A 72089-nucleotide genomic window follows, 5' to 3' on the forward strand; every position below is an offset into this window, starting at 1 on the left:
CTTTTAGCACCAAAGTACATTCATCTGTAGGAGACAGAACGTGTCTCCTTCCTGAGCGGTATGATGGCTGCGTGGTCCCATGGTGTTTATACTTGCATACCATTGTTTGTACAGATGAAAGTGGCACCTTCAGGCGTTTGGAAATTGCTCCCAAGAATGAACCAAACTTGTGGAGGTCTACAAATGTTTTTCTGGGGTCTTGGCTGATTTCTTTTGATTTCCCATGATGTCAAGCAAAGAGGAACTGAGTTTGAAGGTAGGCCTTGAAATACATCCACAGATACACCTCCAATTGACTTACATTATGTCAATTAGCCTTTCACAAGCTTCTAAAGCCATGACATAATTTTCTGGAATTTTCCAAGCTGTTTAAAGGCACAGTCAATTTAGTGTATGTAAACCTCTGACCAACTGGAAAAATTACTTGTGTCATGCACAAAGTAGATGTCCTAACCAACTTGCCAAAACTATAGTATGTTAACAAGAAATGTATGGAGTGGTTGAGAAACAAGTTTTAATGATTTCAATCTAAGTGTATGTAAACTTCCGACTTCAACTGTACATAGATTTGTCAGTAAATTCCTCCACCCACCATGTACTCTTTAAATACCCCACCTCCATGTCAGTGAAGGCCTACGGAGTTAAAAACAAGACTCAAATTAAGCGGTTATGAGAGTATGCCATTTGTTTTATTAAATGGCAAAAGCTTAAGATTTTAAAGAAAAGAAAACAGATCTGATTATATAAAGTAATGAATTTGGTCCACTACGCTTTATGCTAGATACAAACTGTAAAATACATGGGAAAGACTTGATTCAGATGCATATGGGAATATCATTATTTTGTTTCTTTGACATTCAGAGGGGGCAGTGTAACAGAAGATGTTTAAACCCAGTCGCCTTTTAGGGAAACACGTCTTGTCAAATCAAATCACATTTTATTAGTTTCATGCGCCGAATTCAACAGGTGTAGTAGACCTTACAGTGAAATGCTTACTTAAAGCCCCTAACCAACAATGTAGTTTAAAAAAATAGGAATAAGAAATAAAAGTAACAAGTAGTTAAAGAACAGCAGTAAAATAAGAATAGTGAGACTATATAAAGGGCTACCGGTACACAGATGATCGACTAGGAATGCCAGTTGGCATGACCAGCTGGTGACCACTGATTTAGAACATCCAGAATGAATTATCCTGTTGCTGCCCCCTGTTGGATGTCTATGACATTACATCATATGGTGACTGAAGTGACGATTAACATTCAATTGCATTATGCTCCAATGAGCATGCAGTGTTCCCCCATCAGCAGGAGAGGAAGGGCCACACCATACTCAGGTAGATTAATGAACAGGTGAGTGTCAGCAGAAGTGTTTCCCCGATATGCATTTTGCAGCTGCACACCATGAGGATTTAGTGGATGGGGAGGAAAGGTTGTGGGGGGTCTGGTGACCAGCAGGGTCAGACCATGAAAAGAGCACTCACACACACTGTTAAGGTGAGCTGCACTTAGTAAAAGCAACACTCAAACCCAACCCATCTTCGCTTAGAGCGTGCGTGCACACATACATACACTTGCATGCACAAATACAAACGCACTGTCCTGTAATTCCTTATGATTTTTTATCAAAGCAGGCAAAGTACACACAACACAGCTTACATATTTAAGGCGCGTGGTTGCCCGAGAGATGAAAAACACAGATATGCCATTGATAGCTCTGGAAAAACAACTCCTAATTAAACAATTTAAACCTCTTGATCGTTGGAGAGGGCTGTCTGACATTTAAAACCAGCAAATATCATGTGATAATATTGGTGAGCAAAATATGTTCATAATGCAAAAACACAACAAGGTTTAATACCCAGAATTCCACATTAACACGTGCATGATGATTGACAACGTGAGTTCATAGTCACACTGGCCATGGTGCCAATTTAGCAACGGCAATTAAACCCGTATAACTAAAGTAAAGGTTCAGTTAACTCTAGCTACGTCAAGTTTTTTTCTAGTTTGGGAAAGGGACGCCTTTTCATTTCCCAAAAACATGCGACTCCAACGGTTCACATTACAACATTTGCATTTTGTACAGTTGCACTTGCTCCTAAAATAAGCAACAAAATCTTAACTCAAAGTGTGTAGCCTATTATTACTAAATAACTGTCCACAGCTTCGCAGAAGAGTAAAATATATGCTACTAGGTTTTAATGTGACTGCAACGAAATAAATTCAATTTACATTAAAAACAGCCAAATATCGAAAGCCAAGGTTGGCCTGCTACAGCATCCCTCACTCAGTCGAAGTGCATCCCATTCAAATCGTACCCCTTGTAAACATTCGTTAAATCCGCGAGAAAAGTTTCCCAAAATCTAAAACAAAGAAAACATACGTTATTTGTCTTACTTACCATTCCATCTGAGGTAACAATCAAGAAGAAACACCAATATGAACGAGTTCTTTGGGAAAGCCATGCTGTTCCTCCCGTCTTATCCAGTCCTTTCAAAATGAAACGTAGTTAGTCAACTTGGTCCGCGCGCACAAAGAAAGAGCAAGTGTTGTAATAACATATTAAAACATGTAATGACGCATCCACGGACTGTTGTTAAACACACGGATAACCCATGAATATACACTGCTCCAAACCCTTTGGGATGGGCTACAAAGACAAAGAACTCTGTCCAGAACTAATGAGATACCGACAACAGGCTGGAGAGGACTGTCTATCACCTACGAACAACCAACCAGGAGCCAGGACTACTAGAATCTACCTACGTCATTTCAATGTATAAATGTACTGCCCAAATATGTGTTACGTTCTCTTTTTTCCGAAACCTCCCTAAGAGTGGACGATGAGAGCCGTGCTGCACGTTTGCCAGCTATCACTATGCTAGATTAAAAGGCCTCAAATATACCGTATCCGCCTTGTCCAGAGTCTCATCTTGGTCTTGTCTCTCCTATAATTAATTCATTAACAAATTGGTAGCTAGAGGATGGTAGAAATCCATGAATTCGGTCCATAGATTTGATGAGAGAAAAGACAAGTTGACGACAGATTCTAGAAGGACGGGCGACCTGTCTACAGGAGCCATCGGGGATTCAACTCGCCTCAGGAAACTGACCAAAGAGCTCGACATTATAAAGGTACGCAGAACCGGTTTAATCGAATTCTGCATATTATAGTATAATCAATATCCAAATTATGGTCAGAAGTACTGAGTGCGTGAGTATGAATTGCCGTTAAAATTTATGAAAATTGTTCCGATAACCAAAGGCATTTGCATAATGATATCTGTGTAAATATATTGTTCAAATCTGATTCAAATAGTCCTGCAACAGTAATAAAATTACTGGGTGTCGTGGTGAGGAATTGGAGGACAGAATGTGATATGATGTGATATATTGTTTAAAATTTAATCCAAATAGGCTGGCAGTAGTTGATATGTAAATCAACTAGGTGTTACGGTGAAGGATTTGATAACAGAATTTGATGGAATGTGATGCACTGTTTTAATCGGGTCCAAATAGGCTGGCAATTTTCGATTTGGCAATCGTTTAGGTGTTACGGTGAGGGATTCGATAACTCAGTGAAATGAAATATGATGAAATGTTTTGTTAATTGATCGAGACGTATATTTAAGACTGTAACTAGTGGAGTAGCATCCCACTAGGAGCAACAGTTAACAAGCTAAATAATTGGACTAGGAGTGAAGGAATTAAACCTGATCTCTCCAGATTAATGTCACTGATTCACCGTTCCATGAGACCGAGGGATACTGACCACCGGCTCTAAATTTGACCGCCGAGTCAAAAGTTTGGGCGGGGCTGTGCGGCCGCCGTGCCGTGTAACGAATTGATTTCTGTTCTCTTTGTGCTGTTGGCGTTGCCTAGAATTAATTTGACAAATATTATAGAAGGCATCTGAATGCATTGACATTGACCCAAAAGTAGGCGTTTGGGACACTAACATTTCGCCAGGCAGTAGAAATGTGTGAACCTGTAAAATTATTCCAGTAAAATACCCTAGACGCATAATTATCTCGTGAATATCCCTTTGCGATATTATAGTACAGCAATTCTACAAAACTCTGTGTGCACGAGGGTGAGACACGAGAGATAAGTCTGTGTGGGCACCAGGGATACATCGCTGGTTTCGACCAAGTGACGGGCTAAGTGCACATAGTTGCGGAGGGCCATAGTGCAATGTGCAACATTTAGTTGTTTTTAATTGTTTTACATAATTTTTTATCGGACCCAGACATAGTGAATCGTCAATATGGCCTCAATTACCGTTCCCAAACTCAAATTCAATGAATATTTAGATCAGAGAATACAGGAAAGGGCAGGAGGAAAACAGGAATATAAAACAATAAAGAAGATATGGGGGGAAATTAGGCTGAGATGGACCCAGGCAGGTTACATTAGTGGAGTTGCCCCATCCAGGGAACAACTCAGCACTATGGAAAGAGAATTAGAGGAGGCAGTCAGGCACGGGAGAGAGAGTGAGGCAGAAAATAATAGCAGCCATTTTTTTTCAAGAAGGAAGGAACGAAGGAGAGAGAGAGAGCGGAGGCGGAGCTGAGAATAGGGACATGGGCAATAGAGGAGACAAAAAGGACATGCCCACAAAAGAAACCTGATATGATGGGGGTGCTTGCTGGGGCCTCAGATGACGTCAGAGAAGGCACAAACAACAACCACAACACACCACCACCCACCGTGACCACCCCATCGGCCCCGCTCTCTCCATACCCGCCACTGCCACAGGAAGAGAAGACTGAAGTGCCACCTCCCTATTCACAAAATCCATTCGCATACCTCCCACACAACCCATTTAAAAACCCACACCACACCAGCAGCCATACAGGCCCCGGTCTTCATGGTGCAGGGAGGACAGCTAAGAGGGAACATGACTGTGGGGATTCAAGAAGGCCACCTCGTCTGTGAAGAAAGGCCCGATTGCTCAAGCCCCACAGCACTACAAGGCCCAGGTGGGTCCCTGCTGAACTACCCACAAGGAAGGGAAGGTGGATCTCAACCGGGCCTCCTAAAGAGAGAAGGCCACGATCTTATTCAGTTCTCCTATACTCCAAACACAGACAATTAGCTGAAATCATAGGCTTGACACAAGCACTGAAAGGAGCAGGAAGGGGCCTACCAACTTCCCCTACGCCCAGCAGTTGATCCATGCTTCGTTGAGTACCAGCCTGGGAAGACCGCCTTGATGGGACAGATGCCCAGCCTACATGGAGGAGCCTCTACATGGATACACTAACTGCAATGAAAATACTACTACCCAAAGCCACGAACACAGGATGAGGAGGAGGAGGAAGAGGACCCCCTCCTCTACAATACAACCACCCAGGGCCCAGCCACATGCAGCAGCAACAGCAAGATTACAACCAACCACAGTTTCAAGGTATGGCAGGGAACACCATGCCCTGGCCATAAAAGATGCCCACACTGTCTGAAACCCCAGAAGTGTACTGGCCAAAATGCCTACCCACAGGGCCTGCCACCCCTCACATCCAGTTTAAGTTCAACCAACTGAAAGCTCAAATCTACACTGCACCCATATAAGACTCCCCAAGCTGAGATCCATTGCACACTCAATGCAACAGAAACCGATGACTGCCTCTACACTGCAGACTGGGACGAAGACAGGATGCACCTGACCCCTCCTATCAGGTGTTGTACCATTGTGTGTGGCCCAGAGGGGGTGGCAGCACCGGCCATCCTACGATCAAGGAACCTCCATGCACCCCTGGCCTGGACGGCTGAAGCATCAACAGCCATAGCACTCCTTAAAACAGATCTATCAGCGGCAGCAGCTCTGACTGCACCTGACTACAAGAACAAGTTCCATTTGGATGTTTCTGAAAGGGAAGGATTCACCTCATCCGTCCTATTCCAGAAACAAGAGGGGGAGAGACGGGTCTTGATGCACTACTCTTCCAAACTTGACCACATTGAGGTAGAACAGACAACATGCTCCAGATACGTTGCTGCAGTAGCAAAAGCTATTGAAAAAACAGCTCACCTCGTGATGTCACCCTTCAATCAGCCATCATCCCTCAACCAGCATCGGCCAAATTAGCTGAAATCATCGGATTGACGCAGGTCCTCATCAGAGGAAAAGGAAAGACTGAATATCTATACAGACTCAGCCCATGCCCATGAAGCAGTCCACACTGATGGACCCAGAACTTTTATGAGAAGCACATGGCCCACACACACACGAAGGCAAACTAAAGACCCTCCAAAAGACCCTCACATAAAAAATGACTGACTTATTTATTTTATGATTTATTTTGTGACGAATGCAATGTTTGTGACAGACACAACCCAAAGAAACCATATCGAACACCAATGGGCTCATACCCATTACCTAATGCATGATTTCAGGTTATTAGCATAGAATACACAGACATGGGGGCGGATAAGGTGGTTAATGGGAAACAATACCTATTAGTGATGGTGGATAGGTTTTCCAAATGGGTAGAGGCAATTCCAGCGGCGGGGGAGGATGCGAAGTCAGTTATAGGCCACAATCCCAAGATCTCATGGAACGCGCAAGTCAAACGTATGTGCCGGGTCGAAGTTGAAATGGGTCGAAGCCCTGCCCCTGGCGTTGATGGCCATGAGAGCCTCACCAGGATCAGGCACCCATCTCTCTCCTCATGAGATAATGACTGGTAGAGTCATGCCTGGCCCACCAAGGGAGGGAGGTCATATGCCCGCCCTTGATGTGCAATAAATTGTAATGTCTAATTATGTGAAAAAACTGACGGTTCTCTCTGCAGCACTCTCTACCCAGGTTCACAAGGTACCGGAGGGGGAGCTGCCGGGGGACACGCCACCACTGAAGGTAAAACTTGGAGACTGGGTAAGGGGAAAGGTCCACAAGAGAAAGTGGCTGGAACCCAGGTGGACTGGTCTGTACGAAGTGAAGGAGGTTACTTCACACTCAGTCCAGGTCAAAGGTAAATTGGGCGCACCTTGGCACCACCTCACACATTGTACACCAGCTCCAACCCCTTCCCGCACACTGACGGAAGTCAGAACCGACCTAAGTGGTCTACATTCGGCCCCAAATCTTGCACCTCCTTAGTCAGGGAAAATGGGAGGTTCAACCCCATATTCACTGACTAAGTCACACCGTACTCCTTGGGAACGGTTGGGGATCTCCGGACCACTGTTTGTTATTTTTCTTCTCATGGGAGGAGTCACTGTATGTACACTCACATGGCTTATAAACCAACAGATGCACCCACTACAGATGCACCCACTACAGACTCACACACTGAATTCTACTCTGCCAGGTGAAACTAACTCTCTCTCTTTTCCCTCTTATCTACCACAAGACCATACCGTTTCTAGGCGTGAGGTGGGAGTCACTAAGTGCACCCCCCAGGAGTTGAAGAGCACCACCTTGTGTTTGCCTTTCAATGCCACCACCACCGTTTACCTGCCTTGGGGCCTTTTGGGTCATGCGCAAAATAGTTTGGGGCTACCTGCCTGGACCTATTCCAGTTTTAACTGGTATATAACCAAAGGGGGATATGGTGAGTGGTCTTGGAAAAACTTGGTGGCAGAAATGGGGCATGACTGGTCCAGCTATTCCGAGGGACGGGTTGTTCTTGCCTGGCGCAAACGGCTTACATTTTCACGCACTGGTTTTCAACTAAAGCTGATTGTACGACCTGGGACCACTATGGGGTGTCAGGTTTTTACGTTGGCCCCATATGTAGATACCGAGAGGGCTGAAGTCCATTTCACACTATATATCTGTGTTACGCCAGAACCACAGCCTACTTCTGTGACGGTGCGTGACGATATGGCAAAGCCACATACCCTGCCCCAGCACAGGGATGGGTGGGGTTCTGCTGTTTTAGTGGTCACCACCCCTACCCCGGATGAGAACATTCGGGTTGCTACAGGTATCTCAGGTTTGTCTAACAATTGGCTATTATTGACCGAACAAGCAGCCAATACTACCCCCACTAGTTGTGTAGTTTGCATGGGTGCCCGACCATTGCTCCGCATTGTCCCGGCTACTGTCGAGATCGGATGTTTAATGCCCCTTATGGACCAAGACAATCCGACTGGTAATTGTTTCTTGTGGGATGCAGTTTACCCTGTTGTCTCCGCTACGGACAGGGCACCAGTATTTTCCTCTGATGTTGCCAGGGCCGAATTCTCCTGTATTAACATGACAGGGGGTATACTACAGTTAGGTTTGCTCCCTGTTGGTTGGTGTACAAATACTATCGTAGTAGTTGGAGTTTTTAAGCCAGTGATCAGGGCTGACATCTGGTGGTGGTGTGGGGGACCTCGGCTTTTTGACAGACCTCCCAATAAGGCTACGGGTACTTGTGCGCTTGTAACACTTCTACTGCCTATCTCTGTTTACCCTATAGGTGTGGGTGATTTGGTGACCCGGATACAGGCTGTGGACCCACAGTTTCTGCCTACCAGAACCAGGCGGGAAGCAGCCCTGACTGTTGGGGATCCCACATATATTGATGCTATAGGTGTTCCTAGGGGGGTCCCTGATGAGTACAAGCTGGTGGACCAGGTCGCCGCAGGTTTTGAATCATCTCTCTGCTGGTGGTGCACTGTGAATAAAAATGTTGACCGCATTAACTATATACATTTCAATGTCCAAAAATTAGGGAACTGGACTCAACAAGGTTTTGAGGCCGTACATGGTCAACTGGCGGCTACCTCCCTTATGGCTTTTCAAAATCGCATTGCCGTTGACATGTTGCTGGCTGAGAAGGGTGGTATATGTTTTATGTTTGGGGAGCAATGTTGCACATTTATCCCCAATAATACAGCCTCTGATGGCAGTCTCACTGTTGCGTTAGAAGGACTACGTACCCTGAATGGTAAAATGAAATCCCACTCTGGGGTTGATACCAGCACGTGGGACTCCTGGATGGATGCATTTGGTAAATATAAGGTCCTGGTCTCTTCTATTCTGGTCTCTATCTCTGTGTTTGTTGCAATACTAACCCTCTGTGGCTGTTGTTGCATCCCATGTGCCCGCTCCCTGCTTTCTCGAGTCATTACTTCTGCTATTGCACCAAATAATGACCCTGCACTGATGTTCCCCCTCATACAACAGGAGGATCCTCTGGTGGAGTTTGAAACATGCACATATGAGTAATTTTCACGTCTCTTTGGAGACGTGAAGAGGGGGACTACAAATTTCCTAAAATGTCCTATTCTATTTTTCTTACATTTAGTTTTGTCACGTCTAGTAGACGTGAAGAGGGGGTGTTGTAATAACATATTAAAACATGTAATGACGCATCCACGGACTGTTGTTAAACACACGGATAACCCATGAATATACACTGCTCCAAACCCTTTGGGATGGGCTACAAAGACAAAGAACTCTGTCCAGAACTAATGAGATACCGACAACAGGCTGGAGAGGACTGTCTATCACCTACGAACAACCAACCAGGAGCCAGGACTACTAGAATCTACCTACGTCATTTCAATGTATAAATGTACTGCCCAAATATGTGTTACGTTCTCTTTTTTCCGAAACCTCCCTAAGAGTGGACGATGAGAGCCGTGCTGCACGTTTGCCAGCTATCACTATGCTAGATTAAAAGGCCTCAAATATACCGTATCCGCCTTGTCCAGAGTCTCATCTTGGTCTTGTCTCTCCTATAATTAATTCATTAACACAAGTCAAGTCTAGACGGCTGTGAAGGAGAGGGAGGGACTAGTTAGGGACAATCATTAAAGTACATAGGACAAAACTCAAACCAAATGTCAATTGTAGAAATGAATTTACAATTACTGAAAACATTTCATGAAATAGCTAAAAGTTGCCTAACTGGCCCCAGAGTTAGGCTATCCAAAGTCAAACCAATTTTGCCATGGTCGCACAGCAGCCGGCTGTAGCTAATTGGCAAAATAATTTGTATAACTCAACCAACCTGCAAACACACGCAAGAGTCACCCACATCAAACCACACTCTGAAACCAACTCACGTTTGAATTCAGTCGCCCAAACCTTTAAAATGTTTCTTCCCAGGGCAGGGCCCAAGACTTGGTTCGTCCGGCAATGCACTGCCGAAGTCATAGTAAAACTCGAGTTGTGTTCTGATTCTGAGGGGGTTCCTGGTGAATTTTCTATCACAAAAGGGGTCCCCAGCCAGTCCCAAAGAGTTTGGAACCTTTATGGTGCTCTAAAGAACCCTTTCCTAAGGTTCTATAAAGAACCATTAAACCACTAAAGGTTCTATATAGCATAAAAATGGTTCCTCTATGGTTACAGCCACTTTTGGAGCTGTATAGAACCTATTTTTTTATGGTTCTTTATATAACTTTTATGGAGAAGGGTTCTATAAATAAACCTCAATCTAAAAGTTATTTGTAGATCATTTTTAAGAACCATACAGGTTTTTTTTTTTTTTATATTCTCATTAGCCATATTATCTTATAAAAATTCCTTGTGCGTTATTGGGTTGATTGACAATTTAAATCAGGTGTGCAACATGTAGAATAGCCGGGGTTCCTTGTGGAGAGAATTGAAAAGCATTAATTTATACCATACATGAGTATTTCACAAGACATGGCTACTGGCCCTTAGTCATATTTAATATATAACATTGCAACACAACATATTAGATAAATTGGAATGACGCTCTCATTCATGGTTTGCTTGCACAAAGAAAAGATGTGAGGAATCAACTTACCAAAATAGTTGAATGAGCCACCACCCCTAAATTTCAATTATCACTAAACTGCAAAGAACCATCACTCTTACCAAAAAACACTTGAAGAACCCTAATTTGTAAGTGTGTACAGTTTGCAGTCACGATGGAAATCCCTAACAAAACTATCTGTTTCACATACTCAAAACAACCATGAGAAATAGTGAATGGAGAATTAAGAGGGAAGAGCTGCTGGGATCAAAGTCATGCTAAAGGTGCTACTCTCCTGACAAAACTTGCAATCAATACAGGCTTCTCCCCTACAATGTTTGATTCTCACCGGAGCAGACTTTAGAGTTGTCGTTTAAAATCAAGTATGACAATAGATTGTATATGGCTTATGCTAGTACGGGTAGTCAACGGTGTTTTGAGTGTGGGGATGTTGGTCATAAGCGACATGCTTGCCCGAAAAGAGAGAAGGCCGAGGGAGGGGCGCAGGTGGTCATCGTAACGCCTGGGCCCACTGATGTAGGTAGAGGAGGGCCGACAGCGTTAGAGCAGCCACAAGCACCTGTTGCTGAGGAACAAGTTATCCGTGTTGAGGGCACGGGGTTGCAACTTGTATTAGAGGGAAATGTTATGCTACAGAAAAGTATTGTTGTAGAAGGTAAGGATGTATCTGAAGAGCCAGTTCATCAGACTGGTGAGGAGGTGCCCAGTACGAGTGCTGGGGTAAAGGAGGGGATTCATGTGGAGCTAGGCTCCCAGGTAGTGGAGGAGATGCCCACTACGAGTGCTGGGGTTCATGTAGAGCTAGGCTTCCAGGTAGTGGAGGAGATGCCCACTACGAGTAATGAGGTACAGGAGGGTTTTCATGTGGAGCTAGGCTCCCAGGTAGTGGAGGAGATGCCCACTGCGAGTAACGGGGTACAGGAGGGGGTTCATGTGGAGCTAGGCTCCCAGGTAGTGGAGGAGATGCCCACTACGAGTGCTGGGCTTCATGTGGAGCTAGGCTCCCAGGTAGTGGAGGAGATGCCCACTACGAGTGCTGGGCTTCATGTGGAGCTAGGCTCCCAGGTAGTGGAGGAGATGCCCACTACGAGTGCTGGGGTTCATGTGGAGCTAGGCTCCCAGGTAGTGGAGGAGATGCCCACTACGAGTGCTGGGGTTCATGTGGAGCTAGGCTCCCAGGTAGTGGAGGAGATGCCCACTGTGAGTAACAGGGTACAGGAGGAGGTTCATGTGGAGCTAGGCTCCCAGGTAGTGGAGGAGATGCCCACTGTGAGTAACGGGGTACAGGAGAGGGTTCATGTGGAGCTAGGCTCCCAGGGAGTGGAGAAGATGCCCACTGTGAGTAACGGGGTACAGGAGGGGATTCATGTGGAGCTAGGCTCCCAGGGAGTGGAGGAGATGCCCACTACGAGTGCTGGGGTTCATGTAGAGCTAGGCTTCCAGGTAGTGGAGGAGATGCCCACTACGAGTAATGAGGTACAGGAGGGTTTTCATGTGGAGCTAGGCTCCCAGGTAGTGGAGGAGATGCCCACTGCGAGTAACGGGGTACAGGAGGGGGTTCATGTGGAGCTAGGCTCCCAGGTAGTGGAGGAGATGCCCACTACGAGTGCTGGGCTTCATGTGGAGCTAGGCTCCCAGGTAGTGGAGGAGATGCCCACTACGAGTGCTGGGGTTCATGTGGAGCTAGGCTCCCAGGTAGTGGAGGAGATGCCCACTACGAGTGCTGGGGTTCATGTGGAGCTAGGCTCCCAGGTAGTGGAGGAGATGCCCACTGTGAGTAACGGGGTACAGGAGGAGGTTCATGTGGAGCTAGGCTCCCAGGTAGTGGAGGAGATGCCCACTGTGAGTAACGGGGTACAGGAGGGGGTTCATGTGGAGCTAGGCTCCCAGGGAGTGGAGAAGATGCCCACTGTGAGTAACGGGGTACAGGAGGGGATTCATGTGGAGCTAGGCTCCCAGGGAGTGGAAAAGATGCCCACTGCGAGTAACGGGGTACAGGAGGGGGTTCATGTGGAGCTAGGCTCCCAGGGAGTGGAGGAGATGCCCACTGTGAGTAACGGGGTACAGGAGGGGGTTCATGTGGAGCTAGGCTCCCAGGGAGTGGAGGAGATGCCCACTACGAGTGCTGGGGTTCATGTAGAGCTAGGCTTCCAGGTAGTGGAGGAGATGCCCACTGCGAGTAACGGGGTACAGGAGGGTTTTCATGTGGAGCTAAGCTCCCAGGTAGTGGAGGAGATGCCCACTACGAGTAATGAGGTACAGGAGGGTTTTCATGTGGAGCTAGGCTCCCAGGTAGTGGAGGAGATGCCCACTGCAAGTAACGGGGTACAGGAGGGTTTTCATGTGGAGCTAAGCTCCCAGGTAGTGGAGGAGATGCCCACTATGAGTAGTGATGTTCAGGTGGGGCTAGTCTCCCAGGTAGTGGAGGAGATGCCTGGTACGAGTGATGAGGTGCAAGTGGGGAGTGCTGAAAGGGATGTGGTAGAGGGGAGTCAGTTGTCTGTGGTCTCAGCTGAGGATCAGGAGAAGGATATGGATATTTCTTTTGATTTGACAGCTGCTGGTGAGGACTCAGTTTATGATCTAGAGGAGGTAAATGAGTTTCTGGATCTGCCTTTTGGGAAATCTGTCAAATTGGCAGATTATTTTGAAGTTGATAAGTTTGTGAGGTCAGCTGTGGTGTTACAGAAGACGGTGGGGTTAGACCAATTGAGTGAGAAGAAGCGGTTTCGCTTGAGGAAATGTATTACTGCTGTTGCAGCAGCAAAAGGTGGTGGGAAACGTGTTCAGGTTAAGAGAAGAAAGAAAAAAATTATGATGATCATGCTTCATTTTTCTCGTCGGTTTCTCTGTGGTTTCTTCTGCTTTTCTTTTCTCTTTTCTATATGGAGGTACTAAGGGTAGGTTCTCTCAATATTAATGGGGGAAGGGATAGGAATAAGAGGGCTTGGGTATTAGAAGTAATAAAACAGAAAAGGCTTAATGTAGTTTTCCTACAGGAGACACACAGTGATGAGGAAAATGAGGTTGACTGGGGTATGTGGTGGGAGGGGCAGCATGTACTCAGTCATGGTACTAATTTCAGTGCTGGGGTGGCTTAGGGGTGACTGTGGTATCTACAACAGAGATTGTCAAGGGTCGGGTTTTATTGGTCAAGGTGGATGTTATGGGGTTTCTGTTTTTTTTTTTTTGAATGTTTATGCTCCGAATGAGGGTACAGAGCTTATTGCTATATTTGATCAAATAAAGGAAACTTTAAGACAGTGTGATCAAGAGGGGTGTATGGTTTTAGGGGGTGACTGGAACTATACAGTGGATTTTACTGTTGATCGCACCGCTGAAGAACCTCACCTGCGGTCAGCCACTTGCCTGTCTGGCCTATTAACAGAGTTTGAGCTTTCTGATGTGTGGAGAGTAAGGAATGCCAAAGTTAGGCAGTACACATGGCTAAAAATGAATGAAGGTCGTGTCAGTGCAGCAAGGTTAGACAGGTTGTATGTATCTGAGCAATACTGTAGTAGGGTTGGAAAGTGTGCCATTACTCCTGTGGGTTTCTCTGATCATCATATTGTTACTGTTGATATTCACTTGTCCTGTCCACGAAGGTCATCGCCTTACTGGTATTTTAATGTTAAATTGTTACATGATGTCATGTTTTGTGACAGGTTTTTGTTGTTTTGGGAAAAATGGAGGGGTATAAAAGGGAATTTTGAGTCCTTGAGACAATGGTGGGAGGTTGGGAAGGCCCAAATACGAATATTTTGTCAACAGTATACTGCTCTGTCTCAAACTGAAGTTAAAGAGACTATCAAGGCCCTTGAACAGGACATCAAATCTATTGAATTGAAGCTGCTCACTCAGAACGACCCTGGACTAGTCATGAACTTACAGAACAAGAGACATGAACTGAGGTCATTTCTGCATGAAAGAGTGAAGGATGCCTTGATTAGGTCTCATTTTGCTTCCCTCAAGGATATGGATGCTCCTAGCGCTTTTAAAAAAAACCTAGGACAGTCGAAATTTCAACGCAAACTGATGGTCTGCCTTCGTCTCCCTGATGGGAAGGTGACCACGAATGATATTGAAATGCGTCAACATGCCGTAGATTTCTACTCATCCCTTTATAAGGCGGAGGATTGTGACTCTTTATGTACTGAACCGTTGTTACACGGTCTTCCTCAATTGGGACCTGAGCAGAAAGTCGCATTGGACGCTGACATTACACTGCAAGAGCTGTCCACAGCAGTTATGCAGCTCTCAACAGGCCGAGCCCCTGGCATCGATGGTTTACCATCTGAGTTTTATAAGCACTTTTGGGGGTCTATTGGGGAGGATTTTTATGAAGTGCTGTGTGAATCTTTTCATGAGGGTTCTCTTCCTGTATCCTGTCAACGTGCGGTGCTTTCACTGTTGCCAAAAAAGGGGGATTTGGCTCTCATAAAAAATTGGAGACCTGTTGCTTTGCTTTGCGCAGAATACAAAATTGTTTCTAAATGTCTCTCAAACAGGTTGAAAGAGTATCTGGGATTGTTGATCCACAAGGACCAGTCCTACTGTGTCCCTGATCGCTCTATTGTTGACAACTTGTTTCTGATAAGAGATGTTTTAGACATTTGTAAACTGTCTGATGTAAATGTGGGTTTACTTTCGTTGGATCAGGAGAAGGCTTTTGATCGTGTGGACCACCAGTACTTGTTTAAAACAATGAAAGCCTTTGGGTTTGGGGATGTTTTTCTGTCTTGGGTGAATTTACTGTATGCTGGAGCCTCGTGTATGGTGAAGGTTGGTGGTGGTTTGAGTTGCCCCATCCCTGTCGAAAGGGGCATCAGGCAGGGATGCCCAATTTCAGGGCAGTTATATAGTCTGGAGATTGAACCAATGCTTTGTTTTTTAAGAGCGAAGCTTACTGGTTTCTCTGTGCCAGGTATAATGAAGGGTCCCACGATAGCACTGTCTGCGCATGCAGATGACGTAATTGTTTTTATTACAGGGGGTGAGGATGTTAAGCTTCTCTCAAACACTTTAAAGGTGTATGAGGGGGCCTCCTCAGCTAGAGTCAACTGGGGAAAGAGTGAAGCGCTGTGGGCAGGTCAGCTTCAGATGGGGTCCACTCCACGGTTACCAGGGGGGCTTCAGTGGAGCAGAGATGGAATGAAGACTTTGGGGGTTTTTCTAGGCTCCAATGTTTTTCAGAAAAAGAACTGGGAGGGTGTAGCGGAGAAAGTGTGTGCCAGACTGTCAAGGTGGAAATGGGTGTTGCCCCAGCTGTCCTATAGGGGACGGGTCCTGGTAGTTAATAATCTTGCTGCTTCTACCCTGTGGCACAGACTAATGATTTTACAGCCACCTAAGGGTCTGATACAAGAGCTTCAGAGAACCCTTGTCAATTTCTTCTGGTCTGGACAACACTGGATTAAAGCTGCAGCCCTGTACCTGCCACTGCACGAGGGTGGGCAAGGCCTGGTGGACATTTCCTCTAGGATCACGGCTTTTCGGCTCCAAACAGCCCAGAGATTGTTGTACAGAGACTGTTCCAGCTGGGTCGAAACAGCCTACATATTGATGAGGAGAGCGGGCTGTTTGGGCTTAGACAAGCATCTTTTCCTCTTAAAGCTGGAGGGGGGTGATTTGACTGGCCTGACTCCATTTTATGAGTCTGTTATGCAGGCTTGGAGAGTCTTTGTCAAGTCCCGTAAGGCCGGCATGCCACCAGGGATGTGGCTTTTTGAAGAGCCTCTTTTTCATAACACTGCCATCCAGTCCTGTGTTCTGGGTTCAGCTAGCCTACGTTCATGCCTATTAGGCGTGGGGTGTACCAAGCTGGGTCATCTGATGCGGAGCAGGAGCAGATTGGAGGAGCTGAGAGAAAGAGCCGGGATCCGATCATCTCGCCTACTGAGGAAGGTCGTCGATGAGGTCTGCGACTCCTTGCCAGTACTTCATCTGCAGTATGTGACTGACATTTCCAATTCTGATCGGTGGAAGGAGGGTCTGGTTTATGTGTTCCCTGCACTGATTGTTAGTGCTGCGATGGGGGCATTTGAGGAGGACGTGGGGATGCTGCTTTCCTTCGATACCCCGGAGCTGGGGGAGTTCAAGGAGATGGGAAAGAAGGCCATGTACAGAACATGTGTAAAGGTGTCCCATGCCTCTTCCCTGGAAGGGGTCAAATCGACGAGGTGGGCGGATGTGCTTGGTCCAGGTGCCTCTCCAAAAGGCTGTTGGCGATCATTATACAAACTGCCTATTGATAAGAGGACAGCTGACCTCCAATGGAGGATAATACATGGAGCTATAGCCACTAACATGCATCTGGTACACCTGGACCCTACTGTTGTGGAGGGGTGTCCATTCTGTGCTGAGTCTGAATCTCTGGCACATCTGTTTTTACTGTGTCCCAGGTTGGTTGGGATGATTGATCTGATCACTGATTGGTTCTCAACGCTGGGAGAGGTTTTCTCTTCCCAACTGTATATATTTGGGCCAAAGTACAGGTTCAGTCAAAAGGGTGTAGTTGTGTTGCTTCATTTTGTATTAGGGGCAGCAAAATTAGCGATATGGAAGACCCGAAAGAACAGTATTTGGGGACAGGGGTCTGTGGATGTGGTGGGAATGCTGGAGGGAATGTTGGCAGCGAGACTAATGGTTGAGTTTGCCTATTATAAACTTGTCAACAATATTGATCTGTTTTTGAGTATATGGGGTATTCAGAGGCTGTTGTGTGTAGTTACTGTGGAGGAATAATTGGAGTTGTGTTTTTAATTGATGTGTAACTGTGGTTTTGTATGAGTATTTATTGTGTGGTGGGCCCCCAGACCCAATAAAGAGTATTTAAAACTCAAACTCTCTCTCTCTCTCTCTCTGTTTTCTTTTTCTATCAATTCTCTCTCTCTGTTTTCTTTATCAATTATCTCTCTCTCTCTCTGTTTTCTTTATCTATCAATTCTCTCTCTCTCTCTCTGTTTTCTTTTTCAATCAATTCTCTCTCTCTCTCTTCTTTTTCTATCAATTCTCTCTCTCTCTCTCCTTTTTCTATCAATTCTCTCTCTCTCTCTCTGTTTTCTTTTTCTATCAAGCTTCTGAATCTACAAAGTTGTTGGATGCATTTGCTCTTTTGGTGGTTTGATTTCTATTGGTCACAAAGTAATCAATGGTAAATAATGTATTGTCATTTTGGATGAACTTTTATTGTGAATAAGAATAGAATATGTTTCTAAACACTTCTACATTCATGTGAATTAGTGTTGTCATGGTATACCGGTACCACAGTAATATCACGGTACCAAAACATCATGATTCCAACATTTATAGATTATCGTTTCATATAATACTATCACTTTTTTCAGTCCTACCAATCTAAGGCACTGGCGCCTTTTATAAAATGTGTATCAAGTCAGTTTTGTTTATAAATTCTGTAAAAAAAATAAAAAAAATGCTATTAGTCTCTTGTATGCGCTGGTCCTATCTGTCCACTTAACTTTCATGCCATCCCAGCCCATCCCATTCCAGCCCATCCCATTCCAGCCATCACTCACCTGTTTCAAAGATTTTACTGAGTTACAGTTCATAAAAGGAAATCAGTCAATTGAAAAATGAATTGGGCACTAATCTATGGATTTCACATGACTGGGAATACAGATATACATCGATTGGTCACAGATACCTTTAAAAAAAATTAGGAGCGTGGAACAGAAAACCAGTCAGTATCTGGTGTGACCACCATTTGCCTCATGCAGCACGACACATCTCCTTTGCATAGAGTTGTTCAGGCTGTTGATTGTGGCCTGTGGAACGTTGTCCCACTCCTCTTCAATGGCTGTGTGAAGTTGCTGGATTTTGGCGGGAACTGGAACATACTGTCGTACACGTTGATCCAGAGCATCCCAAACATGCTCAATGGGTGACATGTCTGGTGAGTATGCAGGTCATGGAAGAACTGTCATTTTCAGCTTCCAGGAATTGTGTACAGATCCTTGTGACATGGGGCCATGCGTTATCATGCAACATGAGGTGATGGCGGTGGATGAATGGCACGACAATGGGCCTCAGTCTCCTCACAGTATCTGTGCATTCACTTTGCCATCGATAAAATGCAATTGTGTTCGTTGTCCGTAGTTTATGCCTGCCCAAACCATAACCATAACCCCACCGCCACCATGGGGCACTCTGTTCACAATGTTGACATCAGCAAACCGCTCGCCCACATGACCCCATACACGTGGTGTAAACAAATTTGTGCACAACATTTTTGAGAAATAAGCTTTTTGTGCATATGGAACATTTTTGGGATTTTTTTTTCAGCTCACGAAACATGGGACCGACACTTTACATGTTGCGTTTACATTTCTTTCCCCGAGTAATTTCACAAACCATGTCGCGGGTCGTTTTAAACTAATCCCAGGACGCTTATTATTGTTTTGATAACAAACAATTTTGTTCAAATTTGATTGGCACAGGAAAAAAGGCCTGGTATCGTTGGTATCATGGTAGCATCCACATGAATGTAGAAATATATTATGTCCTTATTTACAATAAAAGTGACTCCAAAATGACATTAATTTCTATTGGGCAGAAAATAATCTGAAACACAAACAAAACAAACAGCAAATGCATCCAACAAGTTTAGAGTGACAAACTTGATGTAATCATTGTATGCTAGGAATATGGGACCAAATACTAAACTTTTGACTATAATACACCGTAAGTGAATTTGTCCCCTAAAATGTCCCAATATTTTTGGTCCCATAAAATGGGGGCACTATGTACAAAAAGTGCTGTAGTTTCTAAATGGTTCACCCAAAATCGATGAAAATACCCTCAAATTAAAGTTGACAGTCTGCTCTTTAACATCAGTTTAACATAGTTGAATTTAAAATAAAGTGCTGTGTAAGTGTTGGTGCTCACTGTGTATCCGATATTAATAAATCAGTGATTCATGGCTTCATTAATTAATTGCTTGAGTCTGGGCACTTAAAGGAGAACTCCACTTACTATCTTTGGGTCTTTTTTTCATTTATTCCACTGTTGATACAATCACAACATGTTTTGCATGTTAGCAGTCAAGTTTAAAAGATATTGGATTTCAAGAAGCCAAGTGTTACCAGCCACATCACAAAACGCATCATCATCATGATGTGGCCGGTGATACTTTGCTTGAACTTGACTGCTGACATGCAAAACATTTTGGGACTGTATCAACTGTTGATTATTGGGGAAAATACCAAAAGATAGTTTGAGTGGAGTTCCCCTCAAGTGACAATCAAGATAGTGTGGCCCACAACGTTTTTGTCAAATTGCTAAGCAAATCCAATGTATAGGTAATTGCTTTGAGTATACTTAATTGGATCCAAAGATTTATCACCATCTGTAAAAATGGGTTGCCACTGCTTATAGTCCATGTTGTAACGCATCGAAACCCAGATATGGTGCAGAGCGTTTGATTGTGTTGCTGGGGGGCAAGGGGACCCCCAGCTCAGCTTAAACCATTGACAACTACTTACCGTTTAAGGGAGTGCTCTTCAAGAGCACAGTCAGAACTACAAATGTCAGATTATTCCATGCAAAACAATTGTGCACATTTAGCTCTATCATCAGTGTTAAAGTAACTGTAGGCTTTTCATGCTCAGTAAACATTGATCATGTCATTTGAATTGCATATACTCGATGGTAGTGATGGGTTCTGATTTCTTAACTGTTGGAATCATGAAATATACTTATTAATTTCACTGAGGGAGAGAGGTATAACGTTTACATTATGTCAGGATATGTTATTGTTAGCCATCAGGGATCCTATGGGAGGAGAAGAGACAGTCTGGTACCAGTCACCATAACCGTAAGTTGGATGAAGTGAGGAAGAATATATATATACATACACACAACTAATCTTCTGGATAGCAACAGAGGTGTATTGGCTGTTCAGATGTGTAAGGGGCTCGGCATAGGAGAAAAGGGTTAAATATCAGTGCTTGTGAGAATCTATTATTTGTTTGTTCAGCTGTTCGATCCTTTGAGGTGAATAAACTTGGTTTGAGCTTTTATAGTGTCCGTCGATTTCTTACTCTGATTTCTAGAACCTAATATATATCAATATTGGCCACTATTAATTGGATATTTGAGTGATATAAAAGTGAACTATACCTGACAAGTATGAGTGGTTTTGGTTAATTTCCCATCCTGTCAAGCAGCAAAAGGGCGCAATTGCCGTTGTACAATTGGCTAAACATAGTTATAAGTAGACCTAATGTACTTTTTCTCTCCAACGTAGGCATACAGTATTTAACGAAGTTGGCTCCCCTTTCCCCCATTTTGTTTTTAAGTGTTTAATCACGATTTGCTGCTGACAGACATGATAGGCTGTTGATTGGACCACGTCAAATTGTCTAGCTAGCTAATAACAGATCACCTCAATATGGCTAGTTGACAAGCTAACTTTCAGGGGACTTGACGGCTATATTTGTATGGAGGACCAAACCTGCCGTAATTAGAAATAGATTTATAAATACACACATAAATAGATAAATACATGAATTAAGAAATAATTAAGACATTTAAAACAACTGAATCTGTGATGAACCTGCCTGGAAGAGGATGCAAGTGTGAAGGGTGGTTCAAGTGGCCAAAAAATATCCAAGGATCGCAGTTGGAGAATTGCAAAAGTTGGTTGCATCTTGGGTTCACCAAAACTACAATTAGACGGCACTTCCATGCCAGCAAGTTAATTGGAAGGGTTGCCAAACCACAAACATAAATTCCTGGAGAAAATTATTCACTGACCATAGAATCTAGATTTTGCAATGGCCATCCCAGTCCCCTGACCTAAACCCCATTGAAAACCTGGGGTGAACTGAAGAGGAGAGTCAACAAGTGAGGACCAAGGAATCTGAAGGATCTGGAGAGATTCTCTCAATGGTCTCAAATCCCTTCCTATGTGTTCTACCACCTCATCAAACATAATAGGAGATGACTCCGAGCTCTTCTCTTGGCAAAGGGAGGGTGCATAAAGTACTAAATACAGATGTGCCAATAATTGTGACTTTCTTTAAAAAAAAACATGCATATTTATTGATTACTAACCCAAAGGTTAGATTTGATAGAGTTTAAGATAAACTACTATGACATTTTTTTGTGTGTGTGTATATATATACAGTGCCTTGCGAAAGTATTCGGCCCCCTTGAACTTTGCAACATAAAAATGTAATCTTTTTGTATCCAAATCCGGCTTTAAACTTCTTCACAACAGTATCTCGGACCTGCCTGGTGTGTTCCTTGTTCTTCATGATGCTCTCTGCGCTTTTAATGGACCTCTGAGACTATCACAGTGCAGGTGCATTTATATGGAGACTTGATTACGCACAGGTGGATTGTATTTATCATCATTAGTCATTTAGGTCAACATTGGATCATTCAGAGATCCTCACTGAACTTCTGGAGAGAGTTTGCTGCACTGAAAGTAAAGGGGCTGAATAATTTTGCACGCCCAATTTTTCAGTTTTTGATTTGTTAAAAAAGTTTGAAATATCCAATAAATGTCGTTCCACTTCATGATTGTGTCCCACTTGTTGTTGATTCTTCACAAAAAAATACAGTTTTATATCTTTATGTTTGAAGCCTGAAATGTGGCAAAAGGTCGCAAAGTTCAAGGGGGCCGAATACTTTCGCAAGGCACTGTATATATATATATATAGATATATATATATATATACAACAATGGCCGGAGTTGAATGGAACAGCACTTCACCTTAGTGACTGTTCCCTCTGCTCTATACCATACATATCTGTTTATTTTATGTGATGATAAAAGGCTCATACAATACAAATTTAAAAAAAAAATGTTTTCTTTCACTTTTTTATATTTATTTTCTAATATTTTTTTGAACATTTTTTTTGTGTGTGTTAGAATTGCTTTTTGATATGCTGTATATAGTTATAGGTCATTTCACCAATTCGGCCAACTTGTGTGGGACACCTGGGTGACTTCATGCTAAATGTCATGTAACTCACCCATTCCTGAAGTTATCAGTCTGAAACTGTGCACACCTACAGTTGCCATATTGTGTTATCCATCAAAATGATCTCCAGCATCCTATCTGACTGTGTGGCTATTCTAGTACATGTGAAAGAGAAACTCCCCATCCAACCTGACAGAGCTTGAGAGGATCTCCAGAGAATGGGAGAAACTCCCCATCCAACCTGACAGAGCTTGAGAGGATCTCCAGAGAATGGGAGAAACTCCCCATCCAACCTGACAGAGCTTGAGAGGATCTCCAGAGAATGGGAGAAACTCCCCATCCAACCTGACAGAGCTTGAGAGGATCTCCAGAGAATGGGAGAAACTCCCCATCCAACCTGACAGAGCTTGAGAGGATCTCCAGAGAATGGGAGAAACTCCCCATCCAACCTGACAGAGCTTGAGAGGATCTCCAGAGAATGAGAGAAACTCCCCATCCAACCTGACAGAGCAAATACAGGTGTGCCAAGCTTGTAGCATCATATCCAAGACGACTTGAGGCTTTAAATCGCTGCCAAAGATGCTTCAATAAAGTACTGAGTAAAGGGTCTGAATACTTAAATCCAGGTTAACGTTTTTATTTTTAATACATTTGCAAAAATGTAAAAAGGGGTATTGTGTGTAGATTTATGAGAAAAAAACAGAACTATTTTATCCATTTTAGAATAAGGCTGTAACATTAAATGTTGAAAGTCAAGGGGTCTGAATACTTTACGAATGCACTGTAAGTTGAAACGTCTTTCCTTCCCTACCGATGTCATTCTTCTGTGAGCTGCTCCTTGCCAAAATAAGTTGAAAGCTGCACAATCTTACTGCCTGCAGATGATATTGCACTGAAACTAGGCTGTGTGTGAATATATTTTATATTTTGTAAGTAAATATTTTCTTAACTCTTTCTTGAACTGCAAGTAAGAATTCCAAAAAAGTTCTACACCTGGTTAAGGGTTTTTAAGTAAGCATTTCACAATACCTGATGTATTCTGAGCATGTGACAATTCAAATTTGATAGACATTTGGTCTGGCGAAGCAGTTATGCACTGACAGAATGGAAGCTGAATTATTATTATTTATTTATTTTTTATTTTTTTACTCCGCTGATCTCGGCTGTCTGAGATGGAGTCAAGACAGAGTACAAATGTATCCGACAAGACCGAGCCAATGTATGATATCGAGACTGGTCTTGAGTACTACAACACTGATACCTACCCAACCTTTACTCTGACATACATTTTTCACAATTAGTTTGTTGTTGATGGATCCAGACAGTTTAAGTGCATACCAGGAATATTTCTAGCTGCCTCAGGCTAGCCATAACTGATTATAGTGTAATCAAATGTGGCAAACCGCTATTTCACTATAAAAAGCAAAAAAATGGCCTACACCATCTTGAGTATAGCTGAGGAGTGATCTGATTAAACAGGGCCCCTTAACTTACTGTTGAGTTTGAATAGTAGACATCAGCAGTGCTCCTCGTCATTCACTAACAGATCTTAGCTCAATTATTAGCCTTTAAACTGCAAAATGTTATCTCCACCCCATGCCAAAATGTGTTGAATTGCAGGAAATTAGCTTTTGATTTGGTTGGTGGGGTGTCGCAAAAGGTCCCAAGGTGTTGGGGCCCCCAAACAAAACTTGCTTAGAACTCCCAAAAGGCTAGGGCCGGACCTGAATCTGGGCATATGAAACTGCGCCATAAAGACATCTATTCTAGGGTCTTCAATCAAAACTCACCAGCAGCTCAGAGAGGTGGTCCGATCTGGAGCTAAAGCCGCTGGTTTCAGAGTCGGCCGGGATGCTGCAGCGCGAGTCCAGGAAGGAGCGCCCCTCCACGCGGGGATTTCCACCCTGACTCAGCCCAGGGACCATCGCCAGCAGATCTGTGGTGCCCAGAGGTTCCAGAGCCTGGCCCAGTGGGCTACCCAGCATGCCTAGCACTATAAATACAAAGAATACTCATGTGCTCATCATACTGCAACTTGAGAGGGACATCACTGAAGGAAACCTCAACAAATTCACAGAGCCAGTGAAGACAGCATTTTGTTTCCTCAAGGTCAGCGTTTCTTAATTCTGGTACTTGTGCGAAGGGGTGCACGTTTTAGCCCCAGCACTACACAGCGGATTCAAATAATTAACTCAAGCTTTGAATCAGGTGCGTAGTGCTAAGGCAAAAACAAAAATGTGCATCCCTTTGGATTCCTGCAACCAAGATTAAGAAGCACTGCTCTGGGTGATTTCAAGTTATTAACCCAGGAATCACATGGATTATCTCTGTGACTGTGTTAACTTCAGAACAAAGTTGATAAGTTGCCTTGTTTGTCTTTGCAATTGATACAAACAAGCAACGTATAAAACGATGCATCAAATGAAAAAAATCATATTGAAACATTTCATGTTCAAGCAATTGAGTTCCAGTTTGCTACTTGTAGGCTACTGTCCAATTTGTCTCGATACATTTCATGTGTAGCCAAACAGTGTGACGAATCTGTGATTTAGTGTATTTTCATTTTGTAAGAATAAGCCGCCTCAAAATTTGCAGGCATAGGTGGTAATATCCCTAGGAGCTGATCAGATATCAGTATTGTGAAATTATAATTTTAAGGTAAGAGAAAGTACAGCGCTCCCCTTCTTTTGATCCTAGCAGTATTGACATGCTCCAACGACACACTTAGCATCTCTGCATGGTGTTTTGGGAAACTTTGGCCGTTGTAGAAAAGATGCATTGTTAAAACACTCATAAGCCTAAGTCCCATCGCTATTGGGAAACTGGGCCCTCGGCATTCAAATGTGATTACATTCTGTGGCCTCACTGCCCTGGATGAGGGTGCCACTGCCAGGCCAAACAAAACTGAGTCAGCAGCGAGTGTGCCATGCCAGAGACAAAATTGATAGTCATAGCAAAGAATTAAGAGACGTGATGAGGCAGAACCAGGGCTGGCCCCTTCTGGAAGTGTTTACCCTTGTGCACAGAAATAGGTCTGATGAATCATCCTTGGAAGTAGGAGCTCATTGCTGCCACTTGCATCAGAGGCCATCCTAATCCAAAGCACATTATAGATCAAAAATCATACCAGCACACCCCAAAAGGGGATTAGGGGGTTCTATTAGGACATTTGAAAGAATGAATCACAGCCAGGTTTATCACAAAGGGTTATATTAGGGCTGTGGCGGTCACTACATTTTGTCAGCCAGTGATTGTCAAGCAAATAACTGTCGATCTCACACAAAAATGTGCTTATGTTAATTAACAGCAATTATCATGAACACATTTCGCATTAATTTAGAGTTATGTAACATTAGTTGTGATACAAATGGTGGGCCATATGTTTAGATTTTTAATACATTGTAAGGCTACATGATGCGACTAATGATGTTTTGAAAAAAGTTGTTTGAAAGGCATGAGCTCTACTTTGTTTTTTATGCAGGCTATAGACACTTCGTCGTCTCTCATTCACAATTTGAGAAGCCTTGAATTTCCCAGCGGCATTCCCTTTGTGTGGCCATAATGTAACCTAAAAAAATCTTTCTCACAGGCTACAAGGGAAGACAGCCACATTGGGACGCAACTGCGTGCGTCCTTATCCAATTCCGAGGTGCATATTGAAGATATTTGAAAAACTGTCCACATTTACTCCGTCAGCCAACAAGATGAGTAGGCCTAACAAACAGCAAAGGCACTAGCCTATGTCAATCTACTACCATAGTACTACCATAGTACAAAAGTTGACCCATTCTATTCTGTGCCAGAAATAAATAATCCTACGTCTGGGACAGTTGCGGGATGTGATGTATTCATTTGGGATCTAAGCACTAGCATAAAAAACACTTTGTGTAATGAGGCTGACTGATATAATGGTGACTGATTTCTTCACATTATAAGGGCAGCAATGCGCACACAGCAGTAGGCTTTAAGCGTGAATGGTCCATTAGCGGGAAAACACCATTATGACCACAAATGCGATTATGCATGTAATGCTTCTATTATAAAAGGTGCATTTTTATGGTGAAAATTATCTTCCCCAAACATGAAACTAACATACCTCACACTGCATGAGCCAGTTAGGCCCTACACCTGTTTAAAGCGGATTAAAGTGGTTAATTTGAAAGAAATTATTCGGCCACTTTAGTTATGATACAAACCTTATGAAAACATACGGGCCTATGGGCAAGGCTACATGTGGCAAACTGTGATTAGAAAAAGTTATTAAAAAAAAGGCGTGGTTTGCCTTAAGCTGGGCATCATTCCCAAGTATATAATTCACAAGTGAGTACTAATAGTCACCCATCAGACTATTCTTGATTGAGCCTTTACATATACTAACTAACATGTGTGAAATTCATTTTGATTTAGAATGGACCATTATGCACGGTCTCTAAATTGGGGCAGGGGAAAAAAAATATGTCATTATTAAATAGCGGAACAGTTTTTTTCTGTGGTTCATTTTCATGCCAGCCAGGTAGGCTATACTCCTGTTGTAAAATCAAATCAAATTTTATTTGTCACATGCGCCGAATACAACAGTTAGTGAAAAAAAAAAATGCCAACATCAGCCAGCTGTCCAGTTTAACGTTGATGTGCAAAACTGATGTCAAAGCTGACGTGTATAACGTAGGTGAAGTAAAGACGCTGCATAAAATGCTACAACACAGCATTCCTAACCGAGACCACAATGTCTTGTGTGAATCAACAAGTCAACAATTTGAGCAGTCATTTGAAAGAGTAAGAACATTTCAGCGAGACAACTCAAAGGCAAAATCCATTAACGCCAAGATAATGGAATTCATTGCCCTTGACAATCAACTGCTCTCTGTCGTGGGTGATGTTGGCTTCGCGACTGGTTGAGCACCGCCGGTACACACCACCAAGTGTGCCATTTTTCATGTTGCCCTACCGGAGTTACACACATTAGCTTCACGACATACTATGGAACGCCGTTTGGGTCTTTGTGTGTCAAAAAAGACACGTCAATTAACACTTTTTGACACGTTAAATAAGCTTTTAATTTACCACGTCAAAAAAACTGTTCTATTATAGAATGTTGTGTGTTCTGAATTTGCACGTGCAAGCCAAGCGCCACCACTACTATCAGTAGCACTGTCAAAGTCTGCAAACAAGCAAACACCGGCCACGAACGATGTGTTTACAATACCACGTTGGTAATAAAGAATAATTAGTTCAACTGCAAATTCTGGGGTAGCTAGCACCAATACAACCAGCCTGAAGACCATGACCAGTAGAAACAGCAGTTATTTTCATTATTCTTAGTAATGATTTAGGAATCCCTGTGAGTAAGTATGAGCAACTTGTTCACCTATTGAAAATAAATAGCTAGCGTTATAAGCAGCCAGCTAGCTTCATCTGGCTAGTGAAGCTCGACCGGAACGGGTTGTGTTGTGAAGCTAGCCACAATAAGGATTAGGCACAATAGTGGAATTTGCAGTTGGCCTTCAAGATAAAAAGCACCTCATTGAAAGTGATGCAGAAGGTAATAAATTGGTGGAATCATGCCATATTTAGACTAGATCATATTAAACAAGGTTGGAATGTGAAGCAATGAAATGGGGTATCAGTCTACTCAGTGACACCCACAGAACACAATTGTTAAGAGTTTACGCGAATATTAGCGTTGTCTCATAGCGGGACTGCGACTGTGAAATCCCCTACCCAGTCAGCCTATTGTGTGTACCGACATATTGCACTGTACAGCTTTACCTAAGGATTGGGGATCAATGAAATAAGCTATCAGTCTACTCAATGCCCAATTTATTTTTTCCCCAACGTCCTCAGACTTCAAAATACCCACGCAGTTTATCCTCGGGAATAGTGTTCAGTCCACAAAGGTTGACAATAAATGTGGCTCAATTTACAGTTGTTTCAGAGTCCCGCAATAAGAGCTACAATGCTAATGTTCTCTGGGTGTCACTGAGTAGACTGATACCATGCAATTCTAAAGTATAAAACATCTGTGTGTTTCATGTGATTTCAGATTAAATCATTTGTTAATTTGACACTTGTGTTGATTTTATGTAACATGCCAACCTCGTTTAGCATGATCTATTCAATTATGGCATAATGCTACTATTTGTATTCATTTGCATCACTGTCAATGTCATATTTATATTTTGAAGGCTAACCTCAAAAGTCCTCGTGGCTAATCCTTATTGTGGCGAGCTTCACATAGATGGGTCCGAGCACCATTAATCAAGTAAAATAACTTTTTTATAAACTAGGGTAATTTTAGATTACACCTAGCTATGTAGTTAGCTAGCTAACTATAGCTAATGTAACAGATGTCGTTTTGCTATGTTTTTGGGGAAGAACATTGTTTGCATCCATAAGCTAGCCTTTTTAAAAAAATGACCAGCACTGTAGGTGTGCGAGACAAGTTTACCAGCATCATAGCATACGTATCGATGAATCGTTGTGACATATGACATACCTACATATACATATGTAACCAATATGTAATAACATAATTGCAAAAGGGTTTTCTAATGATCAATTAGTATATATATATATATATATATATATATATATATATATATATATATATATATACACACATATACACACACATACATACATACATGCACACACTGCTCAAAAATAAAGGGAACACTTAAACACAATGTTTATTTATTTTATCTTATCTTTATTTAACCAGGTAGGCAAGTTGAGAACAAGTTCAAATCAAATCAAATTTTATTTGTCACATACACATGGTTAGCAGATGTTAATGCGAGTGTAGCGAAATGCTTGTGCTTCTAGTTCCGACAATGCAGTAATAACCAACAAGTAATCTAACTAACAATTCCCAAACTACTGTCTTATACACAGTGTAAGGGGATAAAGAATATGTACATAAAGATATATGAAGAAGTGATGGTACAGAGCAGCATAGGCAAGATACAGTAGATGGCATCGAGCACAGTACACACACGAGATGAGCATGCAAACAAAGTGGCATAGTTAAAGTGGCTAGTGATACATGTACTACATAAGGATGCAGTAGATGATATAGAGTACAGTACATACATATACATATGAGATGAATAATGTAGGGTATGTAAACATTATATTAGGTAGCATTGTTTAAAGTGGCTAGTGATATATTTTACATAATTACCCATCAATTCCCATCAATTCCCATTATTAGAGTTGAGTCAGTGTGTTGGCAGCAGCCACTCAATGTTAGTGGTGGCTGTTTAACAGTCTGATGGCCTTGAGATAGAAGCTGTTTTTCAGTCTCTCGGTCCCAGCTTTGATGCACCTGTACTGACCTCGCCTTCTGGATGATAGCGGGGTGAACAGGCAGTGGCTCGGGTGGTTGCTGTCCTTGATGATCTTTATGGCCTTCCTGTAACATCGGGTGGTGTAGGTGTCCTGGAGGGCAGGTAGTTTGCCCCCGGTGATGCGTTGTGCAGACCTCACTACCCTCTGGAGAGCCTTACGGTTGTGGGCGGAGCAGTTGCCGTACCAGGCGGTGATACAGCCCGACAGGATGCTCTCGATTGTGCATCTGTAGAAGTTTGTGAGTGCTTTTGGTGACAAGCCGAATTTCTTCAGCCTCCTGAGGTTGAAGAGGCGCTGCTGCGCCTTCTTCACGATGCTGTCTGTGTGAGTGGACCAATTCAGTTTGTCTGTGATGTGTATGCAGAGGAACTTAAAACTTACTACCCTCTCCACTACTGTTCCATCGATGTGGATAGGGGGGTGTTCCCTCTGCTGTTTCCTGAAGTCCACAATCATCTCCTTAGTTTTGTTGACGTTGAGTGTGAGGTTGTTTTTCTGACACCACACTCCGAGGGCCCTCACCTCCTCCCTGTAGGCCGTCTCGTCGTTGTTGGTAATCAAGCCTACCACTGTTGTGTCGTCCGCAAACTTGATGATTGAGTTGGAGGCGTGCGTGGCTACGCAGTCGTGGGTGAACAGGGAGTACAGGAACGCACCCTTGTGGGGCCCCAGTGTTGAGGATCAGCGGGGTGGAGATGTTGTTGCCTACCCTCACCACCTGGGTGCGGCCCGTCAGGAAGTCCAGTACCCAGTTGCACAGGGCGGGGTCTAGACCCAGGGTCTCGAGCTTGATGACGAGCTTGGAGTGTACTGAATGCCGAGCTGTAGTCGATGAACAGCATTCTCACATAGGTATTCCTCTTGTCCAGATGGGTTAGGGCAGTGTGCAGTGTGGTTGAGATTGCATCGTCTGTGGACCTATTTGGGCGGTAAGCAAATTGGAGTGGGTCTAGGGTGTCAGGTAGGGTGGAGGTGATATGGTCCTTGACTAGTCTCTCAAAGCACTTCATGATGACGGAAGTGAGTGCTAGTGGTAGTCGTTTAGCTCAGTTACCTTAGCTTTCTTGGGAACAGGAACAATGGTGGCCCTCTTGAAGCATGTGGGAACAGCAGACTGGTATAGGGATTGATTGAATATGTCCGTAAACACACCGGCCAGCTGGTCTGCGCATGCTCTGAGGACGCGGCTGGGGATGCCGTCTGGGCCTGCAGCCTTGCGAGGGTTAACACGTTTAAATGTTTTACTCACCTCGGCTGCAGTGAAGGAGAGTCCGCATGTTTTCGTTGCAGGCCGTGTCAGTGGCACTGTATTGTCCTCAAAGCGGGCATAAAAGTTATTTAGTCTGCCTGGGAGCAAGACATCCTGGTCCGTGACTGGGCTGGTTTTCTTCTTGTAGTCCGTGATTGACTGTAGACCCTGCCACATACCTCTTGCGTCTGAGCCGTTGAATTGAGATTCTACTTTGTCTCTATACTGACGCTTGTTTGATAGCCTTGCGGAGGGAATAGATGCACTGTTTGTATTCGGTCATGTTACCAGTCACCTTGCCCTGATTAAAAGCAGTGGTTTGCGCTTTCAGTTTCACGCGAATGCTGCCATCAATCCACGGTTTCTGGTTAGGGAATGTTTTACTCGTTGCTATGGGAACGACATCTTCAACGCACGTTCTAATGAACTCGCACACCGAATCAGCGTATTCGTCAATGTTGTTATCTGACGCAATACGAAACATATCCCAGTCCACGTGATGGAAGCAGTCTTGGAGTGTGGAATCAGCGTGGTCGGACCAGCGTTGGACAGACCTCAGCGTGGGAGCTTCTTGTTTTAGTTTCTGTCTGTAGGCAGGGATGAGCAAAATGGAGTCGTGGTCAGCTTTTCCGAAAGGAGGGCGGGGCAGGGCCTTATATGCGTCGCAGAAGTTAGGATAACAATGATCCAAGGTTTTTCCAGCCCTGGTTGCGCAATCGATATGTTGATACAATTTAGGGAGTCTTGTTTTCAGATTAGCCTTGTTAAAATCCCCAGCTACAATGAATGCAGCCTCCGGATGTATGGATTCCAGGTTGCAAAGAGTCAAATAAAGCTCATTCAGAGCCATCGATGTGTCTGCTTGGGGGGGGATATATACGGCTGTGATTATAATCGAAGAGAATTCTCTTGGTAGATAATGCGGTCTACATTTGATTGTGAGGAATTTTAAGTCAGGTGAACAGAAGGATTTGAGTTCCTGTATGTTGTTATGATCACACCATGTCTCGTTAGCCATAAGGCATACATACGCCCCCGCCCCTCTTCTTACCAGAAAGATGTTTGTTTCTGTCGGCGCGATGCGTGGAGAAACCCGCTGGCTGCACCGCCTCCGATAGAGTCTCTCCAGTGAGCCATGTTTCCGTGAAGCAAAGAACGTTACAGTCTCTGATGTCCCTCTGGAATGCTACCCTTGCTCGGATTTCATCAACCTTGTTGTCAAGAGACTGGGCATTGGCGAGAAGAATGCTAGGGAGTGGTGCACGATGTGCCCGTCTCCGGAGTCTGACCAGAAGACCGCCTTGTTTCCCTCTTTTACGGAGTCGTTTTTTTGGGTCGCCGGCTGGGATCCATTCCGTTGTCCTGGTTGAAAGGCAGAACACAGGATCCGCTTCACGAAAATCATATTCTTGGTTGTACTGATGGTGAGTTGACGCTGATCTTATATTCAGTAGTTCTTCTCGACTGTATGTAATGAAACCTAAGATGACCTGGGGTACTAATGTAAGAAATAACACGTAAAAAAACAAAAAACTGCATAGTTTCCTAGGAACACGAAGCGAGGCGGCCATCTGTCAGCGCCATGTTCTCATTTACAATTGCGACCTGGCCAAGATAAAGCAAAGCAGTTCGACAGATACAACGACACAGAGTTACACATGGAGTAAAACAAACATACAGTCAATAATACAGTATAAACAAGTCTATATACAACGTGAGCAAATGAGGTGAGAAGGGAGGTAAAGGCAAAAAAAAGGCCATGGTGGCAAAGTAAATACAATATAGCAGGTAAAACACTGGAATGGTAGTTTTGCAATGGAAGAATGTGCAAAGTAGAAATAAAAATAATGGGGTGCAAAGGAGCAAAATAAATAAATAAATTAAATACAGTTGGGAAAGAGGTAGTTGTTTGGGCTAAATTATAGGTGGGCTATGTACAGGTGCAGTAATCTGTGAGCTGCTCTGACAGTTGGTGCTTAAAGCTAGTGAGGGAGATAAGTGTTTCCAGTTTCAGAGATTTTTGTAGTTCGTTCCAGTCATTGGCAGCAGAGAACTGGAAGGAGAGGCGGCCAAAGAAAGAATTGGTTTTGGGGGTGACCAGAGAGATATACCTGCTGGAGCGTGTGCTACAGGTGGGAGATGCTATGGTGACCAGCGAGCTGAGATAAGGGGGGACTTTACCTAGCAGGGTCTTGTAGATGACATGGAGCCAGTGGGTTTGGCGACGAGTATGAAGCGAGGGCCAGTCAACGAGAGCGTACAGGTCGCAATGGTGGGTAGTATATGGGGCTTTGGTGACAAAACGGATTGCACTGTGATAGACTGCATCCAATTTGTTGCCCAACACCGTGCAGGACGTTTTTCATTTGCCAGAGAACACCAAGATTGGCAAATTCGCCACTGGCGCCCTGTGCTCTTCACAGATGAAAGCAGGTTCACACTGAGCACATGTGACAGACGTGACAGTCTGGAGACGCCGTGGAGAACGTTCTGCTGCCTGCAACATCATCCAGCATGACCGGTTTGGCGGTGGGTCAGTCATGGGGTCAGTCATGGTCTTTGGGGGGCCGCACAACCCTCCTTGTGCTCGCCAGAGGTAGCCTGACTGTCATTAGGTACCGAGATGAGATCCTCAGACCCCTTGTGAGACCATATGCTGGTGCGGTTGGCCATGGGCTCCTCCTAATGCAAGACAATGTTAGACCTCATGTGGCTGGAATGTGTCAGCAGTTCCTGCAAGTGGAAGGCATTGATGCTATGGACTGAAAAGTATTTAATTAGAAAATTTCATTCATTCAGATCTAGGATGTTATTTTAGTGTTCCCTTTAATTTTTTGAGCATATACACACACATATGTGTATGTGTATATATATTATATACGTATGTGTATGTGTATGTGTATATATATATATATATGCTTTGTAAGTAGGACAATCGGCAGTGTATCAAATACTTGTTCTCCCCACTGTGTGTGTGTGTGTATATTTTTTTAAATCAACCATTTCCAGCTATAATAGTAATTTACAACATTACCAATGTCTACACTGTATTTCTGACCAATTTGCTGTTATTTTAATGATTTTTTAAAAAGTGCTTTTCTTTCAAAAACAAGGACTTTTCTAAGTGACCCCAAACGTTTGAACGGTAGTGTACGTGCTCGTAGTTCGTCTATTTTATAGTCCAATGATTGTACATTGGCTAATAGGACCGATGGTAAAGACAAACCCACTCGCCATCAGATCCTTACAAGGCACCCAGACCTACATTCAAGATATCTCCCTCTCCTGCGAATGACAGGGATGAGGGGCTTGTCAGGTGTCTGGAGTAAATCCTTCGCGCCCGACTCGTTAAGGAAAAATAATCTTCTTCCAGTACGAGGTGAGTAATCGCTGTCCTGATATCTAGAAGCTCTTTTCGGTCATAGGCGATGGTGGCAGAAACATGTGCAAAATAAGTTACAAATAACGCAAAACAAGACAATAGCACAATTGGTTAGGGGACGGAGGCCATCTCCTCCGGCACCATTATCCTGGCCTAGAAGCAATGTACTGAATATTAGGAAAGTTGAGAAATAAATGTAGTAGGCCTAGCCTATAGAAAGCTGATGGAATCCTCTTTTTAAGAGGCCATCACTTTGTTTTCTCACGCAATTGCATAGCCTATAGAAATGTTACGCAACATGAGCTCTCAAGAAGTGATTAGATTTTCAAAACATTTGTATTGATGTCAGAGTGATTATAGGGACAATAGAGTGCTGAGTACCAGGCAGTTAGCAAGTTTGGTAGGCTACTAATAAGCATCATCAGCATCAGATTGGAGAAGCCTAATTACTGTGACCTAACGGTCACATAGAATTTGACTCGTGACCGTGATACGGCCCCTGCTACAGCCCTAGGTCCTATTCCTTCCCAGTGATCCCAAAACAAGTTTCTAACAAAGCAAAAATCATAATTCTTCCATTTATCCAAAACAGACTACTCCCACCTCACCTACATTTCATAAAGGTTTTTTAAATTCTTAAAGAAGAAACCCATTTTCCCTCCCGGAAAAGGAAGGAAGGTTTTGTAGGTATGTGTATAAAATGGCACTGATACTCACTGGAGGGCGAGTTGGTGTGTGACGGAGGCTCCATGGTAGCAGAGGGCTGCTCCCAGTAGGCTAGGCTGAGTGACTGCCACAGCTGAGTGAAATCAGACAGGCCACCACCACGGAGCGTAGGCTGGGCTCTGGAGGGGCAAGGAACCTTGCTGCCTATAGGGCTACCCATCGCTGCAAAATCCCCATCTAGTAAGTATGGAGAAAAGAAGAGAGCGAGATAGAGTGAGTATAAACGAGTCAGAGAAGGAGAGAAAAGAGAGAACCAGACAAACCAAGTTGGGAGAACCTGAGAAAGGGAAGGCGTGAATCAGACAAAATGACAGAGAGCAGGTATAAAGGGAGGGTATAGTGAGAAAACATTCACAGCAGGCAACACCAAGAAAAGAGAAATGCACAACCTCTGGAAAATCCATTCTACATAGGTACTAGACTAACTACCTACCACCTCATCCACCACACCCCTCCCATCATCTCAGCCTTACCAAACTACTGTACCCGGGCAAGTGCCCAGAGGCTGCAATGCCTCTGTCGGCATCACCACCCAGCTAAGCATGTGACCTGGACTCGGCTGCCCTCACACACTCCTGACACTGCCATTCGGTGGTGTGAGAGATGGGTTGAATAAAGCACTCAGCACATGGATCCAACCAGGCAGCACCCGTGGCTGGGTGGCTCAGGAAGCAATGTGCTCCACTCGGTATCTCTCGGTAGAATGTGTGTGAGCGTGGGGCTCAGCAGTGCTCCCCAGAATCTCTCGGCCGACTGTGTGTGTGCGTGTATGGCTGACTCTCCTGTAGCTCTCGCGAGTGTCCAACTGCCGCTGCGCACTGATCAGACAGGCTGCTTTCTGCTTTCTCTTGCCTGCCTAAGCATGTGTTCCAAAACACTGACTGGATTCACACAACAGCGATCTGAGGAGAACAGCAGTCTGAGAAGTTGGACCCCCTCCAGATTCAGCCCCTCCCCATATGCCTCAGTCTGGTCTGACTCAGCAAATCGGACCGGTAGGGAGGCAGACAGATTCAACTCGCTTGATACCAACACTACTATTCATTCAACACTACAAAAAATGCCTAGAAACTTATTCAGAAGAGTATAAATTTACTGCTCAGATAAAGATATATTTTGAGATGCATAATTCTCAGCCTTGTAGAACAGGGCATTGTCAGTTCAATACATTACAATTCTATCTGCAATGTTACAAAACTTGCATCTTGCTGAATAAGCCCTTTACCATTTGGCAAAACTAACAAGACGTCCCTGTAAGGAGAAGGAAGTCAAGTTCTGCCTCGGTATTGGCAGGAGCCAGTACCTGGATCAGTTACAAGAGCAGCATGAATGAGCTTCAATGCTTTCCCAATCTCATTGACAAAAAGAGAATCAGCTGACTGCCATTGTGGTATCATACTGCTATAGAATGAGTTCTGCAGGAGTTATGAGAAACAATGCTGAGAACTCACATCATAGCTGTTCAATTCTAGACTAGGTCCAATTTTACAATGCATTTCTTAAATGGCTTTGGAATTACCTGACAGGTGATGGACACGCTTCCCCTTGTGGTTTGTGGGTGTAGTGCACACCCCAGTGAGGTCCAGAGAGTTGCCCAACATATTGTTAATTCGGCGGAAGATAGCACCATTGCTGCATGTAGGCAGGGCTTGAGAGCCTGTATGCCAGTGGACATGGAGCCTCGGGTCTTCTTTCTGTTTGCGGTATGAATGTAGAACATGCAATGTACAACAGGCAGACAATACTGCACATACATAAAATGTAGGCTTATTCCCCAATAAAGTAGGTTTATTCCCCGTGTAGTCTAGATAGGAAACGTTGAAATAATAGGCCTAGTCTTTACACCTTGGCCTTGTTGGCTATTATTTATCCGGTTGTCACTGCATTTGAGGTAAACTTATCAGTCAAGTGAAGGTAAAAACGCGATTAAATATGCACTAGACATAAAAGGCAACCATAAATACATTTACATCGTTAAACAGTTAGAGCTGGACTGGTGATTATTTATGAATGGGAAAATGTTAAATTGAAATAATATATTGAAAAATGTCTACAGCTAACGTTAGCAGTTGCACCGTGGACAAAAGCTAAAGGTTCATTTTACAAAAGGACATAGTCGTTGAACGACTGGGAGGTTTATTTTATAGACAGCGCTCGACTATTCACACAAAAGTCTACTTACCAGAGAAAAGGCCATATTATTGGACAGGAACCCGCGTGGATGTGTCAAATATCTGTCTGCCTGCCTCGAAACACTACTTGAAGACTACTTTCAATACTCAGGTGTCATGATTAGGAAAATGTGCGTCAACGTATCTGTTAACGGCATGCGGGGTAATTCATTTGAAATGGCTGAAGCGGCACCACTGAAGTAGACATGCACAAACCTACAAATCATATTTTAACTAAATTAAAATGGGGTACATCACGTCGTAGTTTCAGTACTATAACTTCCAGTATTTCAATATGACACAAAACAGCAATATTCTTTCATGATTTCATAACTTCCTATTTGACACATTCCCCTACTATCTCCCCTGTCAAATAAAACATGCAACATACTAATTCAATAAATAAACAAATCTACATCAATAGAAACTCTCTCGAAGAAGACAACACAGGAACATTCAGTCTGCAGCTGTTTAAGTATTATTCAACTGTATGTACAATTGTGAAATTCCTTTGTTTTTCCCTTTCCCTCTCTTTTGAATCCGCCATTTTGTGTAACAAGCCGTCATATCGGTTTAGTCCACTAGGGACCTTTCATTGCATTGTGTTAGTAAACAATAACTATACTGTGTGTTTATGTATTTCTGTATGATTATTTAGTTAGTAAAAAAATAATTACGCCAATTTGTATATCGCTGATTCATCATTTATGCTAGGGTTAATGCAGATATCCAAGAATATTGACTGTGACTGATGTAAGAGATATTTATATCTTTAGAGTTTAGTCAGGAGATAGTAACTTGTTAAATAACTTTTCCCGTGGTGCCCCAGATTACTACTTAATGAATTGTTATATGATTAATTTAATTGCGTAATAATTGAACGTGGTATGTAATTATTTTATAAAAAGGGCCAGGAACAGCTTATTGGCATACTTGCTGAGGGCACCACTCTTTAAATGGAGATTCGAGGACGGGCGCAGGCTTAAGGGCCAGGAACAGCTTCTTGGCATACTTGCTGAGGGCACCACTCTTTAAATGGAGATTCGAGGACGGGCGCAGGCTTAAGGGCCAGGAACAGCTTCTTGGCATACTTGCTGAGGGCACCACTCTTGTCAGTGGGCACGATGAGCTGGCGGATGAAGCGTGCCCGGTCGCGAATGTCATAGTTCTGGTCGTACTTGGCCAGGTTCAGCACGTACTGAGTGAGCAGTTTTGTCTGAGGGAGGAGAGGAACAAGGGAGGAGGGAGTGTGGGAGGAGAGGAAAAGAGAGAGAATGTTACTTTCAACTGGAGGGAGGTGACAGCTTGGTGCTAGAGACACAGAGAGAGAGATATTTCAACACTGTGGACAGTGCCATAGGGATGACTGTATCATTCCAGTGGATCATTGGTTTTTCCTTATGGGGGAAGCAGATATAACTGTCTACAAGATAAGGAACCCCCAAACCAAAATAATTCAACATAAAGTAGAAGGGATACAAGAGAGCTTTGAAATACTGTACAGAAACCTACACTCCCAATCACACTTTGACAATGACTTACAAATAGACTAATTTTCTTACTCACTGATCTTACAGTACCCACCATCATTGAAGAACAGAATGAGATGTTAAGCTCAGAAATGACCACAGAGGAATTAAATACAGCTATTACTGGTACCAAAGCAAACAAATCCTTGGGTACGGACGGTTTCACCTCTGAATGGTAGAAATCATTTAGAGAATAGATTATCCCAAGTTTGGTGCGGCGTGGCCCTGAGGGCTGCGTTGCATGAATAGACTTGCATCTGGACTATTGCCAAACTATGGATGGGTAGAAAAGAAGTCTCAATGATAATGCAAAAATGTCACGCGTGTCGGAACGGGAAGACGTCTACTCACCATCGCGGTTGGAGAGCAGCTGCACCAGGCCGTTGAGACAGGTGTCCCTCACCTCCCCAATGTTGGTGGCACAGCGGCCGATGGCCTGGATGGTGGCTGCCACAAAGTCCTTATCATTGCTTTTAATGCACGTCTGCCAGAGAGAAAACATGGAAGGAAGTTAACCCACTGTAGGCAGACGTGTACTGTACCGCCATGTACCCCTAGCGACAAATGCATCCAAACACACAGGAAAGCAAAACAAATGATCATCCTTATCACAAATGGCAGTCAAGCTAACCAGAAGTCTTAACCATTTTTACTATACCTGAAATTCTCTCAGGATGGTGGATATATTTGTCTTGTTGGCCAAATTGGTCAAAACCTCCAGCTGACAAAACAATCAAGACTATAATTAAAGTTCTGAAATGTCAACGGGTTGCAGCATACTGTAACACGAAATGAAAGCATGTCAATGTGAGAAGTGTTTGGTCACCTTGAGGACTTTAATCTGGGTTGGGTCTGTGAAGCGGATGTAGAAACTCTTCAGATAGGGCTCAAACATCCCCTGGGAAACACAGAGACAAATAACATGTACAATTTTTAGATCGTGCTGCAGACCCCATGCAGTACCTCCTCGGTTCAAACAATCAGCCCCTAAACAATTTGGAATCAATTTTACCATTCAATACCCCTTTTGCACCCTTTGGAGATATTGTTGAAGCTATGACTCACCCTTCTCTTGATGGACATTGTTGCCACATTCTGAAGGACGACATATTGCACTTCACTACATGGGGATAGAAAGGGGGGGGGAAGGGAGCGAGAGAGAACATTAATATAATTAATTACATGCAGCTGCCTCTCCCCCCCCACACACACACACACACAATGAGATGTAGCTGTTGTCAAGGCCTCCTCCAACAGGGATTCCTGTAGAGAGAGGGAGGGATGAGTGGAGTAACACAGACACACACACACGCACACACACACACAAACAAACACACAACCACGAAGACACAGTATGCGGGGACCTGCTGTACTCACGTTCATGTTGGGGTTGAGGAACTGCGTCCGGGCGTAGCGAGTGAGCATGTTGATGATGACCACCTGACCCCACTCCTCCACGTCGATCAGCAGGTTACACAGCTTACGGTAGTTCTTATGGATCAGGTCTATGCGCTCAGGACACAACTCCTCAAAGGCCATGACAACACTACCTGCCACTAGCTGCAGGCACAGTCAGAGGGAGAGAAATTCTCTAAATCCTATAGATACTTTAAGCTCAAAAAATGGGCATATGTTGACTTTGGCAGAGGCATGAAAATTGGCACATCAGTATCATTTTCACACTTAACACAACCTGATATGGTACCATTCACGCAAGCTTGTAATGCCACCAATAGGCTAAAGCAGAATATGGGTTTAACTGAGCTTAAGTTTTCAGTCATAGTTTCCCTTGTAAAGAGCGTACAGAGTCGGCTAACGGGAAATATTTAACCTACTGTGGTTTTATCAGCCAGGAGCTTCTCAATGACCTCAATCAGACAGTCCTTCTGCTCTGGGTCCAAGCTGAGAGGAGACAACAGACATGTGTCAGGAAGACAAGGAGCTGGATTCTATCTCTCTCTTTCGGTCTATGTCTCTATCATACAGACCCCCCCCCCCCCCCCCCCCCCCCCCCCCCGCCATGTTATACCTGTAGAGCAGGGGTGTCAAAGTCAAATGGACGGAGGGCCAAATAAAAAAATCAGCTACAAGACGAGGGCCGGACTGTTCGAATGTTCATTGAAAAAATTTTAAATGACGCATATAGTCTAGTGAACCTAATTGAACCTACTGAAAACCTAACAAATATATTACAATATGATCAGATAAATAAAGCAATATTTTCTTATGGCTCTGTCAGTAATCTTTAATTTTCAACAGACACAAAAGACAAATTTCCTTTATATAAATATCCCCATAACATGAACATTAAATGAAAGAAACCGGTATTCAAGGCACCATCAGTAGACTATATTTTCTATTTTAGCAAAAGTGGGCTAAATTTACTTCAAAGAAAAAACAATAATAGCAATTTTCTATCATCCACTCAACTGAAATATTTTTAAAATATAATTGGATTGAAATACAAAAAAATAAAGTGCAAAAATCTATTAATCAAAAACAACACTTTGTTTAAGGAGAAGTAACATGCAGTGAAAACAAATATTAAATTTTAACTTTTAAACTTGAACTGAGTAAAAACTCTAAATATGTGATTGCACAGTAATGTTCACTTGTTTGAGGTTGAGGGTGATACTTGGTGGTGTCCCATCTTTTCCACAAGTTCATCAATGTTCGGGGTAAGGCTCTGAGCTGAAGAAATCCTCAGAATTGAGTGGAGGTGTTCAGCAGTAAGTCGACTTCTGTGTGATGTTTTGTTCAGGTTCATCAAAGAAAACAGTTGTTCACACAGGTATGTGCTGCCAAACATAGACAACGTTTGAGCAGCCTGGATGCGCAGCTGGGGCATTGTGCCGGGGAGGAAACGGGCGAACTCCGCAGCACCCACTGCCGCATATTTTGCCCTCAGTGCATCATTGCATTGGAGGTCAATCAACTCCATTTGGAGGTTTGGTGGTGAGCTTTCCACGTCAACAGCAAATGGGTTACCGAGCAGTTCCAACCTGCTTTTTTGTGCTTCAAAGTCAGCAAATCGGCGTCGAAAGTCAGCGGCAAGCATACCTATTTTATCAGCCAACTGTGTGCTCGGGAACGCACTGGTAGAGAGCTTCTCTTTCATGGTCTGGCAGCTGGGAAAGTGGCTCAAATTTTCTTTCCGCATCTGCGTCTCCCACAGAGTCAGTTTGGTTTTAAATGCCTTCACTGTACTGTACATATCAGAGATGACACGATCCCGACCCTGCAGCTGCAAGTTTATTGCATTCAGATGACTCGTAATGTCACACAGAAAAGCCATTTCACACAGAAACATTTCGTCTCGGAGTTGTGTTGTGTCTTTCCCTTTGCTGTCCAAGAACAGACAAATCTCCTCACGAAGCTCGAAACATCTTTGAAGCACCTTTCCCTGGCTTAGCCATCGCACCTCTGTGTGATAAGGCAAATCACCATGCTCCGTTTCTAACTCCGTCAGAAATGCCTTGAACTGGCGGTGATTCAAACCTTTGGCTCTGATAAAGTTAACTGTGCGCGTGATGATGCTCATTACATGCTCCATTTTCAAGGCGTTACCGCACAACGCTTCCTGGTGTATGATACAATGATAAGCTGTCAGCTCACCTGTCGCGTTTTCCTCTTGCATCTTTTCCCGTATCTTCGCCACCAGTCCGCTCCTGTGTCCACACATCGCAGGTGCTCCGTCGGTTGTCAAACCCACGAGTTTTTCCCAAGGCAGCTCCATCTCATTTACACATCTTGACACCTCTTCATACAAATCATGCCCCGTAGTTGTGCCATGCATAGGACGTAAAGCCAAAAACTCCTCTGTCACGCTTAGGTTGGAGTCCACTCCGCGGATGAAAATTGACAACTGGGCAATGTCAGAAATGTCGGTGCTCTCATCCACAGCCAAGGAATATGCAATAAAATCTTTTCCCTTTTTCACAAGCTGCTCTTTTAGATTGATGGACAACTGGTCTACTCTCTCGGCAATGGTGTTTCTGCTCAGACTCACATTTAAAAAGAGTTGCCTTTTTTCTGGGCAAACTTCGTCACAAACTTTAATCATGCAGTTTTTGATGAAATCCCCCTCCGTAAATGGCCGGGCTGATTTAGCGATCTCTTCTGCCAAAATAAAACTGGCCTTGACAGCAGCCTGGCCTTGTGATTTGGCTTTTTTGAACAGAGCCTGTCGAGATTTGAGGCCTCGTTTTAATTCCTCTGCCTTTTGTAGCCTTTGTTCCATGTCCATATTCTTGTTTTTGTCCGCGTGTTTCGTTTCATAATGTCGTCTCAGATTATACTCTTTCAGTACCGCCACACTTTCTCCACACAGAAGACACACAGGTTTTCCAGCTACCTTCGTGAACATATACTCCGACTCCCACCTTGTTTGAAACCCCCGGTTCTCAGTATCCACCTTCCGTTTTGCCATTTTTGATGGGTATCTGAAAGTTAATTTTACTGTGATGCTGACGACTGCTGTGCCAATAAATATTGAAATGAAGCAGCCTACTGCTCGGTGCGTCACCTTTGCATTGTGGGAAATGTAGTATTGGTGCGTGTAAAAGATCTGCGGGCTGCCGGCTTGCTGCGGGCCGGTTCTAATAATAAATCAAGATCATCCCAGGGGCCGTAAAAAACCTTCTTGCGGGCCGGATGTGGCCCGCGGGCCTTGACTCTGACATATGTGCTGTAGAGTTTGGGGATGGCGTGAGCTGCCGTCTTCCTCACATAGGGGGACATGTCGGAGGCAGCCTCTTTGATGGCCAGCATCATGATAGGGACAATAATGGTGACTCTGATGCTGGAGAGCACACGCAGAGCACTTGCCCGGATCAACTGGTTAGGGTCCTAGGAAGACAGACAGAGAGAGAGACAGCGAGAAACAGAGAGAGGGAGACAGAGACAGAGAGAGAGAAATGTTAAGATATCATTGAATGACTCAATTAACTCCCTTTATTATACATATTATTTACTGCTGGTAGGTTCAGTGTGAATTCAGTGAAGTGTCAAAAACACCACGACCGGCCTCCCGGGTGGCGCAGTGGTTAAGGGCGCTGTACTGCAGCGCCAGCTGTGCCATCAGAGTCCCTGGGTTCGCGCCCAGGCACTGTCGTAACCGGCCGTGACTGGGAGGTCCGTGGGGCAATGCACAATTGGCCAGGCGTCGTCCGGGTTAGGGAGGGCTTGGCTGGTATGGATATCCTTGTCTCATCGAGCACCAGCAACTCCTGTGGCGGGCCGGGCGCAGTGCACGCTAACCAAGGTTGCCAGGTGCACGGTGTTTCCTCCGATACATTGGTGCGGCTGGCTTCCGGATTGGATGCGCGCTGTGTTAAGAAGCAGTGCGGCTTGGTTGGGTTGTGTATCGGAGGACTTACGACTTTCAACCTTCGTCTCTCCCGAGCCCGTACGGGAGTTGTAGCGATGAGACAAGATAGTAGCTACTAACAATTGGACACCACGAAATTGGGGAGAAAAAGGGGGGTAAAAATTCAACAACAACAAACAAAAAAACCCACCATGACCATCAATCATAGAGAAACCTACTGATATGCTACATGTATCAACCTTCCAGCTTTTTACATACTGCAAGTTGGACCTTGTGTGGCAGCGAGGATAGAGTGACAAAAAAACGAGATCTCTAATCTCAGAATTAACTATCGATTGGCTATTAATCTGTGAGAGAGAGAGAGAGAGAGAGTGGAAGGGGAAAAAAAGAGGTAAACACTGGAAATGGAAAGGGGAGAGAGAGAGATAAGACCTAGCTATTTTTTTATTAATCTCCTCTGGAATCTCATCTCAGCTTCAGTAGGAGAGCAGGTGAAACAGATGGTTATTGTCAAATGGCTGGAGAGGAATGCCCTGCTCCTGCTGTGTATGTGTCTGTGTGTGAAGAAAGAAATAATGATCTTACGACTTTGATAATTGATAGATGAATCTCTCTCTCTCTCTCTTCTTTATCTATCAATGATCTCTCTCTCTCTCTTCTTTTTGTCTTGTCATAACACCACCATCGGATCATGTCACGTGTTCCCAACTCAATGGACCCCCTTTGTCCAGAGTAGATAGAAGTTGCCGCTGACCACAGGTCTAGGGTCAGATATCTTTGTCTCCCTCCAATAGTTAAGGTTTAGGATATCTAATGCTAGATCTGTGGTTATGGGCAAGGTGACTGACCTTCAGGCCTCTCTGAAAGGTTGAAATGGAGAGCAGAGCCAGATCCTGCTGTTCCTCAGCATAGCGCACCAGGTACACATAGACCAGCTTCTTCACCTGAGATAGTGAAGAGATCAGGGAAGAGGAGAGAGGGGGGGAACTTGAGACATGACGGTACAACACACCATTGGATATATTACCCCAAACCTGCCATTTATCAATCTACTATGCTTCTATTCATTGCCATTGATAGGCAGTCTATAAGCAAAACCATCACCTTAATACTTGCCTCGCATTCACACCTTGTTTCACATGAAACTGAGCAATATTCAGTCTGGATGCAAGACAACCTAAAAATTGTCAAGCCTTCAACTACTCTTGTGCCTCTATATTGTTTGCTTCATTGTCTGCTTGAGATAGTTTACAAAATGAAAATAACGGGCAATTTCTCCAATGAAGGTATTAACAGTTTGATATATAGGCCTATGCACGGCTCAAAGATCTAAAAAAAGTAAAGCTCGGGCCAGCCAGTACCCCCCTGAAAAATAAATGTATATGTGACCTCAACTTCATGCTACAGTATATGTGGGATGGCTGGCTGGCTCCAAGACAACAGCTACATCTCATTGTGTGTGTGGGATGGCTGGCTGGCTCCAAGACAACAGCTACATCTCATTGTGTGTGTGGGATGGCTGGCTGGCTCCAAGACAACAGCTACATCTCATTGTGTGTGTGGGATGGCTGGCTGGCTCCAAGACAACAGCTACATCTCATTGTGTGTGTGGGATGGCTGGCTGGCTCCAAGACAACAGCTACATCTCATTGTGTGTGTGGGATGGCTGGCTGGCTCCAAGACTTACCTCGATGTTCTTGCTACAGTATATGTGGGATGGCTGGCTGGCTCCAAGACTTACCTCGATGTTCTTGCTACAGTAAATGTGGTATGGCTGGCTGGCTCCAAGACTTACCTCGATGTTCTTGCTACAGTATATGTGGGATGGCTGGCTGGCTCCAAGACTTACCTCGATGTTCTTGCTACAGTATATGTGGTATGGCTGGCTGGCTCCAAGACTTACCTCGATGTTCTTGCTACAGTATATGTGGTATGGCTGGCTGGCTCCAAGACTTACCTTGATGTTCTTGCTACAGTATATGTGGGATGGCTGGCTGGCTCCAAGACTTACCTCAATGTTCTTGCTACAGTATATGTGGTATGGCTGGCTGGCTCCAAGACTTACCTCGATGTTCTTGCTACAGTATATGTGGGATGGCTGGCTGGCTGGCTTCAAGACAACAGCTACATCTCATTGTGTGTGTGGGAGGGCTGGCTGGCTCCAAGACAACAGCTACATCTCATTGTGTGTGTGGGATGGCTGGCTGGCTCCAAGACAACAGCTACATCTCATTGTGTGTGTGGGATGGCTGGCTGGCTCCAAGACTTACCTCGATGTTCTTGCTACAGTATATGTGGGATGGCTGGCTGGCTCCAAGACTTACCTCGATGTTCTTGCTACAGTAAATGTGGTATGGCTGGCTGGCTCCAAGACTTACCTCGATGTTCTTGCTACAGTATGTGTGGGATGGCTGGCTGGCTCCAAGACTTACCTCGATGTTCTTGCTACAGTATATGTGGTATGGCTGGCTGGCTCCAAGACTTACCTCGATGTTCTTGCTACAGTATATGTGGGATGGCTGGCTGGCTCCAAGACTTACCTCAATGTTCTTGCTACAGTATATGTGGTATGGCTGGCTGGCTCCAAGACTTACCTCGATGTTCTTGCTACAGTATATGTGGTATGGCTGGCTGGCTCCAAGACTTACCTCGATGTTCTTGCTACAGTATATGTGGTATGGCTGGCTGGCTCCAAGACTTACCTCGATGTTCTTGCTACAGTATATGTGGTATGGCTGGCTGGCTCCAAGACTTACCTCGATGTTCTTGCTACAGTATATGTGGGATGGCTGGTTGGCTCCAAGACTTACCTCGATGTTCTTGCTACAGTATATGTGGTATGGCTGGCTGGCTCCAAGACTTACCTCAATGTTCTTGCTACAGTATATGTGGTATGGCTGGCTGGCTCCAAGACTTACCTCAATGTTCTTGCTACAGTATATGTGGTATGGCTGGCTGGCTCCAAGACTTACCTCGATGTTCTTGCTACAGTATATGTGGGATGGCTGGCTGGCTCCAAGACTTACCTCGATGTTCTTGCTACAGTATATGTGGTATGGCTGGCTGGCTCCAAGACTTACCTCGATGTTCTTGCTACAGTATATGTGGTATGGCTGGCTGGCTCCAAGACTTACCTCGATGTTCTTGCTACAGTATATGTGGTATGGCTGGCTGGCTCCAAGACTTACCTCGATGTTCTTGCTACAGTATATGTGGGATGGCTGGCTGGCTCCAAGACTTACCTCGATGTTCTTGCTACAGTATATGTGGTATGGCTGGCTGGCTCCAAGACTTACCTCAATGTTCTTGCTACAGTATATGTGGGATGGCTGGCTGGCTCCAAGACTTACCTCGATGTTCTTGCTACAGTATATGTGGGATGGCTGGCTGGCTTCAAGACAACAGCTACATCTCATTGTGTGTGTGGGATGGCTGGCTGGCTCCAAGACAACAGCTACATCTCATTGTGTGTGTGGGATGGCTGGCTGGCTCCAAGACAACAGCTACATCTCATTGTGTGTGTGGGATGGCTGGCTGGCTCCAAGACAACAGCTACATCTCATTGTGTGTGTGGGATGGCTGGCTGGCTCCAAGACAACAGCTACATCTCATTGTGTGTGTGGGATGGCTGGCTGGCTCCAAGACAACAGCTACATCTCATTGTGTGTGTGGGATGGCTGGCTGGCTCCAAGACAACAGCTACATCTCATTGTGTGTGTGGGATGGCTGGCTGGCTCCAAGACAACAGCTACATCTCATTGTGTGTGTGGGATGGCTGGCTGGCTCCAAGACAACAGCTACATCTCATTGTGTGTGTGGGATGGCTGGCTGGCTCCAAGACAACAGCTACATCTCATTGTGTGTGTGGGATGGCTGGCTGGCTCCAAGACAACAGCTACATCTCATTGTGTGTATGTGTGGGATGTCATATTGCGTATGCAATGATGTTCGAGAGAAAAAAAAATACGATGTTTGTTGTTTGCAGTAACTTTGTTGTTGTGATATCCCAAACTGACGTGGCAGTTTCAGCAATTAAGGATTCCCGCTTTAAAGGTAAACCCAGCAATATGACATCCCACACACACACACTGAGATGTAGCTGTTGTCATGTCACATGGTGACAATACTGAAGTCATCCCTGGGCAGATGGATTGAACCTGTTCTCTGAGCAATTTCATGGTGACATTTCCTCGTTGCTGACTGATGACCTCATCACTGTGCACGCAGCTCCACAACACCAGAAATAAACTAAAGAGCAGGTGCTAGACAGCCAGGATGAGAGACAACAATTTCCTTGCTTTTTGTGACATTGTTTACTGTTTGTGCCTGTTCTTGTCTATGGCCCCATTCATGTGGACTCAAAACCTTGGGTTGATATTTAACCTGAAATGCACAAGGTCCTTTTTTTCTGGATCTTTGTAGAATTTTTACCAATTTAGAGTCACACAAAATCATGTGTTGGCTACTCCAACAATTAATCCACAAATAAAAGGTGAAACCTAGTTAGTTTCTAGTAATTTCTCCTCCTTTAGTCTTCTTCTATGGCCTTTATATGGCGGTTGGCAAACAATTTTGACTGGAGTGTGGACCTCAGTCATCTTTCAAATCACCCACATGGGTATATGCTCCTAAAAACCAATGAAGAAATCAGAGAGGCTGGACTTGCAGCATGTCAAGCGTCAAAAATAGAACCAAATTCTATTTTAGCACCTGCTTACGCAGACGCTCATTGACGTGCAAGCTTTGGATGAAATGATTGAATAACATGCATGTGTACATTTATTTTGCAACGCTCACACACGCAAACGGTGTGCGCTCTGAAGAGTTAAGAATGATATGCATTCTTAGTCTTACATTGCACCCAAACAGGACAGATCTGACATTTGTTTTGCTACTTAGTCCTCTTAAATTGTAATTCCAAATTGCACATCAATAATATTTATGGTTATATGACCAAAGATTTGTATAACTAACCCAAGATAGACCAGATCCTGTTGTGTCGTTTCCAATGGGAGTAAATTCATCTTAGTGGGCAGAACAAGCAAGGTGTGCAGAGCCAAGCACCAGCTAGTGAGATCCTATTGGTGTGTTCAAGTTTAGTACTAGATTGGAGGCTTGTCAGGTAGGGGAAGGTTTAGTACTAGATTGGAGGCTTGTTAGGTGGCGGAACGTTTAACTACCAAAACAGGGTTAAAAGAACTAGAATCACAGCAAACCAAATACATGTTAGCCCATATAAATCAAAACCTGGGTTTAATATCGTTCAAAATGTCTTTTCGGCACTGCTTGTTAGGTGGCTGAACGTTTAACTACCAAAACAGGGTTAAAAGAACTAGAATCACAGCAAACCAAATACATGTTAGCCCATATAAATCAAAACCTGGGTTTAATATTGTTCAAAATGTCTCTTCAGCACTGCTTGTTAGGTGGCGGAACGTTTAACTACCAAGTCAGGGTTAAAAGAACTAGAATCACAGCAAACCAAATAAATGTTAGCCCATATAAATCAAAACTTGGGTTTAATATCGTTCAAAATGTCTCTTCAGCACTGCTTGTTAGGTGGCGGAACGTTTAACTACCAAAACAGGGTTAAAATAACTAGAATCACAGCAAACCAAATACATGTTAGCCCATATAAATCAAAACCTGGGTTTAATATCGTTCAAAATGTCTCTTCAGCACTGCTTGTTAGGTGGCGGAACGTTTAACTACCAAAACAGGGTTAAAAGAACTAGAATCACAGCAAACCAAATACATGTTAGCCCATATAAATCAAAACCTGGGTTTAATATCGTTCAAAATGTCTCTTCAGCACTCCAATGGCATAAACAACAGCCTTAAATGTTTCAAACTTCAGTTAGTTGTCTTGCCTGGGTTGAGACTTGAGAAAGGAGCAGTGTTTTAGTGTCATCTTGTGACCCAAATGGCTCCCCATGGGCCCTGGTTTATAGCTGTGCACTAGAAACAGGAATAGGGTACCCTAGTGACTGGGGACGCGAGGCAATTTGTCACCAGGGGCAATGGATATGGTTAGGGCTAGACGAGAGAACAGGTTGAGACATGTTTCCTGAAGATTTAAATGAAAAGTCGTCCCCCTGGCAACCACTACCCACTCGCTCTCTTGTCGACGGAGTCAACAACAAACGTCTCTTTCTACCGGCGAACTTTATTGAGACATTTGACGTTCACGTAGTTTAAACCCCATGTCATTATATATAAAACACCATCACTATCATATGTGTAGAATAGAGGGAAGACGAGGTGAAAACCAAGGCGAGTGGGTAGTGGTTGCCAGGGGGACGACTTTTCATTTAAATCTTCAGGAAACATGTCTCAACCTGTTCTCTCGTCTAGCCCTAACCATATCCATTGCCCCTGGTGACAAATTGCCTCGCGTCCCCAGTCACTAGGGTACCCTATTCCTGTTTCTAGTGCACAGCTATAAACCAGGGCCCATGGGGAGCCATTTGGGTCACAAGATGACACTAAAACACTGTTCCTTTCTCAAGTCTCAACCCAGGCAAGACAACTAACTGAAGTTTGAAACATTTAAGGCTGTTGTTTACAGTCTAGCCGATAGCCGTCCTCAGCTGAGATAAATTAAGACGACAGACTGGATCGGCTCCCTGCAGACAGGACACAGCTTGTTCCTCTTCTTCAGTTTCCTGGCGCAGGTGTAACAGGCCATGAGGTGCCCTGTGCGTCCGTGTACGATACAGCCGTTCTTGGGCCTGGTCTGACAGATGACGCAGGGCTCCAGGCAGCTGGCGGAGAGGTGAGCCTCCAGGCTGCTGAAACGCTCCAAGTCTGGTGCCATCACTTGTTGACTGAAGGGGGCGCTAGAGGACGAGCCTGAGCCTACACCGTTGGAGTTCGAAGAAGAGGTGGAGGGCTGGGAGGAGCAGGCCGAGTCTTGGGAATCGGGGCCTGAGACGGACATCAATTCCTGGGAGTCTTTGAGGAGGGGAAGGGGCGACCTGGCTCTCTTCCCGTCTGGGACATCTAGACCTTCGGTCTCGTCGGGCGCTGTCGTGGCTGGGGTAGGCTTTGGGGGTAAGGGTTTGAGGTTGGGGGCAGCAGAGTTGCTGTCAGAATCGGGAAACCAGTCCATTCTTAGCGTCCAGCAGCGAATGCAGTTTCGGAGGAGGGGAGGGTTCAACTCGTCACACTTTGAGCACTTCCAGTAGTCCTGAAACAACACCACTAGATTAGACCACAGGCAACACCGCTAGATTAAACAACAACACCACTAGATTAGACCACAGCACCACTAGATTAGACCACAGCACCACTAGATTAGACCACAACACCACTAGATTAGACAACAGGCACAACCGCTAGATTAGACCACAGGCACCGCCGCTAGATTAGACCACAGGCAAAGCCGCTAGATTAAACAACAACACCACTAGATTAGACCACAGCAGCACTAGATTAGACCACACCAGCACTAGATTAGACCACAGCACCACTAGATTAGACCACAACACCACTAGATTAGACCACAGGCAACGCCGCTAGATTAAACAACAACACCACTAGATTAGACCACAACACCACTAGATTAGACCACAACACCACTAGATTAGACAACAGGCACAACCACTAGATTAGACCACAGGCACCACCGCTAGATTAGACCACAGGCAACGCCGCTAGATTAGACCACAGGCAACGCCGCTAGATTAGACCACAGCACCACTAGATTAGACCACAGCAGCACTACATTAGACCACACCAGCACTAGATTAGACCACAGCAGCACCACTACATTAGACCACAGCAGCACCACTAGATTAGACCACAGCACCACTAGATTAGACCACAGCACCACTAGATTAGACCACAGCACCACTAGATTAGACCACAGCACCACTAGATTAGACCACAGCACCACATTAGACCACACAAGCACTAGATTAGACCACAGCACCACTAGATTAGACCACAGCAGCACTAGATTAGACCACAGCACCTCTAGATTAGACCACAGCACCACTAGATTAGACCACAACACCACTAGATTAGACCACAACACCACTAGATTAGACAACAGGCACAACCACTAGAATAGACCACACCAGCACTAGATTAGACCACACCACTAGATTAGACCACAACATCACTAGATTAGACAACAGGCACCACCGCTAGATTAGACCACAGGCACCGCCGCTAGATTAGACCACAGGCAACGCCGCTAGATTAAACAACACCACCACTAGATTAGACCACAGCAGCACTAGATTAGACCACAACACCACTAGATTAGACAACAGGCACAACCACTAGATTAGACCACAGGCACCACCGCTAGATTAGACCACAGGCAACGCCGCTAGATTAAACAACAACACCACTAGATTAGACCACAGCAGCACTAGATTAGACCACACCAGCACTAGATTAGACCACAGCACCACTAGATTAGACCACAGCACCACTAGATTAGACCACAGCACCACTAGATTAGACCACAGCACCACTAGATTAGACCACAGCACCCCATTAGACCACACAAGCACTAGATTAGACCACAGCACCACTATATTAGACCACAGCAGCACTAGATTAGACCACAGCACCACTAGATTAGACCACAACACCACAACACCACTAGATTAGACCACAACACCACTAGATTAGACCACAACACCACTAGATTAGACCACAACACCACTAGATTAGACAACAGGCACAACCACTAGAATAGACCACACCAGCACTAGATTAGACCACACCACTAGATTAGACCACAGCAGCACTACATTAGACCACACCAGCACTAGATTAGACCACAGCAGCACCACTACATTAGACCACAGCAGCACCACTAGATTAGACCACAGCACCACTAGATTAGACCACAGCACCACTAGATTAGACCACAGCACCACTAGATTAGACCACAGCACCACTAGATTAGACCACAGCACCACTAGATTAGACCACAGCACCACATTAGACCACACAAGCACTAGATTAGACCACAGCACCACTAGATTAGACCACAGCAGCACTAGATTAGACCACAGCACCTCTAGATTAGACCACAGCACCACTAGATTAGACCACAACACCACTAGATTAGACCACAACACCACTAGATTAGACAACAGGCACAACCACTAGAATAGACCACACCAGCACTAGATTAGACCACACCACTAGATTAGACCACAACATCACTAGATTAGACAACAGGCACCACCGCTAGATTAGACCACAGGCACCGCCGCTAGATTAGACCACAGGCAACGCCGCTAGATTAAACAACAACACCACTAGATTAGACCACAGCAGCACTAGATTAGACCACAACACCACTAGATTAGACAACAGGCACAACCACTAGATTAGACCACAGGCACCACCGCTAGATTAGACCACAGGCAACGCCGCTAGATTAAACAACAACACCACTAGATTAGACCACAGCAGCACTAGATTAGACCACACCAGCACTAGATTAGACCACAGCACCACTAGATTAGACCACAGCACCACTAGATTAGACCACAGCACCACTAGATTAGACCACAGCACCACTAGATTAGACCACAGCACCACATTAGACCACACAAGCACTAGATTAGACCACAGCACCACTATATTAGACCACAGCAGCACTAGATTAGACCACAGCACCACTAGATTAGACCACAACACCACAACACCACTAGATTAGACCACAACACCACTAGATTAGACCACAACACCACTAGATTAGACCACAACACCACTAGATTAGACCACAACACCACTAGATTAGACAACAGGCACAACCACTAGAATAGACCACACCAGCACTAGATTAGACCACACCACTAGATTAGACCACAACACCACTAGATTAGACCACAACATCACTAGATTAGACAACAGGCACCACCGCTAGATTAGACCACAGACACCACCGCTAGATTAGACCACAGGCACCACCGCTAGATTAGACCACAGGCACCACCACTAGATTAGATCACAGGCACCACCGCTAGATTAGACCACAGGCACCACCGCTAGATTAGACCACAGGCACCACTAGATTAGACCACAGGCACCACTAGATTAGACCACAGGCACCACTAGATTAGACCACAGCACCACTAGATTAGACCACAGCACCACTAGATTAGACCACACTACTAGATTAGACCACAGCACCACTAGATTAGACCACAACACCACTAGATTAGACCACAACACCACTAGATTAGACAACAGGCACAACCACTAGATTAGACCACAGACACCACCACTAGATTAGACCACACCGCTAGATTAGACCACAGGCAACACCGCTAGATTAGACAACAACACCACTAGATTAGACCACAGCACCACTAGATTAGACCACAGCACCACTAGATTAGACCACACCGCTAGATTAGACCACATGCAACACCGTTAGATTAAACAACACCACTAGATTAGACCACAGCACCACTAGATTAGACCACAGCACCACTAGATTAGACCACAGCACCACTAGATTAGACCACAGCACCACCGCTAGATTAGACCACAGGCACCACCACTAGATTAGACTACAAGCAACACCGCTAGATTAGACCACACCATTAGATTAGACCACAGGCAACACCGCTAGATTAGACCACACCGCTAGATTAGACCACAGGCAACACCGCTAGATTAGACCACACCGCTAGATTAGACCACAGGCAACACCGCTAGATTAGACCACAGACACCACCGCTAGATTAGACCACAGGCACCACCGCTAGATTAGACCACAGGCACCACCGCTAGATTAGACCACAGGCACCACCGCTAGATTAGACCACAGGCACCACCGCTAGATTAAACCACAGGCACCACTGCTAGATTAGACCACAGGCACCACCACTAGATTAGACCACAGGCAACACCGCTAGATTAGACCACAGGCAACACCGCTAGATTAGACCACAAGCAACACCGCTAGATTAGACCACAGACACCACCACTAGATTAGACCACAGACACCACCGCTAGATTAAACCACAGGCACAGAGACCTCGTCCTCTCCAGACACTGAAGCCTCTTCGGGATCGCTGTAGGCATCCGAGTCGATGGACTCCACCTCAAACTCCACGCTGAAGTTATCAGAGTCTGAGCCCAGATCCTGGCTCAGAACATCGTCACACGCGTCACTGACCAATGAACCTACTTCCTGTTGAGAGAGACGAGAGAGAGAGAGCTCAGTAACATGGGATTTACACAGCTGCCGATAAGATTTACAAATTACAATCATCATTTTTTTTACTCAGAATCTAAAGTACTGAACAAACCGATGTCACACACTAGACGTGAAACATTTCGTCTGAATGTGTAGGAATTAATATTCCCATTCCTTCATCTGCATAATGTTGTAGCCCAGTTTAGGATTTAGTTTAGGATCTCACCCTCCTTTAGGATTGGTGGAACTACAGTCTGACAGGGTAAATACTTGTACTGCAGTAGGCTCCCCCACAGAGTTACAGGAGGCTCCCCCACAGAGTTACAGGAGGCTCCCCCACAGAGTTACAGGAGGCTCCCCCACAGAGTCACAGGAGGCTCCCCCACAGAGTTACAGGAGGCTCCCCCACAGTTACAGGAGGCTCCCCCACAGAGTCACAGGAGGCTCCCCCACAGAGTCACAGGAGGCTCCCCCACAGAGTCACAGGAGGCTCCCCCACAGAGTTACAGGAGGCTCCCCCACAGAGTTACAGGAGGCTCCCCCACAGAGTTACAGGAGGCTCCCACCACAGTTACAGGAGGCTCCCCCACAGAGTCACAGGAGGCTCCCCCACAGAGTTACAGGAGGCTCCCCCACAGAGTTACAGGAGGCTCCCCCACAGAGTTACAGGAGGCTCCCCCACAGAGTTACAGGAGGCTCCCCCACAGTTACAGGAGGCTCCCCCACAGAGTTACAGGAGGCTCCCCCACAGAGTTACAGGAGGCTCCCCCACAGAGTCACAGGAGGCTCCCCCACAGAGTCACAGGAGGCTCCCCCACAGAGTCACAGGAGGCTCCCCCACAGAGTTACAGGAGGCTCCCCCACAGAGTTACAGGAGGCTCCCCCACAGAGTTACAGGAGGCTCCCCCACAGAGTTACAGGAGGCTCCCCCACAGAGTTACAGGAGGTTACTCACAGCGTTACTGTGTGAGTCTGAAGACTCGCTGCTCCTCCAGTCTCGTCTCAGGTCTCCAATCACATACCAGGACATGCTGTCATCAAAGGTCAGAGAAAAGCTGAACCCCTTAAACATCCCTCTTCAACAAAACTAAAGTTGGTTCAACTTGAGGTCGAGTATGTTTATGTCTGTGACCCAGAGCTAGGCAATTAGTTTGATCACAAAGCATTTTCGCTACACTCGCAATAACATCTGCTAAATATGTGTATGTGACCAATAAAATTTGATTTTGGAGGGTGATGGAGAAGTGTTTCCCCCTATATTCATTTAGTAACGGTGGCCCACCGCTATACAACTATTTTTGAGACGGGTTGTAATCCAAGGTTTCCAGAAGCCTTCGGCTGTTCTCTTACATGGTTTAACTACGGGAAAGCAGTGGTGAAATACAGAATTGAAAGACGTGAGAAACGTCTTTAAGCAGACTCCACATCGGCCTAAATATTTTCCCATGAAATACCATCAAAACAACATCTTAATGTGCTCGCAATTACTTTTGTTAAATAGTCTACGTTTAAATTTTTTTTTATTTGTCTTAAAGGGGCAGTATTGTATTTTGAGACAGGTTTGAATAAGCTAAGAAGCCAATAGGCAGAGGGTAGTATAATGTATCTGATTCTCTGTAGTAATGGTATGGGAATAATAATGCATTTTATTTTGTAAAGTGGTTTCTTGCATTAAACACAATATTCAGTCACCTCATTTGTCTGAAGGACAAGTGGATAAACAGGTTAAAGGTCAAGCCCTGCATGTTTTTTTCTATTCCAAAGTCTCATGAAATGTAGGTCTACGTTGAACACTACACATTGGCTGCTACTGTCAGCTGAAAGATATAACAGCTATTTCCATATTAAAATGTTATGGGATTAATTTTCTCCATTGTTTTTGATGGTAGGCCACTCAGGTAGGTCTACATTAGGATCAAACAGACACAGTAGCCTACTTGGCCACTGTTAAAACTGTAACTTAAAGTGGGTGCATGCCTCAATGTTTACAGTAAGCGTCATTGCGTTTACTTGATAGCTACCTACACAAATAGCTAGAACACAGTGTTAATACGATAAATTCATTAAAAAGATTAAAAGCAGGGCGCTGTACTGCAGCGCCAGCTGTGCCATCAGAGTCCCTGGGTTCGCGCCCAGGCTCTGTCGTAACCGGCCGTGACCGGGAGGTCCGTGGGGCGACGCACAATTGGCCTAGCGTCGCCCGGGTTAGGGAGGGCTTGGTCGGTAGGGGTGTCCTTGTCTCATCGCGCACTTTTCACGTGTTCCACCGCAAACTGTCCTAAACAGATCTCACAAGTATCAGACAGTACCAAACTGTCCTAAACAGATCTCACAAGTATCAGACAGTACCAAACTGTCCTAAACAGATCTCACAAGCATCAAACTGTCCTAAACAGATCTCACAAGTATCAGACAGTACCAAACTGTCCTAAACAGATCTCACAAGTATCAGACAGTACCAAACTGTCCTAAACAGATCAGACAGTACCAAACTGTCCTAAACAGATCAGACAGTACCAAACTGTCCTAAACAGATCAGACAGTACCAAACTGTCCTAAACAGATCAGACAGTACCAAACTGTCCTAAACAGATCTCACAAGTATCTGACAGTACAAGCCACACTGTATAGTCAATGCAACATTCACATGATCCCAGCCCTGGTTAAACACTAGGGGCTACAAAGGCCAAACCAAAATGTTCTCTCAAGGGGCAGCCTGTAAAATTGGGTTGGATTTACAGAAAGAGCCCAGGGCAGATGAGTTGAAGTCGGAACTGATGTTCAAAAGGTCTTGTCGGTTGTAATAAATTACAGAGGAAACAATTCATGGGAATTGATTTTAATTTGTATAATTACAACTAAAGAATTACAAAATAGCAAAGTTGAGTGCTCTAGCTTGTAAAACAGCTGCCATCTCGTACGGCAACATTATAGCAATGCCCCCCAACTGGAATGTTTCAACCAATCACATGCTCTTGTCCCCCCCCCCCCCTCCTTCATTTAGTTTAATGTGTCTATCATAGAAATACAATGAATAGATGCTCTTTCTATGTGGTCTTCTTACCTTAGGCCCTCTATCCGGTTCACTCTGGCTCCTGGGTTCCGTGAAGACAGATTGGGATTCTAAAAAGGAAAAAAATAGAAACGTCTACATTTTAAAAATCAGTATAGACTACTTCCTCATTTGTCTTATCAGCCCAATACATTACGCAACATTGAACTGCCTAGCGTACAAATGTTTTTTTTTTTTTTTCAAAAGAGATGTATATCAACTAGAAACTACAGGACAATAGAAGTGATGAAAGAAAAGCTAAAAGTACCTTGATTTTTCACTGCTAGGAGATTTTGTGTGATCATAGCGAAGAGAACTCTGAAAGAACAACAAACACACAAGGCTAACATTAGCATAGTGAAACAGTTTCACTATCAGACATCTCTGATTTGTTTAGCAAACAGAAGGCTGCTCATCAGTAATGCATTTTTGAATCATCAGTACACATCTGAGCCAACACATGCAACAGGTGACAGCATATTAACCTCTTGAACCTATAGGGGCGCTGTGTCATTATTGGATAAAAAGACGTGCCCGTTTTAAGCGCAATATTTTGTCACGAAAAGATGCTCGACTATGCATGGAATTGACAGCCTTGGAAAGACACAACTCTGACGTCTCCAAAACTGCAAAGATATTATCTGTGCGTGCCCCAGAACTAATGCAACAGGCGAAACCAAGATTATGTTTCATACAGGAAATGCCCCGGATTCTGAAGGCGCTGTGTTCCAATGTCTCCTTATATGGCTGTGAATGCGCCAGGAATGAGCCTGCGCTTTCTGTATATTCCCCGAGGTGCCTGCAGCATTGTGACGTGTTTGTAGGCATATCATTGGAAGATTGACCATAAGAGACTACATTTACCTGGTGTCCCGCCCGGTGTCCTGTGTGCGTAATCAGTAAGTCCATGCGCGTTCCATTTCTTCAGAATTGAAAGTAAACTGCCACGATGGATTTTATCGTCGATAGGGTTGATTCTAAACATCGTTTGCCATGTTTCTGTCGATATTATGGAGTTAATTTGGAAAAAAGTTCGCGTTTTAAATGACTTTTCTTTTTTTTTTCTTTTTTTTTTTCTTACCCAAACGTGATGAACAAAACGGAGTGATTAGTCGACACAAATAATATTTTTTTTGTAAAAACGGAACATTTGCTATCTAACAGAGTCTCCTCATTGAAAACATCTGAAGTTCTTCAAAGGGAAATTATTTTATTTGAATGCTTTTATGTTTTTTTGTGGAAAATGTTGCATGCTGAATGCTAGGCTTAATGCAATGCTAGGCTATCAATACTCTTACACAAATGCTTGTTTAGCTATGGTTCAAAAGCATATTTTGAAAATCTGAGATGACAGTGTTGTTAACAAAAGGCTACGCTTGAGAGCAAATAGATTAATTTCATTTCATTAGCCATTTTCATGAATAGTTAACGTTGTGTTATGCTAATGAGCTTGCTGATAGATTTACACAATCCTGGATACAGGGGTTTTTTCGTAGCTAAACGTGACGCAGAAAACGGAGCGATTTGTCCTAAACAAATAATCTTTCAGGAAAAACTTTTGCTATCTGAAAATTTGCTATCTGAGAGTCTCCTCATTGAAAACATCTGAAGTTCTTCAAAGGTAAATTATTTTATTTGAATGCTTTTCTGTTTTTTTGTGTAAATGTTGCCAGCTGAATGCTAACGCTAAATGCTACGCTAAATGCTACGTTAGCCATCAATAATGTTACACAAATGCTTGTTTTGCAATGGTTGAGAAGCATATTTTGAAAATCTGAGATGACAGTGTTGTTAACAAAAGGCTAAGCTTGAGAGCTAGCATATTTATTTCATTTCATTTGCGATTTTCATGAATAGTTAACGTTGCGTTATGGTAATGAGCTTGAGTCTGTATTCACGATCCCGGATGGCGAGATCAGAAAGGTTAAGTGGCTGTATTAGAGGTTAGAAGGATGCATTAGAGGCCAGAGTCTGTATTAGAGGCCAGAGTCTGTATTAGAGGACCAGAGTCTGTATTAGAGGTTAGATGAGCTGTATTAGAGGCCAGAGTCTGTATTAGAGGCCAGAGGAGATGTATTAGAGGTTAGAAGAGCTGTATTAGAGTCCAGCTTCTGTATTAGAGGCCAGAGTCTGTATTATAGGTTAGAGGAGCTGTATTAGAGGACCAGAGTCTGTATTAGAGGTTAGATGAGCTGTATTAGAGGCCAGAGTCTGTATTAGAGGCCAGCGGAGATGTATTAGAGGTTAGAAGAGCTGTATTAGAGGCCAGCTTCTGTATTAGAGGCCAGAGTCTGTATTAGAAGTTAGAGGAGCTGTATTAGAGGACCAGAGTCTGTATTAGAGGTTAGAGACCAGAGTCTGTATTAGAGACCAGAGTCTGTATTAGAGGTTAGAGTCTGTATTAGAGGTCAGAGTCTGTATTAGAGGTTGAAGTCTGTATTAGAGGTTCGAGACAAGAGTCTGTATTAGAGGTCAGAGGAGCTGTATTAGAGGACAATAGTCTGTATTAGAGGTTAGAGGAGCTGTATTAGAGGACAGGGGAGCTGAATTAGAGGAACAGAGTCTGTATTAGAGGAACAGAGTCTGTATTAGAGGACAGGGGAGCTGTATTAGAGGAACAGAGTCTGTATTAGAGAACAGAGTCTGTATTAGAGGACAGGGGAGCTGTATTAGAGGAACATAGTCTGTATTAGAGGACAGGGGAGCTGTATTAGAGGAACAGAGTCTGTATTAGAGAACAGAGTCTGTATTAGAGGAACAGAGTCTATATTAGAGGAACAGAGTCTGTATTGGAGGACAGGGGAGCTGTATTAGAGGAACAGAGTCTGTATTAGAGAACATAGTCTGTATTAGAGAACAGGGTCTGTATTAGAGGAACAGAGTCTATATTAGAGGAACAGAGTCTGTATTAGAGAACAGAGTCTGTATTAGAGAACAGAGTCTGTATTAGAGAACCAGAGAAGCTGTATTTAGAGGCTGTGTAGAAGGGCTGAGTTAGAGGCTGTGTAGAAGGGCTGCGTTAGAGGCTGTGTAGAGGGGTTGCATTAGAGGATGTGTAGAGGGGCTGCATTAGAGGATGTGTAGAGGGGCTGCATTAGAGGCTGTGTAGAGGGGCTGCATTAGAGGCTGTGTAGAGGGGCTGCATTAGAGGCTGTGTAGAGGGGATGCATTAGAGGCTGTGTAGAGGGACTGCATTAGAGGCTATGTAGAGGGACTGCATTAGAGGCTGTGTAGCGGGGCTGCATTAGAGGCTGTGTAGCGGGGCTGCATTAGAGGCTATGTAGAGGGACTGCATTAGAGGCTGTGTAGAAGGGCTGCATTTAAGGCTATGTAGAAGGGCTGCATTAGAGGCTGTGTAGAGGGACTGCATTAGAGGCTGTGTAGCGGGGCTGCATTAGAGACTATGTAGAGGGACTGCATTAGAGAGTGTGTAGAAGGGCTGCATTTAAGGCTGTGTAGAAGGGCTGCATTAGAGGCTGTGTAGAGGGACTGCATTAGAGGCTGTGTAGATGGACTGCATTAGAGGCTGTGTAGCGGGGCTGCATTAGAGGCTGTGTAGAGGGACTGCATTAGAGGATGTGTAGAAGGGCTGCATTAGAGGCTGTGTAGAAGGGCTGCATTTAAGGCTGTGTAGAAGGGCTGCATTAGAGGCTGTGTAGAGGGACTGCATTAGAGACTATGTAGAGGGACTGCATTAGAGGCTGTGTAGCGGAGCTGCATTAAAGGCTGTGTAGAAGGGCTAAGTGAGTTTGACAAACTCCAGAAGGAGAACTCACAGATGAAGAGCGCCATCGAAAACCTGAGGAAGCAAAACATGGCTTTAAACCAACAGGATGACCAGGACAAGTTTTCAAGTTTTGTAAGGCTCATCAGTTTTTCAAACGTGCACCGGCCCAGGTTCAGCTGGGTCCAGCTGTCAGGTCATTTCTTACCTCTTTCAAGGTAAAAACGTCTTTGTCTGCACCTGCCTGCTGCAATAACACGCACAGTTTCTCTTTAGGTCGTACCTGTGGAAATATAGCACATAAAACAAAAAAACATTATTTTACATTCTATGTAACTGTAAACAAATGACTGACTTAAACAGTGTGACAGAGAGACAGAGATTTAAGTTGATACTTACAAGTTTCTCATTGTCCAAGGTATTTATTTGGGAACTACTTCTATGTCCTTCTGACATTCTCTCACAATTCTCTGCCATTCTGTCTTCCACCTGTCGAAGAGTAGAGGGAAGAGTAGGAGGTAAAATACATTTACATTTCCAAGTGAACATGCAACGCCTTATAAAAGTATACAATTACATACAATGTCAAGGTAAAGCTTTGGAAGACAAAAACAAGTTTACCTAAATAAATAAATAGAAGTACTAATGAGATGTTCTTGATACACCCCCTTTATAATACACCCTTCATATTCTGTACATAAAGTGCTTCAGCTCGGCTGGTAGCGTTAGGAACCACTTCCCCGTCTCCCCCGGATTTAAATAGGCACAGAGAGACATGTCAGGACTAGCACTGCTCCGGCTGTTAACGCCAGGATGCTATTGGGCGCAGCCGCCGTATGGTTGAAGCTAGATTACTAACCTCACGTAACATGTTTTAGCATATGGACGAGCACACCTAGCGGTCACCCTGCGTCTGTGCATCCGCCTCCACCCTTAGTGCTGAGCTGGCCGCTAGAGTTGGATATGCCCGGGGGGCATGTCCCAGTTTACTACAGCTCTGCATTGTGTAATAATCAGCTGTTTGACTGACATGGGCAGGGTTGGAGGAAGGATGTCTCGACTTAACTGACTCCCTTAGCTATTGCTTTTCCAAACAAAAGAAGAGCTATGCAAGTTGACAGCTGAAATATTGGACATGAAAGCTGGTTGCCACTGGATATTAACGTTACCACCGTGGATATGAAATTACAAAGGATGGGATTAACGCCAAAGTAACGATTAGTCACTAACATTAAGAGGGGTTTGACATCTGGACTCACTGATAACAATTTTTTATCTGATCTAACATTTGGTCATGATGAGATTAGTTTCTCTGTTGCTGATATCCATCAATGTTATTCAATCGCATGAAAGAAACTGACCTGCGAAAAGTAACGTTACCTACACTTCAATCCTCATCCTTTTGATTTCTACCAAACCAAATGGGATAGTTTCCTATCAATCTGTCAAAACACAATGAAGACAAACAGCTTGGAAAGACCCACGACCCAGTTGTGGGACTCTGCAAGCCAGTAAAAGTAGACCAGTGTGCAATATTGACAAGTTAGTATATCTGATAACTTGTTAATAACATCAACGTTTCAGTCAAATGTAGCTATATCTAGCTATATTCAATGTGTGGTATTTACAATACATATGTGATTTAACCACTAACGTTACGCCAAAAATAAAACTGTTGAACGAGTAACTACTATAGTCCGGACTTTGACTGGCAAGTCGCTGACCAGGCAGCACTTTTTTGATGCATCTTCATGTGTATTTTGATTTTGTATTTAGATGGGTAACTAAGACACCACCAGATAGAAAAACAAACGGTTTTTTTGACGACACTCTTGCTAGGTTAACATTACATGTTTAGTCGTTGTTCTACTAGCTACCACAACAGCTTCGCTACTATGTGTCGACGTCTAGCTATTCAAAGTGAACTCCTTTGGATGAGAGGCCTTGTAGCATGTGGCTAATGCTATTCAAACTTTAGCTATAAAATAAAGTGATTGTACAAATTACATGTCAAAATAACACAGTTAGTTATTATACACACTAGCTTGCCATTTAAACTTTCATAGCGAATTTTAAATAGATTTAGAGCACATTATTGGCTTCACTTACGTTACTTTCACAATCCAATAACTTGCTTGTAAAAGTTAGCGAGGAAAACAAACGTTAATTTTGTCGCACCTAGTGGCGGGTCCAAAGTAAGGCACGAGCCCTGAAGATGAATCAGGTTGACGAATCAATCACAAGAAGAAGAAAATAGACTACCTGCACGTGGGGAATGTTCATCGTTTTTTAGTGGAAAGAAACATGGGAACTATCAACGAGCTCAGCCAAGACCTGATTTGGCTGGATTGATTCATCAATGCATTCTTTGCCTAATCATTGATACAATCATCAGAGGGAAAATGACATTGGTCGTCATTCAAGTCACACAGTCAGTGTGAAGAAGAAATCAATCACATTGAATTCATATAATAGACAGGTTTCTGTATGTCTAGCTTTATAAGTGTATTCATCATCATTATCCCCTGAGAGAGGAATTACAACAATGTTTTCTGTATCATCATTCCAATATGGGTCAATCCCTGGACATGGCTCTCGCTCATTGAGACAGGGGCATTGTGACTCTTCACATGGCTGCTTGCTGACTGAGAAATCATTGCCTCCCTCTGCCAGAGACAAAAGTGTGTTTGTGTTATGTTCTGTTATTCTGTCAACCAGCTCTGCTCTAGGGCCATTTATCAAGCGTAGGAGTGCTGATCTACGATTAGTTTTGCCTTTTAGATCACAATGAATAAGATAACATGGACATGGTGGACCTGATCCTAGATCAGCAGTCCTACTCTGCCCCTAGTCTGGTCGGATGCTGAGACATGTCCTGGCAGTTCACACTTCATCATCATAGTGCCATGATGCTTGTCCTTATGATGCTAGTGCATGATGCCTATCCTTATGATGCTAGTGCTTATGGCTAGTCCATGATGCCTGTCCTTATGATGCTAGTCCTTTGGAAGAATAAACTGATATCAGTGAATCAACAACAGAAGATACATGGAACTAATGCTCATTGAGACCGAGAGAAATGTCACGACTTTCCTTGGTTTAACGAAAGTCAAACCAACTTCTATAAAGGAAAAGGTCTACCGGTCAGAAATGGCTCCTTGATTTTGATTAGTGAAATCATTTACAAATGTGTTTAATGGATGGACAAAATGAAAAGTGGAAGATTCATTTGAAATGGTTTTGATTTGTTGATGGATTTTGATGCACACAAAACCTATCTAAAAACTTGTATTTGTCCTTGAAGCAGCAGAAGGTTTTGGTCTTCTCTGGTATCGTTGGCATCTTCTCCGGTATCGTTGGCATCTTCTCAGGTATCGTTGGCATCTTCTCCGGTATCGTTGGCATCTTCTCCGGTATCGTTGGCATCTTCTCAGGTATCGTTGGCATCTTCTCCGGTATCGTTGGCATCTTCTCCGGTATCGTTGGCATCTTCTCCGGTATCGTTGGCATCTTCTCCGGTATCGTTGGCATCTTCTCAGGTATCGTTGGCATCTTCTCTGGTATCGTTGGCATCTTCTCCGGTATCGTTGGCATCTTCTCAGGTATCGTTGGCATCTTCTCCGGTATCGTTGGCATCTTCTCCGGTATCGTTGGCATCTTCTCTGGTATCGTTGGCATCTTCTCCGGTATCGTTGGCATCTTCTCTGGTATCGTTGGCATCTTCTCCGGTATCGTTGGCATCTTCTCCGGTATCGTTGGCATCTTCTCTGGTATCGTTGGCATCTTCTCCGGTATCGTTGGCATCTTCTCCGGTATCGTTGGCATCTTCTCCGGTATCGTTGGCATCTTCTCTGGTATCGTTGGCATCTTCCCTGGTATCGTTGGCATCTTCTCTGGTATCGTTGGCATCTTCTCTGGTATCGTTGGCATCTTCTCCGGTATCGTTGGCATCTTCTCCGGTATCGTTGGCATCTTCTCCGGTATCGTTGGCATCTTCTCCGGTATCGTTGGCATCTGGTAGCGAAATGCTTGTGCTTCTAGTTCCGACAATGCAGTAATAACCAACAAGTAATCTAACTAACAATTCCAAAACGACTGTCTTATACACAGTGTAAGGGGATAAAGAATATGTACATAAAGATAGATGAATGAGTGATGGTACAGAGCAGCATAGGCAAGATACAGTAGATGGTATCGAGTACAGTATATACATATGAGATGAGTATGTAAACAAAGTGGCATAGTTAAAGTGGCTAGTGATACATGTATTACATAAGGATGCAGTCGATGATATAGAGTACAGTATATACGTATGCATATGAGATGAATAATGTAGGGTAAGTAACATTATATAAGGTAGCATTGTTTAAAGTGGCTAGTGATATATTTACATCATTTCCCATCAATTCCCATTATTAAAGTGGCTGGAGTTGAGTCAGTGTCAGTGGTAGTGTGTTGGCAGCAGCCACTCAATGTTAGTGGTGGCTGTTTAACAGTCTGATGGCCTTGAGATAGAAGCTGTTTTTCAGTCTCTCGGTCCCAGCTTTGATGCACCTGTACTGACCTCGCCTTCTGGATGATAGCGGGGTGAACAGGCAGTGGCTCGGGTGGTTGATGTCCTTGATGATCTTTATGGCCTTCCTGTAACATCGGGTGGTGTAGGTGTCCTGGAGGACAGGTAGTTTGCCCCCGGTGATGCGTTGTGCAGCTCTTGAAAGGATTTCAGTGTAGTGGTTTTCTGATGAAATAGGTCTGAAAAGGTCCTGATTCCTAGGGCATGCCAAAGATTAAAGTTGGCATCCCTCAGGGCTTTTGGCAAGTCTGGGTTGCCTACTATAGGCGAGTGAGAACATATTTGGGAGGAAATGCCCAGGTATTTCTTACAGTCCCTCCACGCTAGTAGGGTGCTGTAAATCACAAAGGTTTTGGCTATGTTGCCCACTTCACTAAAGTTATTAATGAATATAATTGAGCTTAAGGGCAATGAACCACAGGATTGGGCTTCTATCTGAATCCACGTTGACTCTTGTCTGTTTGTGATCCATGTTAGCATGTTGCGGATTTGGGCAGACCAGTAGTACAGTTGAAGGGAGGGAAGGGCAAGACCACCTTTAGATTCAGGTTTTGATAAAGTGGAAAACTTGGTCCTAGGTTTTTTATTGCCCCATATAAATTTGGTGATGCTTTGGTTAGTTGTTTTGAAGAAGGAAACTGGGAGATAGCATGGGAGCATCTGAAATAAGTAGTTTAGTCTAGGGAGGACGTTCATACGGATTACATTAATTCTTCCTACTAAGCTAATTGTGAGGGAGATCCAGGTTTGAAGATCGTTCTTGATTCGATCCAGGAGTGGAAGATAGTTTTCCTTAAAAAGGCTATTCAGATCTGGTGTTATGAAGATCCCAAGGTATTGAAACTTTTATTGTGTTTTCCATTGGAAAGGACAAAGTGTCTTCATAGAGCTGGTGAGTGTAATATTGAGAGGGCAGACAGTGGATTTGTTGAAATTGATCTTATAACCTGAAAACTTGCCATACTGAGCAATTGTGTCTAAAATGAGAGGGAGGGATTTCTCAAGGTTGGATATGTAGAGCAAGACATCATCCGCGTAAAGCGAAATCTTGTGCTGCAGGCCGCCTGCAGAAACACCCATAATACTTGGATTGCTCCTTATCAGCTCTGCCAGAGGCTCCGCCCCCAACAAGTAGAGCAGCGGGGACAGCGAGCACCCTTGTCTTGTGCCCCGTTCCAGAGGGAATCTGTCAGAGTTCAGTCCATTAGTAGTCACCATGGCATTTGGATGAGAGTATAGTGATTTGATCCATTTAATAAAATGTGGGCCCATATTGAACTTTTCTAAGACTGAAAACAGAAAGCTCCACTCCATCCTGTCAAACGCCTTCTCTGCATCCAGTGAAGCCAGCAGGACAGGGTTTTTTTGTGCGTTTACTTGATCAATAATATCAAAAAGACGGCGAATGTTATCAGAAGAGTATCTGTCTCTAATAAATCCAGTTTGGTCCGCTTTTATTATTTTGGGAAGAAGAGTGTTTAGTCTTTTGGCGAGCAATTGGTGGATCTCTGGATATCGGCTATATGTCGTCTTACCTCTTTTAGTAATGGCATTAATCGCATTTAGTCATTGGTCTGTTTCTCATTGGCCAGGATTGTCTTTCAAAAAACGTTTTGCCTCTTCGGGAGTTTTTGAAGTGTCGCAAGGCTCCTTGGTGAAGAATCCTGAGCTCGTTTGGGTATTTGAATCCCCTGAAGATGCCTCGGTCAATGGATTATTTCTTCACTTCGTCAAATTCTCGGCGCTTTCGGCGTATTCCAGCTGACAGGTCCTGGTGTAAAGCGAGTTTGGCGTTTCCCACTGTGATGGTGTTGTTTTTCGCTGCCTGTAGGACTCGTTCCTTGTCGGTGAATCTCAGGAAACGTATGGTGATTGGGCGCGGTGGTTGTCTGGCTGCTGGTGGGGGCCTCAGTGCTCGGTGAGCTCTATCGAGTTCTATGGGCCTGTCAGTGGGCAGGTGGAGCCACTCGGGAAGTTTGTCCTGCAGGTACCGGATTAGTGGCATGTTTCCCTCTTCTTTTTCGCCCAGATTGAATAGAACACAATTATTCCTTCGCCCCCTGTTTTCCAGGTCCTCTGTTTTCTCTTCCAGATGCTCGATTTTCTTTTTAGCATATGCTATTGTTTCCATGGCATCTGTCAATAAGTTTTCCATGGATAGGATTCGCCCCTCTGCCTCGTCCAGGCGCCCAGCGTTTATGGTTATCTTGTTGTTGATGTCAGGCAAAGCGTTTTCCAGGATTGTCACCTTGCCCCCTATCGCACTGAGCTGAGAGTTAATGGCATCTAATTTGGTGTTTAGTTCTGTACGTTGGGATCTCAACTCAGAAAGGATGTCTTCGACAGAGTGCGAGGTTGGCATTCGTTGTGCCTCGTGGGGGAGCGGGTTCTCTTGCTCCTGGCTAATGGCGCTAGTTTTTTTCTGAAGCTAGCTTCTTCTTGGAGGCTTTTTCCGTCGCTAATACTCGAGTCCGGGTAAAAATGTCACCTGTAGTGTCGCCTTTTGTAGCCGCCATGACTTTGTCTTACTAAAGCTAAATGAGTGTGAACTTGGAGTGGAGGTAAGATTAGGAATTGGAAACTACTTGTGCGGAGCTCTTAGTTCATGCGGCCATCTCGTTCAAGGGTCACGTGATCCCCCTAGGCTTTGTTTCTTGGTCAAACGAGCGATAGACAGCCCATTTACAAAATCGAATCAAATCATGCTCTAGTCACATACTGCATAATCACATACTGCATGCTCTAATTACGTACTGCATGCTCTAATCACATACTGCATGCTCTAATTACGTACTGCATGCTCTACTGCATGCTCTAGTCACGTACTGCATGCTCTAGTCACATACTGCATGCTCTAATCACATACTGCATGCTCTAGTCACATACTGCATGGTCTAGTCACATACTGCATGCTCTAATTATGTACTGCATGCTCTAAACACATACTGGATGCTCTAGTCACATACTGCATGCTCTAGTCACATACTGCATGCTCTAGTCATGTACTGCATGCTCTAGTCACATACTGCATGCTCTAATCACATACTGCATGCTCTAGTCACGTACTGCATGCTCTAGTCACGTACTGCATGCTCTAGTTACATACTGCATGCTCAAGTCATGTATTGCATGCTCTAGTCACATACTGCATGCTCTGATCACATACTGCATGCTCTAATTACATACTGCATGCTCTAATCACATACTGCATGCTCTAATTACGTACTGCATGCTCTAGTCACGTACTGCATGCTCTAGTCAGTAACTGCATGCTCTAATTACGTACTGCATGCTCTAATTACGTACTGCATGCTCTAATCACATACTGCATGCTCTAGTCACATACTGCATGGTCTAGTCACATACTGCATGCTCTAATTACGTACTGCATGCTCTAAACACATACTGCATGCTCTAGTCACGTACTGCATGCTCTAGTCACATACTGCATGCTCTAATTACGTACTGCATGCTCTAATCACATACTGCATGCTCTAGTCACGTACTGCATGCTCTAGTCACATACTGCATGCTCTAATTACGTACTGCATGCTCTGATTACGTACTGCATGCTCTAATTACGTACTACATGCTCTAATTACGTACTGCATGCTCTAATCACATAATGCATGCTCTGGTGACATACTGCATGCTCTAGTCACATACTGCATGCTCTAATAACATACTGCATACATACTGCATGCTCTAATTACGTACTGCATGCTCTAATTACGTACTGCTCTAATCACATACTGCATGCTCTAGTCACATACTGCATGCTCTAATTACGTACTGCTCTAATCACATACTGCATGCTCTAGTCACATACTGCATGCTCTAGTCATGTACTGCATGCTCTAGTCACATACTGCATGCTCTAGTCACATACTGCATGCTCTAATTACGTACTGCATGCTCTACTTACGTACTGCATGCTCTACTTACGTACTGCATTCTCTAATCACATACTGCATGCTCTAGTCACATACTGCATGCTCTAGTCACGTACTGCATGCTCTAGTCACATACTGCATGCTCTAGTCACGTACTGCATGCTCTAGTCACGTACTGCATGCTCTAGTCACATACTGCATGCTCTAATTACGTACTGAGACTCAGTCTGAAGAGGTGATTTCTGAAGATAGAGGAGAGAGAGTTCTAACCAACATCAGTAAAGAAACAAGCAAAAGTCTGTTGTGTTGGATGTGTGTGTACATGTAAAATAGTGTGTGTGGGTTGCACGTGTGTGTCTGTGTGTGTGTGTGTATCTCACCTAGCTCCCACAATCAGCTGGTTTCTGGTCAGGTCAAGGGTCAGCTGGGAAAAGTCCTTCACTCCGGGACGAGAGAATCCTGACATCCAGGGACTCAATGCTGAAAGGAGGAAGAGGAGGGAAGGAAGAAGAGAAGGATGATGAGGTGAAACGAGTGTGAACATCCAGTCAGTTGGGAAGTTGACACTAAACGGTCGCTGGCTCAGGCCCTGCTCTGACTGTGTGAAATGTCTCTCCCCTGACGTTTTACCTGGAACATGGAAATGAGCCTTTTAGCCTGTGTCATCAACTGATTTTTCACGAGATATCAGTTCAAACCAGCTCCTGTAGATCCATTATGACAGTAGCAGGCTAACACAGTAATAGCATGTTGACACATCTGTATCATATCAAGATCAGTGCGACTGTGAGAGCGGGTGGCTCAAAACCAAAAGCTGCCAAACCAGCAAATAATCTCTCCTTGAGCCCTGTGCTGAAACGCATGCTGACCCTTACCAGAGGCTGAGCTAACGCTAGCCTGCTTCATTAGATGAAGAATGAGAGACAGAGGGAGAGTTAGGGGGAGGGAGAGAGAGAAAGAGGCTGGGAGAGAAAAAAAGAGAGAGGGAGAGACAGAGGAAGACAGAGAGAGAGAGCGAGAGACAGAGGAAGACAGAGAGAGAGCGGGTGTTAGAGAGAGATAAAGAGATGGGGGAGACAAAGAGGTCATTGGGGGGAGGGAGGGATGTACCCAAAGCAATAAAGCCAGGGTTTGTTTTGGTGTCCTGATGTTAATGTAACTCAACACCCAGTCAAAACAGCCAAGGCTCGGGACTCTGCACCAATAGAAAGACTGTTTGATGGGCAAATATAAACAGTTTAGCTTAGATGCGTCCAACTGGAGACTTTAAATTGAGGAGATAGAGACACAACTTCAAAACAAA

At 44.2% G+C, this 72089-nt stretch overlaps 3 protein-coding genes across 3 annotated transcripts in view; all 3 read right to left on the bottom strand.

Annotated features, from left to right (window-relative positions):
* Positions 1-2464, bottom strand: part of LOC139389553 (cell surface glycoprotein MUC18-like) — a 16690-nt gene extending 14226 nt beyond the window's left edge. The window contains exon 1 of the mRNA XM_071136369.1: positions 2401-2464. Within this exon, the coding sequence (XP_070992470.1) occupies positions 2401-2464 (64 nt within the window). The remainder of the gene's footprint in view (positions 1-2400) is intronic.
* A 21940-nt stretch (positions 2465-24404) lies between these two features.
* Positions 24405-48717, bottom strand: LOC139389554 (AP-3 complex subunit beta-2-like). Its single transcript, XM_071136370.1, has 15 exons — positions 48683-48717; positions 47554-47566; positions 45214-45309; positions 43727-43884; positions 40872-40941; positions 40372-40596; positions 40102-40284; positions 39863-39934; positions 39695-39757; positions 39388-39520; positions 39167-39204; positions 38520-38723; positions 36856-37030; positions 35328-35513; positions 24405-24622 (listed from the first exon to the last, which is right to left on the bottom strand). The coding sequence occupies exons 1-15, from the start codon at positions 48715-48717 to the stop codon at positions 24405-24407; spliced, it is 1869 nt and encodes a 622-aa protein (XP_070992471.1).
* Positions 48718-50951: 2234 nt separating this feature from the next.
* LOC139389555 (E3 ubiquitin-protein ligase Mdm2-like) lies at positions 50952-62797 on the bottom strand. The gene is made up of 8 exons (XM_071136371.1): positions 62720-62797; positions 62529-62603; positions 62373-62395; positions 58865-58914; positions 58609-58667; positions 56500-56607; positions 55371-55538; positions 50952-51554 (listed from the first exon to the last, which is right to left on the bottom strand). Exons 1-8 carry the CDS (start codon positions 62795-62797, stop codon positions 50952-50954), a joined length of 1164 nt encoding a protein of 387 aa, XP_070992472.1.
* Between the last annotated feature and the right edge of the window lie 9292 nt (positions 62798-72089).

Source organism: Oncorhynchus clarkii, chromosome 30, assembly GCF_045791955.1.
Source record: "Oncorhynchus clarkii lewisi isolate Uvic-CL-2024 chromosome 30, UVic_Ocla_1.0, whole genome shotgun sequence".
NCBI lineage: Eukaryota > Metazoa > Chordata > Actinopteri > Salmoniformes > Salmonidae > Oncorhynchus > Oncorhynchus clarkii.

Bases quoted from the DNA above. Each gene is read 5' to 3' on its own strand.
- LOC139389554 (XM_071136370.1), bottom strand. From the start codon at position 48,717: ATGAATGGGGCCATAGACAAGAACAGGCACAAACA. The intron at 39,758-39,862 runs GTGACCAAACAC...TTGTTTTGTCAG, and splicing joins CCCAGATTAAAGTCCTCAAG to CTGGAGGTTTTGACCAATTT. The intron at 24,623-35,327 runs GTGAGTATCAGT...TTGTATTTATAG, and splicing joins ACACACCAACTCGCCCTCCA to TGCTAGGCATGCTGGGTAGC.
- LOC139389555 (XM_071136371.1), bottom strand. From the start codon at position 62,797: ATGGCAGAGAATTGTGAGAGAATGTCAGAAGGACATAGAAGTAGTTCC. The intron at 62,604-62,719 runs GTAAGTATCAAC...ATATTTCCACAG, and splicing joins CCTTGGACAATGAGAAACTT to GTACGACCTAAAGAGAAACT. The intron at 58,668-58,864 runs GTACTTTTAGCT...TTTCCTTTTTAG, and splicing joins CCTAGCAGTGAAAAATCAAG to AATCCCAATCTGTCTTCACG.